The sequence below is a fragment of the Bos javanicus genome, chromosome X (assembly GCF_032452875.1).
Source record: "Bos javanicus breed banteng chromosome X, ARS-OSU_banteng_1.0, whole genome shotgun sequence".
NCBI lineage: Eukaryota > Metazoa > Chordata > Mammalia > Artiodactyla > Bovidae > Bos > Bos javanicus.
The window spans coordinates 31,342,855-31,414,943 of record NC_083897.1 but is presented as its reverse complement, the minus strand read 5'-3'; the positions used below and the strand labels follow the sequence as shown (position 1 = coordinate 31,414,943).

Here is a 72,089-nt window from a genome sequence, read left to right as displayed (position 1 = left end):
GCATAATAAACTACTTGCCCGTTTGCTAGATTACATTAATTAATTAATGATTGGGTAATACTTGCAAACTATAAAGGGCTGATTAACAGCGAATAATCTTACAATTAGGCACAAATGTGATTTTTGTTACCTCCTGATAGAGTCTTTGGGTTTCTATTCTTGTCTTTTAACATTATTATGTTTGTTAATCAAATAACAATGTGTCAGAATTCAGTAATCCATCCTTTCAAATCCTAGCCATAAACATCAGATAGTCACATAACCTTGTATTTAATTTGGGAGGAAAATGTCATCTCAAAATTTAGCATTTGGGCCCTAGCTACCTGTTGTTTGAATCGGTTTGGATTTGGGATTGAGGAGTTGGCAGAGGTTCCTACTGTTCTTCTATTTTCAGATCAGCTGTGCAATCAAGGGCAAGCAGTCACCCTTGCTCAAACAGCAAGTCGGCCAGTGTCTGTTACTGTTTCCACGGTGAAGTATTCTTCCCCAGCACCCTCTGTTAGTTCCCTTTGCCCACAGCTCCCTCGTGTGATTTGTCACTATAATTGTAAAGCAACCACAATGAACAAATATAGCTCTTTTTGTTTGAGAAATGCCAAGCCTCCATTTTAAACTACTCATCTCATAAGCTCTTTGGATCCTCATCTCCATCGGAAAGCATGAAATATGATAGAGTATGAATTCATTTAGAAAGTACAAGCACCTCTTTTGGGGGTTATATTTTGCTTTGGGGACAAGACAGTCAAATCTGCTGTCTTATGGAAGTCTGGCACTTGAGAAAGTGACTCTAAGCCGAGCTAAAGAGAAGGCGAAGTCTATATTCCTCAACTTTTATCTGAGTGTCAACTAGGGGTCAACACAGGGCCTGGGGTCCTGAATCCCTTTGATTTATCTTTTTAGTTCAGTTCAGTTCAGTTCAGTCGCTCAGTCATGTCTGACTCTTTGTGACCCCATGGACTGTAGCACGCCAGGCTTCCCTGTCCATCACCAACTAACGGCGCTTACTCAAACTCATTTCCATCGAGTCAGTGATGCCACCCAACCATCTCATCCTCTGTCATCCCCTTCTTCTCCCACCTTCAATCCCTCCCAGCATTAGGGTCTTTTCCAGTGAGTAAGTTCTTTGCATCAGGTGGCCAAAGTATTGGAATTTCAGTCTCATCAACAGTCCTTCCAATGAACATTCAAGACTGATTTCCTTTAGGATTGATTGGTTTGATCTCCTTGCAGTCCAAGGGACTGTCAAGAGTATTCACTGACACCACAGTTCAAACGCATCGATTCTTCAGCGTTCAGCTTTCTTTATAGTTCAACTTTCATATCCGTGAGCTTGCCTAGTAGCTCAGTTGGTAAAGAATCTGCCTGCAATGCAGTAGACCTCGGTTCAGTTCCTGGTTTGGGAAGATCCCCTGGAGAAGGGATAGGCTACCCACCCAGCATTCTTGGACTTCCCCTGTGGCTCAGCTGGTAAAGAATATGAATGCAATGCAGGAGACCTGGGTTCAGTCCCTGGGTTGGGAGATCCCCTGGAAAGGGAAAGGCTACCCACTCCAGGATTCTGGCCTGGAGAATTCCATGGATTGTATAGTCCCTGGGGTTGCAAAGAGTCCGACATGACTGAGTGACTTTCACTTTCACTCACAACCATACATGACTACTGGAAAAACCATAGCTTTGACTACATAGACTTTTGCCAGCAAAGTCATGTGTCTGCTTTTTATGATGCTGTTTAGGTTGGTCATAACTTTTTTGCCAAGGAGTAAGCATCTTTTAATTTCATGGCTACAGTCACCATCTGCAGTGATTTCGGAGCCCCCCAAAATAATGTCTGTCACTGTTTCCATTGATTCCCCATCTATTTGCCATGAAGTGATGGGTGCTATGATTTTAGTTTTTTGAAAGTTGAGTTTTAAGCCAGCATTTTCACTCCCTTCTTATCACTTTCATCAAGAGGCTCTTTAGTTCTTCTTCACTTTCTGCCATAAGGGTGCTGTCATCTGCGTATCTGAGGTTATTGATATTTCTCCTGGCAATCTTGATTCCAGCCTGTGCTTCATCCATCCCGGCATTTTTCATGATATACTCTGCATATAACTTAAATAAGCAGGGTGACTATATACAGCCTTGATGTACTCCTTTCCCAATTTGGAACCAATTTTCAGTGTCCAGTTCTAACTGTTGTTTCCTGACCTGCATACAGATTTATCAGGAGGAGAAGGTGGTTTGGTAGTCCCATCGCTGTCGAAATTTTCCAGCTTATTGTGATCTACACAGTCAAAGGTTTGGCATAATCAATAAGGCAGAAGTAGATGTTTTCCTGGTATTCTCTTGCTTTTTTGATGATCCAACGGATGTTGACAATCTAATCTCTGGTTCCTCTGCCTTTTCTAAATCCATCTTGTACGTCTGGAAGTTCCTGGTTCATGTACTTTGAAGCCTGGCTTGGAGAATTTGGAGCATCACTTTACTAGCATGTGAGATGAGTGTAATTGTGTGGTAGTTTGAACATTCTTTGGCATTGTCTTTCTTTGGGATTGGAATGAAAACTGACCTTTTCCAGTCCTGTGGTCACTGCTGAGTTTTCCAAATTTGCTGGCATATTGAGTGCAGCACATTCTCAGCATCATCTTTTAGAATTTGAAATAGCTGAATTGGAATTCCATCACCTCCACTAGCTTTGTTCACAGTGATGTTTCCTAAGGCCCACCTGACTTTGCATTCCAGGATGTCTGGTTCTAGGTGAGTGATCACACCATCATAGTTATCTGTGTCATGAAGATTTTTTTGTATAGTTCCTCAGTGTATTCTTGCTACCTCTTCTTAATATCTTCTGCTTCTGTTAGGTCCCTACCATTTCTGTCCTTTATTGAGCCCATCTTTGCATGAAATGTTCCCTTGGTATCTCTTATTTTCTTGAAGAGATCTCTAGTCTTTCCATTTCTATTGTTTTCCTCTATTTCTTTGCACAGATCACTGAAGAAGGCTTTCTTATCTCTCCTTGCTATTCTTTGGAACTCTGCATTTAAATAGGTATATCTTTCTTTTTTTCCTGTGCCTTTAGCTTCTCTTCTTTTCTCAGCTATTTGTAAGGCCTCCTCAGACAACCGTTTTGCCTTTTTGCATTTCTTTTTCTTGGGGGTGGTCTTGATCACTGCCTCCTGAACAGTGTCATGACTTTCCGTCCATAGTTCTTCAGGCACTCTATCAGATCTAATCCCTTGAATTTATTTGTCACTTCCACCGTATAATCATAAGGGATTTGATTTAGGTCATACCTGAGAAAACCACTAGACCATTCAGGTATGACCTAAATCAAATCCCTTACGATTATACAATGGAAGTGAGAAATATATTTAAGGGACTAGATAGATAGATAGAGTGCCTGATGAACTATGGATGGTGATTCTTGACACTGTACAGGAGAGAGGGATCAAAACCATCTGCAAGAAAAAGAAATCTGAAAACGGCTCTCTGAGGAGGCCTTACAAATAGCTGTGAAAAGAAGAGAAGCGAAAAGCAAAGGAGAAAGGGATAGATATACCCATTTGAATGCAGTGTTCCAAAGAATAGCAAGGAGAGATAAGAAAGCCTTCCTCAGTGATCAGTGCAAATATAGAGGAAAACAATAGAAAAGGAAAGACTGGAGATCTCTTCAAGAAAATTAGAGATACCAAGGGAACATTTCATGCAAAGAGGGGCTCAACAAAGGACAGAAGTGATATGGACCTAACAGAAGCAGAAGATATTAAGAAGAGGTGGCAAGAATACACAGAAGAACTATACAAAAAGATCTTCACAACCCAGATAATCATGATGGTGTCATCACTCACCTAGAAGCAGACATCCTGAAATGCGAAGTCAAGTGGGCCTTAGGAAGCATCAGTATGAACAAAGCTAGTGGAGGTGATAGAATTCCAGCTGAGCTATTCCAAATCCTGAAAGATGATGCTGTGAAAGTGTGGCACTCAATATGCCAGCAAATTTGGAAAACTCAGCAGTGACCACAGGACTGGAAAAGTCAGTTTTCATTCCAATCCCAAAGAAAGACAATGCCAAAGAATGTTCAAACTACCACACAATTGCACTCATCTCACATGCTAGTCAAGTAATGCTCAAAATTCTCCAAGCCAGGCTTCAGCAATATGTGAACTGTGAACTTCCAGATGTTCAAGCTGGATTTAGAAAAGGCAAAAGAACCAAAGATCAAATTGCCAACATCTGCTGGATCATCAAAAAGCAAGAGAGTTCCAGAGAAACATCTACTTCTGCTTTATTGACTATGCCAAAGCCTTTGACTGTGTGGATCATAATAAAATGGAAAATTCTGAAAGAGATGGCAATACCAGACAACCTGATCTGCCTCTTGAGAAATCTGTATGCAGGTCAGGAAGCAACAGTTAGAACTGGACATGGAACAACAGACTGGTTCCAAATAGGAAAAGGAGTATATCAAGGCTGTGTATTGTCACCCTGCTTATTTAACTTATATGTAGAGTACACCATGAGAAATGCTGGGCTGCATGAAGCACAAGCTGGAATCAAGATTGCCAGGAAAAATATCAATAACCTCAGATATGCAGATGACACCACCCTTATGGCGGAACGTGAAGAAGAACTAAAGAGCCTCTTGATGAAAGTGAAAGAGGAGAGTGAAAAGTTGGCCTAAAGCTCAACATTTAGAAAATTAAGATCATAGCATCTGGTCCCATCAGTTTGGTTCAGTTCACTTCAGTCGCTCAGTCATGTCCGACTCTTTGCGACCCCATGAATCGCAGCACGCCAGGCCTCCCTGTCCATCACCAACTCCCGGAGTTCACTCAGACTCACGTCCATCGAGTCAGTGATACCATCCAGCCATCTCATCCTCTGTCGTCTCCTTCTCCTCCTGCCCCCAATCCCTCCCAGCATCAGAGTCTTTTCCAATGAGTCAACTCTTTGCATGAGGTGGCCAAAGTACTGGAGTTTCAGCTTTAGCATCATTCCTTCCAAAGAAATCCCAGGGCTGATCTCCTTCAGAATGGACTGGTTGGATCTCCTTGCAGTCCAAGGGACTCTCAAGAGTCTTCTCCAACACCACAGTTCAAAAGCATCAATTCTTCGGCGCTCAGCCTTCTTCACAGTCCAACTCTCACATCCATACATGACCACAGGAAAGTGAAGTGATGGGACCAGATGCCATGATCTTCATTTTCTGAATGTTGAGCTTTAAGCCAACTTTTTCACTCTCCACTTTCACTTTCATCAAGAGGCTTTTTAGTTCCTCTTCACTTTCTGCCATAAAGGTGGTGCCATCACTTCATGCCAAATAGATGGGGAAGCAGTGGAAACAGTTTCAGACTTTATTTTGGGGGGCTCCAAAATCACTGCAGATGGTGACTGTAGCCATGAAATTAAAAGATGCTTACTCCTTGGAAGGAAAGTTATGACTAACCTAGACAGCATATTAAAAAGTAGAGACATTACTTGGCCAACAAAGGTCCATCTAGTCAAGGCTATGGTCTTTCCAGTAGTCATGTATGATTGTGAGAGTTAGACTACAAGAAAGCTGAGCACCAAAGAAATGATGCTTTTGAACTGTGGTGTTGGAGAAGACTCTTCAGAGTCCCTTGGACTGCAAGGAGATCCAACCAGTCCACCCTAAAGGAGATCAGTCCTGAGTGTTCATTGGAAGGACTGATGTTGAAGATGAAACTCCAATACTTTGGCCACCTGATGTGAAGAGCTGACTCTTTGGAAAAGACCCTGATGTTGGGAAAGATTGAAGGCGGGAGGAGAAGGGGCCAACAGAGGATGAGATGGTTGGTTGGCATCACCAACTCAGTAGACATGAGTTTGGGTTAACTCTGGGTGTTGGTGATGGACAGGGAGGCCTGGTGTGCTACACTCCATGGGGTCACAAAGAGTTGGACATGACTGAGTGACTGAACTGAACTAAACTGAACTGAATGGTCTAATGGTTTTCCCTACATTCTTCAATTGAGGTCTGGATTTGGCAATAAGGAGTTCATGATCTGAACCACAGTCAGCTCTTGGTCTTGCTCTTGCTAACTGTATAGAACTTCTCCATCTTTGACTGCAAAGAATACAATCAATCTAATTTCAGTATTTACCATCTTGTGATGTCCATGTGTAGAGTCTTCTCTTGTGTTGTTAGAAGCGGGTGTTTGCTATAACCAGTGCATTCTCTTGGCAAAAATACTCTGTTAGCCTTTGCCCTGCTTCATTTTGCTTCATTTTCGCCAAACTTCACTGCTACTCCAGGTATCTCTTGACTTCCTGCTTTTACATTCCAGTCTCCTATAATGGAAAGGACATACTTTTTGGGTGTTAGTTCTAAAAGGTATTGTAGGTCTTCATAGAACCGTTCAACTTCAGCTTCTTCAGCATTACTGGTTGGGGCATAGGCCTGGATTACTGTAATATAGAATGGCTTTCCTTGGAAACAAACAGAGATCATTCGGTCATTTTTTAGTTTAACCCCAAGAACTGCATTTTGGAATCTTTTGTTGACTATGAAGGATACTCCATTTCTTCTAAGGGATTCTTGCCCACAGTAGTAGATATAATGGTCATCTGAGTTAAATTTGCCCATTCCAGAATATTTTATTTTACTGATTCCTAAAATGTCCATGATCACTCTGGCCAACTCCTGTTTGACCACTACTAATTTACCTTGATTCATGGACCTAACACTCCAGAGTCGCTATGCAACATTGTTCTTTACAGCATTGGACTTACTTCCATCACTAGTCACATCCACAACTGGATGTTGTTTTCACTTTGGCTCCATCTCTACATTGTTTCTGGAGTTATTTCTCCACTCTTCTCCAGTAGCATATTGGGCACCTAGCAACCAGGGGACTTCATCTTTCAGTGTCATATCTTTTTGCCTTTTCATACTGTTCATAGGGTTCTCAAGGCAAGAGTACTGAAGTGTTTTGCCATTCCCTTCTCCAGTGGACCATGTGTTGTCAAAAATCTTCACTATGACCTGTCCATCTTGGGTGGCCTTACATGGCATATCTCATAGTTTCGCTGAGTTAGACAAGGCTGTGGTCCATGTGATTGTTTTGATTAGTTTTCTGTGATTGTGGTTTTCATCTTGTCTTCCATCTGACAGATAAGGATAAGAGGCTTATGGAAGCTTCCTGTTGGGAGAGACTGATTGAAAATATGGGAAACTCATTCATTAACATAAAAAACCCAATATGGGAAATCCATTTATTAACTAAAGCCTCTGACCTTGATCAGGTCTCCTAATCAGCCAGCCCTTGAGCCAAATAAGAAAAGTAGGAAGTCAGTCACAGGAAGGGCTTCTCATGGTGCCATCCCTGCAGATGCCTCAGTCTATAAAATAACCTGAATGTTTCTACAAGACTTCTCAGGAAAAAAGCACAATATAAGATGCTTGCTTAAACTTCCAAAATTCATCTAGAATATAAAGTGATTCAGCAAATAAAAATCTAGGATACCCAGTTAAATTGGTGGTGGTGGGGGGGGCACCAGAGAAGCAGCATCCCTATTCAGAGTCATACCATGGATGAGAGCAGAACCCTAGCTTCTCCAAGGGATGGTTTCAGAGCTACTTTGGACAGCTTTTTCCAATGAAGGACAGTCTCTCCCAAAGTACAACATGATGCATGCTCAGTCACTCAGTCGTGTCCGACTCTTAGCGACCCCATGGACTGCAGCTCCATGGGGTCGCTAAGAGTCGGACACGACTGAGCGACTTCACTTTCACTTTTCACTTTCATGCATTGGAGAAGGAAATGGCAACCCACTCCAGTGTTCTTGCCTGGAGAATCCCAGGGACGGGGGAGCCTGGTAGGCTGCCGTCTGTGGGGTTGCACAGAGTTGGACACGACTAAAGTGACTTAGCAGCAGCAGCAGCAGGCTTCTCTAGCCATGGGATTCTCCAGGCAAGAACACTGGAATAAGTTGCCATGCTCTCCTCCAGGGGATCTTCCCAACACAAGGATGGAACTCACATCTGTTACATCTCCTGCACTGACAGGTAGATTCTTGACCACTAGCACCACCTGGGAAGCCCCTTCCCAAAGTACTAGTGATGCCTTACTGGAGCAACACTGTGCCAGATGTCTGTGTGCTAAGGGCAGCTGTGCTTATTTTAGTGTTGAGTTAGCTATTTTATCAGTTCAGTTCAGTCACTCAGTCATGTCCTACTCTTTGCAACCCCATGGACTGCAGTATGCCAGGCCTCCCTGTCCATCACCAACTCCCAGAGTTTACTCAAACTCATGTCCATTGAGTCGGTGATGCCATTCAACCATCTCATCCTCTGTCGTCCCCTTCTCCTCCCGCCTTCAATCTTTCCCAGCATCAGGGTCTTTTCAGATGAGTCAGTTCTTCCAATCAGGTGGCCAAAGTATTGGAGTTTCAGCTTCAACATCAGTCCTTCCAATGAATATTCAGGACTAATTTCCTTTAGGATGGACTGGTTGGATCTCCTTTCAGTCCAAGGGACTCAAGAGTCTTCTCCAACACCACAGGTCAAAAGCATCAATTCTTCGGCATTCAGCTTTCTTTATAGTCCAACTCTCACATCCATACATGACTACTGGAAACACCATATCTTTGACTAGACAGACCTTTGTTTGCAAAGCAATGTCCCTGCTCTTTAATATGCTGTCTAGGTTGGACATAACTTTTCTTCCAAGGAGCAAGCGTCTTTTATTTTCATGGCTGCAGTCACCATCTGCAGTGATTTGGGAGCCCCCCAAAATAAAGTCTATCACTGTTTCCATTTCTTCCCCATCTATTTGCCATGAAGTGATGGGACCAGATGCCATGATCTTCATTTTCTGAATGTTGAGCTTTAAGCCAACTTTTTATCTCTCCTCTTTCACTTTCATCAAGAGGCTTTTTAGTTCCTCTTCACTTTCTGCTATAAGGGTGGTGTCATCTGCATATCTGAGGTTATTGATATTTCTCCCGGCAATCTTGATTACAGCTTGTGCTTCTTCCAGCCCAGCGTTTTTCATGATGTACTCTTTGTGTCCAACTCTTTGTGACCCCATGGACTGCAGCACACCAAGCTTCCCTGTCCTTTACCATCTCCCAGAGCTTGCTCAAACTCATGTCCATTGAGTCAGTGATTCCATCCCACCATCTCATCCTCTGTTGTCCCCTTCTTATCCTGCCTTCAATCTTGCCCGGCATCAGGGCCTTTTCTAATGAGTCAGCTCTTCACAACATGTGGCCAAAGTATTGGAGCTTCAGCTTCAGCATCAGTCCTTCCAATATATATTCAGGATTGATTTCCTTTAGGATGGGCTGGTTTGATCTCCTTGCAGTCCAAGGGACTCTCAAGAGTCTTCTCCAGCACCACAATTTGAAAGCATCAAATGTCTAAGGCTGATATTTATTTCAAAAATTAATGTAATATTTGAATTCAGCTTAATAATTAATCCATTTTAATAGAGTAAACATTATTTATCTTTGAATAAAACATACACTAAAGGAAAATGTGCTATGCTTATTGTGTATCACAGATCAATGGTTCTCAAACCAAGATTGCACTAGAATATGGACAAAACACCAAGAACTACAGATTCTCGAGCCCAGTGCAAGATCTTCAGAATGAGAATCTCTAAAGATGCACGGTGAACCAGGGAACCGGAATATCTAAATGCCTCCCCCTAGTTGATTCTGATGTGAATCCTCATTTCACAACAATTTGTTTGAATCATCAGGAAAATAAATATGTATTTGGACTATATCCCCTCAGTTTCCACAAAGAGATTTTTTTCTGCGACAGAGTTATGATTTGACATTTTGGCTACATTTTTAACAGGGTAAGTGAAGAAAACATTCAGCCAGAAGTTTCTGTGTCTTTGATAAACATAAAAACTACTGTCTAATATGTCACTTAATGTTGCTTATATAAGACACCATACAATAAATTTCTTTAAGTATTTTCCTTCAGTATATATACAAACAACCGAGCAAACCTAATTACCATTTTTGGTTCGGAACCAGAAACCTCAGAGCTAAACCCTGTGTTTTATTTAATAGAAAAGTCATTCCATATTTCCAATACAGTTATCTCATTCCCTCCAAATGGTTATTTCATTTCTTCTCAACAATTTGTCATTTTTAGTTTATACATTTATTTTTCTTGTTCCACTTCAGGTCTTTTAATATTGTAAACAGCTTCAAATGTACAAAGGATATAAGTTAACTAATTGGTTTTCTTTAGCTTTGGTCTATTCAAGATGAATGCCAGAATTGATTATACTGAGCAACAATTATATTCAGCATTATGAAGGTCTCACAGGATTGCGCCAACATATGTTCCTTTATATCACAATTTATTCAGATTACATTCTCATAAAAAATCCAGACAACAGAAAAACATATAAAGTAGAAAATACAAGTCCCCTTGCACTGCAATATACTGTCTTCCTCATGACATAAATAATCCACTTTAAGCAAATTAGTGAATAATCTCCTAGATCTTATTTTCTGAACATATAAAAGAAAATATATATTTCAAACAAGGATCATGCTTTACACATTGTTCTGCAACTTGCTCTATTTCTCTTATAATTCAGTTTGGATAACTTTCCATGTCAATATTTATGAGTCCATGTCATAATTTTGAACAGCTACATACAGTCCATCATATGGATGTGTCATGATTTATTTAACCAGTTCTTTACCTAACATAAGTTTTTCTACCAAAGAACACAGTGTTTCCACTGGGAATACAAGAAGGGAGAAGTTAAAAGTTCCTTTCTAAAGACAAGATTATTTTGCTATTCAGTCTTTCACTTGCAGTCATATTGCTAACTACTGGTAGTTTATAGACCATCAATAAGGAAGTCTCCAATGCTAACCAAGTTTGAGAGAGTGAAAAATGGTAAGAACTCAGTAAATGATAATTTAAACCAACTACACGCTGCCAATGCATCTTAAATGGGCATTTTATTTTTCCTATTACATGACCCTCTTTTAAAAATGAAGGTGCTTATTACCAAGGATTTTCTTTTATAATCGAGTCAATATGCAGGTTTTTAAGATAGCTATCTACCAGGTTATTTTCAGTTCCACAGAAACCAAAGCCCACTCTTCGGTTAGTGAATCAAAAAGAGAAGAGTGTTCTATGGCTTATCCCTCACATTGCAAGCTGCTGACGTTGCAATCTGTAGAAGCCTAGACCTGATACAAACCAGGAACTCTTGGAGGAAAATGAGTCACAGGTGACACTCACAGGAGACTAGAAACTTTCTGTAATCACAAGAAGCTTGGCTCACATTACCCTAACAAATGAACTCTTTTGATATATGTTTACATAGAAAGTTTTATATGGCTAGCATCTCCATTGACCAATGAACTATTTTTCTTTGAGGAATAAAAAAATAAGCAGAGGCAAATGACTGACTCTGGTAGGGAACTGCTTTGTTGTTGCTGTTGTTGTTCAGTTGCTAAGTCGTGCAACCCCACAGACTGCAGCATGCTACACTTCCCTGTCCTTAACTATCTCCCAGAGTTTGCTCAAATTCATGTCCATTGAGTTGGTGCTGCTATCTAACCATCTCATCCTCTACCGCCCTCTTCTCCTTTTGCCTTTAATCATTCCCAGATTCAGAGTCTTTTCCAGTCAGTTGGCTCTTCACATCAGGTGGACAAAGTATTGGAGCATCAGCTTTCAGCATCAGTCCTTCCAATGAATATTCAGGCTTGATTTCTTTTAGGATTGACTGGTTTGATCTCCTTGCTGTGCAAGGGACTCCCAAGAGTGTTCTCCAGCAGCACAGTTCGAAAGCATCAATTCTTCAGCACTCAGACTTCTTTATGGTCTAACTCTGACATCTGTACATGACTACTGGAAAAACCATAGCTTTGACTATATGGACATTTGTCAGCAAAGTGATGTCTTTGTTTCTTAATACGCTATCTAGTTTTGTCAGGGCTTTCCTTCCAAGGAGCAAATGTCTTTTAATTTCATGGCTGCAGTCACTATCCTCAATGATTTTGGAGCCCAAGAAAATAAATTCTGTCACTGCTTCCACTTTTTCCCCTTCTATTTGTCATGAAGTGATGGAACCAGATGCCATGATTTTCATTTTTTGAATGTTGAGTTTTAAGCGAGCTTTTTCACTCTCCCCTTTTACGCTCATCAAGAGGCTCTTTAGTTCCTCTTCACCTTCTGCCATTAGAGTGGTATCATCTACATATCTGAGGTTGTTTATATTTGTCCCTGCAATTATATGACCACAAATATTTTGCTAAACACTTTTTATCTTGGTGCATGGGTTTGAGGAGTTGCGTGGAGATGAGGGACACATAGCTATTACATTTACACCTAGGTCTTCTGGCTACCATCCATACACACCCACTCATTCCTACAGCAATCAGTTTAGCAAATACTCAGTGCCAAGACTCTTCACGAAAACTCAAACACTTTTAGACAACTTATTAAAAGAAAATAACAAGTTACCAGCAACTCTGATATGGTTAAGGCATTGACCTAGTACCACTTTCTTGAGCCCCTCGAGCTCGTCAGTGTGGGGACAGATAACTACTGTGAGACATGGTGAAAACTGTGGATATGCTTATCAGAAAAATGCTCATTTACACAATACCTTAAATACATTTCAGAAGTGTTGTGGATCAAATTTAACAAAATGGTGTATTTTTAAAATATTTATATTTATTTATTTGGGGGCACTGGGTCTTAGTTGGGGCACACAGGATCTTTGATCTTTGTTGCAGCACACAGGATCTTTAGTTGTGATATGTGGGATCTAGTTCCTCAAGCAGGGATTGAACCCGGGCCCCATGTATTGGGAGCATGGGAGTCTTAGGCAGTGGACCACCACGGAAGTTCCAAAATGGTATTTATTTCAACAAAAGCAATCCATAGAATGATACAGCCAAATGGCATTTTGTGTTCGTGCTCTTGTTTAACTTTTCATATAAATGTATTCACAGAGCAAAAGTAATCCTTTGTTGGATCTTGCATCCTGCTTCTCAGATGAGAAAATAAGGTCACCTTATAAAAGGCTACAAAGAAGCACATAAGAGCATTCCTCTACTGCCATCTTGTGGGTTTTGGCTGAAAAACAGCAGAAGGCTACAAGGGCTTTTCTCCCCCTTCTCATTTTCAACGCCTTCATCTATGTCTGCCAATATTTAAATCTTGCAACATCCACTCCATCTCTCCACACACTCACACATCCAGTTTTTCAAATCACACTTTCATCACTACACTTCACCATGAAATATGTCAGTATACATTTCCCAAGAGTAAGATCCCCCTGTTTAACTATAGTATAAGCACACCTAAAAAAATTCACTATAAATTCAGTATCAAGCATCCAGCCCATACTAAATTTATTTTATTGTTCTCAAAATGTCCTTTATGGATTCCAGTTTTCCAGTCCAGGATCCATTCAAGATTCACTCCGAGCATTTGACTGCTGTGTCTCTTTAGTTTCCTGCAATCCAGAACAATCCCCCTGACTCCCTCTGTTCTTCATGACATCAAGTCCTTTGAAGAAATCCAGGTCAGTTGTCCTTTATCATGCTGCACACTGTAGAATTGTCTATTTCCTTCACTGTAGAATTGTCTATTTCCTTGCAATGAGATTCAGGGCAAACATTTTCAATAAGAGCATCACATAAATGACATTAGGTACCAACCACTGAGTCACACTGAAAGCACACAGTGTTAGGTCAAACCACTACTGGCAATGCCAAGCTTGACCACTTGGATAAGGTGACGACCACCAGACTTTTCCATTGTAAGAACATATTTTTGCCTTTATGAAAAGTAATCTATGGAGTGATAACTTCATACTTGTTCCCAATAACATTTTACCCAGTCATATTTGCATCAACTGATCATCCTTATTCAAACCATTTATTACTTTGGAGATTATAAAACAGCAGTTTTCTAACTATATTATTCTTTCTACATTGAGTAGCTGACATTCTTCTGTAAAAAATAAGAACAGAGCTTTCTTCATCCTTACCTTTCTTTACAATATGCACCATGCATTTATGCATTTTTCTTAATTAAATGCATTATAAACCTTTAGCATCATTTTTTTGATATTCAAACAGTTCCACATTTAGCCATTGGGTGTCCTTTCAAGTTGGCTTCTGTGTCCTTATGACATGTTCCCATCATTCTTTGGTCACTGTCTTACTTTCTCATACAGCAGGATACCCAGGCTTGTACTTGTACTTTACTTGAAACCAGCCATTTCTTTAAGGAAATCTGATTCATCTTTAGTGAGAAATGATGCATAGAAACAAAGATCAAGTGCTAGATGTGCTCACTGCTATTGGAGAGTTATTGCTCCTATATCCTTTTGGTCAACATACAGAAAAATGTACAGGGGAACTACACACACACATTATAATCATGAGCTCAGAACTATGATGGCGTAGCTTTGTAGTAGACCAATAACCTAACAGAAAAACTAGAGGGTAGGATGATTTGAGGAACAGCATTGAAACATGTATATACGTGTACACCTGTGGCAGATTCATGTTGATGTATGGCAAAACAAATACAATATTGTAAAGTAATTAGCCTCCAATTAAAACAAATAAATTTAAATTTAAAAAATAAAATTAAATTAAAAAAATAAAAAAATAAAATATGAACTAATTAAAAAAGAAAAAGAAAAGTTCCATCATCTCTGCTTCCCTATTCTTGGCTTTTAAAAAAGATATCCATTCAACCTTGAGGGTATTATGCTATGTGGAATAAGCCATAGAGAGGAAGACAGATATTGTATGATCACTCTTATTAATGGAATCTTAAATCAAACAAACAAAACCAAGCTCTTTGATAGGTGAGAACAGATAGGTGCTTTCCAGAGGGAGAGGATGGATAAAGGGTGATCAGAATGGGTGAAGAGAGTCAAAAGGTAAAAAATTCCAGGTATAAAATGAATGTCATGGTGATTTTATGTATAGCCTGGTGACTAGTTAAGAATAATGTATTGCATATTTGAAATTGTTAAAGAATAAATGTTAAAAGTTCTCATTACAAGAAAAAAAAAAACATGTATATTACCATATGTAAAACAGATGACCAGTGCCAGTTCGATGCATGAAGCAGGGCGACCAAAGCCAGTGCTTTGGGACAACCCAGAGGGACGGGGTGGAGAGGGAAGTGGGAGGGGGTTCAGGATGGGGGGGACACATGTGCACCTGTGGTCGATTCATGTTGATGTATGGCAAAAACCACAATATTGTAAAGTAATTATCCTCCAATTAAAATAAATTAATTAAAAATATCTTTTGTGAAGAAAGAACTGGAGAGCTACTGAAGCAGTCAGGACTTGAGAGACGAGATCTAGAAAGAAGTCTGGAAGCTTGTTAAGGTGAGCCTTACTTTCCGCATACTACTTTTCCCTCAGGATAATTTTGGCATGGAGTTGAGACAGAGAAGCCAGCAGATTAGCTTTAAGTTGCCTCATGGGCTAGGGAGACTAAAAATGAAGTTTGGCTGCCAAGGCAGCTGAATGTTGACAGGCCAAGATCCTAGAAAGCCAGGAAATCATGGAATAGAATACAATACTAGAAACCAGATTTATTTAGAGGAATTAACAGGTTAAATTGTACAGAGAATGAGGCTAAGAAGTCAGGGAGAAAGCATGAGCAAAGCAAAGCAAGTCTGTGACAGGCGCACAGTGCTGAAGAGAGAAAAAGTGGTTTATGACCTACCAGGTAGGAGGCGCCCTAGCAACCAACCTTGATTCTTAGTTGGAACTCCTAGAAGGCTATGCCCTACAGGTGGGGGTTAACCAGAGGTAAACCTGGACATATAAAGACTGCATACTAGCCTTGAGACAGCCAAGTCCCTAGTTGAATTAAGGTGATCAGATCCTCTGCTGCCTGCCAGAGGAAAAGGGTAGTTCTCTCTGGAGTAAGATAACATGATCGACAGTCACTACCATTCTCATACATAACATTGAGCATTCAATAAAAATTTACTGGCATAAAAATACACAAGACAAGGGAAAAAGAGAGGGGGTAGAAACAGAAACATAGATGATATTGTAGTTACCAGACACAGACTTTGAAATAACTGTGATGAATAGGTTCAAGAAAATATATGGCAACAGAGAGATTTTCACCATAGAACTGGGAAATATAATAAGAAGTCAAACTTAAAGTCTGGAACAGAAAATAAATGGCTAAAATTAAGAACTCAACATATGGGTTTAAGAGTAGATTGGGCAAAATTGAAAACATGATTAGTGCACTAAAAAATAGGTCAGTAGATATTAGCTAGAAAAAAGAATGGAGAGAAAAAGGATGAGAATTCTTGAAAACAACATAAGAGACATATGAAATATAGTAGGGCCTCCCTGGTGGCTTACACGGTAAAGAATCTGTCTGCAATGCAGGAGACTCAAGTTTGATCCCTGGGTCGAGAAGATCCCCTGGAGAAGGGAATGGCTACCTACGCCAGCATTCTTGCCTGGAGAATCTCATGGACAGAGGAGCCTGGTGGGTTAGAGTCCATGGGGTTGCAGAGAGTTGGACACGACTGAGCAACTAAGCACGAGCATGAGGAAAGTCTAACGCAAGCGCAGTTGGCAGACCCAGAAAGAAAAAAGCAAAAGAGAATGGGTCAGAACCAGCTCTAGAGGAAGTGGAGAAATTCCTTGAGAAACATAAGTCAACAAATCTGACAGAAGAAAGGCTCCTATATTTCTGAAAGACATAAAACCTGTTCTTAAAAACCTCCCAACGAAGTATAACTCTAGGCCTAAATGGCTTCATGATAAATTATTTCAAACACTTGAAGAATAAATACTTCTTACACAAATACTTCCAGAGATCAGAAAGAAAGAAAAAGAATACCTGCCATCTTATTTTATGAAGCCAGCATAACTAAAACTTGAAAATTACATAACATAGTAATGGGGAAGGAAGAAACTCTGCAAGAAGATAGATATGTCTAGGATATTTATGGTGATGATGGTTTCCAGGTACATGTAAAGTGAAAGTGTTAATTGCTCAGTAGTGTCCAACTCTTTGTGACCCGGGGACTGAACCCAGGTGTCCTGCATTCCAAGCAGATTGTTTACAGTCTGAGGCACTAGGGAAGCCCTCCAGGTACATGAATTCATCAAGTTTTATACATTAAATAGGTACAGCTTTTTAACATCAATTATAACTCAATAAAACGGCTTTTAAAAAGAAATCAAAATTATGTATAGATGAAAAGTGTGTGTGTTAATCTACTCCAATGATATTTAACAATGATAGTATATCTCAAACAAGTAGAGTTAACGGGAAAATCAATTAGTATAATTTACTATATTAGCATGAAGAGAAGGTAGAAAATTATATGATCACTTCAATAGATGCAGAAAAGGCATCTATTTTCTGCAATAGATGCAGAAAAGTCAAAGATAAGACTGAATTCTTACTTGTGGTTAAAAAAAAAAACTCTTAGCAAATTTGGAAGAAAAGGGAAATTCCTTAATCTGAATAGTAACTACCAAAAAAATCACATTGTTAAATTATTTTTTAAATTTCACCTGAGGTCAGGAATAACACAAGGATGTTTGCTAGCAACACTTCCATTTAACACTGTACTGGAGGTCCTAGACAGTGTAATCAAGCAAGAAAAAGATATAAAAGACATAAAGATGAGAAAAGAAGAAATTAAAACTATCATTTGCAGATGACATGATTGCATACATAAGAAATCCAAAAGAATCTACAAACAATGTGAATTGATAAGTGGGTTTAATAATGTTGGTATAAGGTCAAAATACAAAAAGCAATTTAATTTTTACAGATCAGGACAAGTCAGTAGAAAATAGATGCTTTTTAACTTTACATTACCAACAAAAAGTCATAAAATACCTAGAAATAAATCTAACAAAAGATATGTAAGATCTTTACAATGAAAACTAGAAAACACTGTTGAGAAAAAACTTATGTATGTCAATGTAGGAATATACTATGTCCATAGGTTAGAGTCTAAATATGTGAATTGATTTATGGAGTCAATGAAATTCCAATGAAAACTGCAGCATGTTTGTGATGAAAACTGACAAGTTGGTGTGAAAACATATGGAAATGCAAAAGGCCAAGAATAGCCAAAGCAACCTTAAAGAACAAAGCTGGAGGACCTACCCACCCAGATATCAAGACCTATTATATAGCTATAAAACAGTGTGGTATTAGGGGAAGAAGGAACACATCAGTGTAGCAAAACAAAAAGTTTAGGAACAAACCACAACTATATGATCACCTTATTTTTATATCCTTAGGCTATATCCTTCTGAGATTGTTCAGAGTCAAATTTGCTTGAATTAATTTTTTCCTCTGTGATTATGTTATCACTCTAAACCATTTGTTTTTGTAGGTATTCAACTTAAGGTTTGCTTCTCTTAAACCCCTTCTGACTTTACCTTTTGAATATATAAAATATTTACATGGTTCAAAAGTCAGAACTATATAAAGAGTGGAAATAAAACAGCACATTTCTTAATAATCATACGATCAAAGAAGAAATCACAAGCAAAATAATAAAATACTTTGAGATGAATGAAAATGTAAAACACAGTATAAAAAATTCACAGGATATAGCTAAAACCCACTGTTTAGAGAGAAATGTATAGTTGTGAAGAACCATATTAAAAGAAAAAAGATTTCAAAACAATAGCCTAATATTCCACCTTAAGAAACAAAAAAGGAAGCCAAAACTAAAACCAAAGCAGTCAAAAGGAAGGAAATAATACAGATTAGAGCAGAAATAAACAAAATAGAGCTGAAGAATAGAGATTAGTGACATCATAAGTTGGTTCTTGGAACAGGTCAGCAAAAATGGAACATTTTTAACTATATTGACCAAGCAATAAAGAGAGAATTCAAATGATTAAGAAATGAAAGAACATCACTACCAAACTTAGAGAAATAAAAACAATACTATGAACAATTATATTCCAAAAACTTAGACAACTTAGATGAAAGGAATAAATTTCAAGAGAGGAAAAAATTAAACTCAAGAAGAAATGGAAAACTTTAAATAGACCTTTTAAAAGTAGAGATTCTATCAGTAATTTTAAAAGTATTCCCGAAGAGAGGCCCAGGTCCAGACGGCCTCACTGGTCTTTACAATCTCTTTCAAATAATATAAAAACAGGGAAAATTTCCAACTCATTCTGAGGCCATTATTATTGATACCAAAATCAGACATAGACAAAGAAGCTAAGCCAATATCTATTATGAATATAGACACAAAAATCTTCAAAGAAACTACCAACCCCGCAACATATAAATAGGATTATATACCATCATCAAGTGGGACTTATTTCAAGAATGAAAGGTTGGTTCAGCATATGAAAATCAATCAACGTAACACAATGTATCAGTAAAAGCAAGGGGGAAAGCACATGATCATCTCAATAATCACAGGGAAAGCATATGACAAAATCTAACACCCTGTCAATAACAACAAGCTAGGAATGAAAAGAATCTTCCTCAACCTGATGAAAGGCATTGAGGAAAACTACACAGCTAATGTCTACACAGCACATTGCAAGGCAGAGACAGCCCTTTGCTGACAAAGGTCTGTATAGTCAAAGCTATGGTTTTTCTAGCAGTCATGTAAGGATATGAGAGTTGGACCATGAGAGTTGGACTCAGAAAGCTGAGTGCTGAAGAAATGATGCTTTTGAACTGTGGTGTTGGAGAAGACTCTTGAATGTCCCTTGGACTGCAAGGAGATCAAACCAGTCAATCCTAAAGGAAATCAGTCCTGAATATTCATTGGAAGAACTGATGCTGAAGCTCCAATACTTTGTCCACCTGATGTGAAGAGCCAACTCATTGGAAAAGACCCTGATGCTGGGAAAGATTGAAGGCAAGAGGGGAAGGGGGCAGCAGAGGATGAGATGGTTGGATGGCATCACTGACTTAATGTACATGAGTTTGAGCAAGCTGGGAAATAATGAAGGATAGGGAAGCCTGGTGTGCTGCAGTCCATGGGGTAGCAAAGAGTCAGACATGACTTAGCAATTGAACAACAATATCATAATTAATGATGAAAGACTGGAGACTCCTCCTAAAGATCAAGAACAAACATTTCCATAACTCTTTGAGCATATACCTGGAATTACTGACTCGATGGATGTGAGTCTGAGTGAACTCCGGGAGTTTGTGATGGACAGGGAGGCCTGGTGTGCTGCGATTCATGGGGTCGCAAAGAGTCGGACATGACTGAGCGACTGAACTGAACTGATGGTGTTACTATGTTTAACATGTTGAAGAACAGTCAAACTAGCAAGGTAAAAATGTTCCAATTTCTCCAAATCCTCACCAACATTTATTATTTTCTTTCTTTTTGACTGCAGCCATGCTCACAGTTATGAAGCAATATTATTACAACTCTGGTTTTGATTTGCATTTGCCAATGGTTGCTGAGGTTGATCTTCTCATGTGTTTAGGTCAATTCTATATCTGTTTGACACATTATGTCTTAATTCAGCACAATCTGTATTAATTGTGCATTAGTCAATAAACTTCAAACGGAAAACTGATCTCTTTTTTCCAATTATTAAATACATTACCTTAAAAGATACTTCCCTTGCTCTCTCTATCCACCCACCCACCCCAACTGCCAACTACTGCTTGATTTCTTTGTTCTCTGAAGCAAGTCTCTCAAAAGAGTTGCCTATATCTGCTGTCTCTAATTCTTTTTAGTCTTTTAAAACTCATTCCAAGTAGGCTTTCACTCTTTTTAGTTCATCACAGGGATCTCATCAAGGTCCACAATGACCTCCATATTGATAAGCCTTCAAGTCTAAGCTCTAATTTTACTGATCTATCAATAGAATTTGAACATGGATCACAGTTTTCTCTTGGCACTCCCAGCTTTCTTTCCTGGTTGTCCTCTTTTTCCCTGTATCAATTTTGGCATGGCCCAGGGATTAGTCTTTGGTCCTTTTCTTTAACCATCTTATTCACCCAATGTTTGTTGTTTAGTCACTAAGTCGTGTCAGACTCTGTGACACCGTGGACTGTAGCCTGCCAGGCTCCTCTGTCAATGGAGTTCTCCAGGCAAGAATAATACAGTGGGTTGCCATTTCCTTCTCCAGGGGATCTTCCTGAACCAGGGATTGAACCTGTCTCCTGCATTGGTAGGTGGATTCTTTACCACTGAGCCACAGGTAAGTGGCAATCTATGGCTTTAAATACACTTCTCAAGTTTTTATTTCTAGCCCTGAATTCCTGACTCATACATAATATATCCTGACTCATATATCCTATTCAGCATCTCCACTTGAATATCTAATAATCGTCTCAAATTCACCATGGTTGGTTCTTATCCCCTGTAACTTGCTTCCCCGCCAGCCTTCCCTGTATCAGTATTGACAGTAACTCCATCCTTCCAGTTTTTCCTGCATTACTAGCTTTCCCTTACACCTCACATCCAAACTGTCAGGAAATCCTATCAACACTTCTTAGTACCCCCAGGATCAGACCTTCTTAACACCACTTCTCACCTTGCTTCCACACTGGTTTGAGCTACCTACACTGCTGCAACAGGTTCATAACTGGTGTCTCTGCTTCTCCTCTTGCCATTCTATAGTCTATTATCAACACAATAACCTAAGTGATTCTATTAAAACACAAGTCAGGTCCCATCCCTGCTCTGCTTGAAACCCCCCACCAGCTCCCATCTCACCCAGAATGAGCGCCCAAGTCCTCACCACAGCCTACCAGGCCCCTTCTGTCTTCTGGCCCTGACCACTACTCTCATCTCTTCGCCTTATCCCCTCCCCTTGCTCTCCGAATCAGTCACACAGACCTCTTAGCTCCTCTGCAAACAAGCCAGGCACATTCCTGCACTGGGGACTTTGCTCGGACTGTCTCCTCTGGTGGATGTACTTCTCTTGGATATTAGTTCAGCTGACTCCTTTACATCCTTCAAATCTTTCCGCAAATCTTCTACCTTGACTATTCAGTAGTACAACCTGTGCCTCCCCTCGATGCCACTCTGAACTCTCCTTCTGCTGTTTTTCCACAGTGTTTATGACATTCTAACATATCACATGATTTACTTATTATGCCTATTGTTTCTTCTCTGTCTTACCCCGCTTCTCAGTAGAATGTAAACTTCTTGATGGCAAGGTTCTTTACTGTCTCCCATGATGTAGTCTAAGCACCCAGAACATTGCCTGGAATATAGTAGGTACTCAGTAAACATATATATTAACTTTTTTGCAATTTCTTTTAAAATTTTTATTTATTTATTTTTGGCTGTGCTGGGTCTTTGCTGCTGCTGGAGAAGGAAAAGGCTACCCACTCCAGTATTCTGGCCTGGAGAATTCCATGGACTGTATATATAGTTCATGGGGTCATAGAGTCAGACACGACTGAGCGACTTTAAATGTAAATGTAAAAATGTGCTGGGTCTTTGTTGCTGCGTAGGCTTTTCTCTAGTTATAGCAAGTGGCAGGCTACTCTCCTAATTGTGGTGCGCAGACTTCTCATCTCGATGGCTTCTCTTGTTGCAGAGCACAGGCTCTAGGGCATACGGGCTTCAGTAGTTGCAGTTCCCAGGCTCTAGGGCACAGGGCTCACTAGTTGTGACACACAGGGTTAGTTGCTCCGCAGCATGCAGGATCCTCCTGGAACCGGGATCGAATTCTATGTCTCCTGCACTGGCAGGTGGATTCTTTACCACTGAGCAAGCAGGGAAGCCCCAATAAACATACTGAGCGAACAAACAAATTTGCTCCAGTTTTTCCAGAGAAAAGTCACTGCCACTGCTGCTCTTGTCCTTGAGAAACTTCTATGCTCAGGATGCTGTCTTCCAGTGCTCTCAACCTGCAGCTTCCCTTCAGTCCTCATTGCACTTTAATCCTATGTTCTAAGGTGAAATAAAAAATGCTCTTTTCTCCTTAAGACTCCAGCCTAGTCTATGGTGGGGCCAGTTAGAGAAACAGGCACTCTGTTCACCCACTCATCACCAAAATTCTGCCTCCAAGAGTCGAACATAAGCCAAAGTTCCCCAGGAGCCAGACACAAACCAAACTAGGCCCCATACCCTAGGTGACAAACCTGTGAAAATGGATGCCTAGATATATCAGAATCTTAGCTTTTACTCAGCTATAGCTTTTACTCAGATATAAACTTCTGCTATATATAAAATGAGGTAATTGGATGAGATAATTTTTGGTCTTTTCTAGTTCTTGATGTTATTGTATTTAAACTTAGCTTTAACAGTTAAGGTCAATGTCCTAATATACTAATTATACTAATACACTAATTAAAATACCTAGTATACTAATTACTTTAATGCCCATTTCAAGTATGATTCTCTACTTTAAAAAATTATAAGTCAAATTGCCTAAAAGCTGTTCTGTGAGCTATTTTATCATGAACGTGTATCTCATGTCTGTCTATATTAAGTGAAGGACTTGACATCCTGATTCAATTCATTAGGTGATTTTTTTTTCAGCCTCCAGTAAATAAACTGGTCATTTGACTGATATGTCTAAATAAAACAGTTGTAGAATAATGTTTTAGAAGGCCATTTCTCTAACTGCAGCAAGACACTGTGGCCTATATAAAAGTGAAAATGAATAAGGCTCTTAAGTCTGTATTTATCTTTCTGTCATCTAAGGCATAATTTGGCAAGGCACACAAGTGCCAGTCAGCCCAAACCTCTTCTGCCAGCCTTGGTACCCAACTAAGACAAAACAGGCAGGTATTTGGGGGTCATGTTGGCTTTTCCTGGGAGATGCTAGTCTACATGACCCATTTTTTGCTGTTCTTGTCGTGTACCCCCGTGGAAGATTCATGTTGATGTATGGCAAAACCAATACAATATTGTAAAGTAATTAGCCTCTAATTTAAATAAATAAATTTTAAAAAAACCTTTTATTTTGAAATAATTCTGAATTCCTTGGAAGTTGCAAAGAGAACAAAGCGGGTCCCACAAATCCTTCACCCAGTTTCCTCCACTGGTTACATCTCACATAGCTACAGTACAATTATCTGAAACTAAAATAATATATAAATCAAATATACTTCAATTAACAGCAAACCCAGGAAATTGACATTGGTAGTGTGCAATGCCATTTTATCACATGTGTAGGTTCACTGTTACCATTACTGCAATCTGGATATGGAACTATTCCATCATCACAAAGATCTTCCTAGTGTTCCTTCTTTATATCAATAGTTACACCCATCCTCCTCCTTCCTACAAAACCTATTTTACATAACTATTTAAGGAATATACTTCCTCAGGCAGGATTTCCCTATTTTGATGCACTTATACCTAAAAATTCTAAGAACAGACCTCCATCATTTTAATGACTAAGAAACCTCTTAACAACTCATCAAAGCTCTGTTTTGAGCCTGGGTTTACAGATACTGGATTGTTTAATTAACATAAAAAAAAACTTGAACCACATCAGAGTCTTTCTAGGACTAATTAACATTCAAATGTATTTTAGTTAACTTATTTTATTCTTTCCCTGGTTAATGCACAGATTTTTAAAAAATTCCCTTAGTAAGTGATTGTTTAAAATGCCTGCTCCAATGACCTAGCTGCTGCTGCTGCTGCTGAGTCACTTCAGTCGTGTCTGACTCTGTGCGACCCCATAGACGGCAGCCCACCAGGCTCCCCCATCCCTGGGATTCTCCAGGCAAGAACACTGGAGTGGGTTGCCATTTCCTTCTCCAATGCATGAAAGTGAAAAGTCAAAGTGAAGTCACTCAGTCGTGTCCGACCCTCAGCGACCCCATGGACTGAAGCCTTCCAGGCTCCTCCATCCATGGGATTTTCCAGGCAAGAGTACTGGAGTGGGGTGCCATTGCCTTCTCCAATGACCTAGCTGCATGCTCACTAAGACAATGTAATCTGGATCCAGGTCTCTGATGAATAACAGTTGATCACCTTCTCCAAGATAAAAGTAGTCAGACAATGTGAGAGAAAGAGCTACAGGTTGTAAGTGTTTAAAAATACAAACTGTCTCACTGTAATGAAATCATTCCCCCTTGGTTATGTCTCGCAATCTTCACCATTTTTCTCTCCTATCCTCCATCCTTCCCCCTTTCCAGCTGCTCATCCTGTAAGATTTCTTTTCCATTTATCCATAGTCATCTCCTCTGAAAGAGACTGAAGTCAATTCTATCTGAAGTTCTGCTAGCTATCTCAAAAATTTTCAAAGATGTGAATACATATCTTTACAATAAAAACAGAGTTGTATAGTCTGCTTTTTTTCACTCTACACATGAACATTTGCTCGTGTCATTAAATGTTTCCTTATTCTTAAAGGTTTAATAAGGGAAATTCTGGCAAAAGTAAAGATGAGCTGATGCAGATCCATACCTTATGCTAAAAATATCTAGAAATGCTGGATAAACTGTAATATAAAACAAATTTAAATACATAGCCTAGCTTGAAAGGAAATATCCAGGGGTTATGAGAGAAGAAAGAAATCCAAGTCAGAACTAGGGTGACTGTTTCATTTTTAGCATGGAAAATTCTGCATCCAGGGAAATCCCTCAGTCCTGGGCAACCTGCAGTGGCATACTTGCCCAGAGCAGTAAGAAGCTGACAAATATTGGATATCTGTAGACACACCAGGACTGATAATGACTCTAGGGGCTAGATCCAACACTCATTAGTCCCAGCGATTTGTAGATTTTCTCAGATTGTCTATGTAAATGATATTTGTATGCAAATAACAGTTGTTGTCTTTTAGCCATTACAAATCATGTTTCTATTATATGATTCTTTGACTAGACCGTCTAGTATTATGTTAAATAGCAGCTGTGATACAGGGCTTCATAGCCTTTTTCTTGACCTCAACGGGACTGCTTCTAGAATCTCTCCATTAAATATGTTTAGTTTACTTTTAAAAGGTTAGCGGAGCTCCCTGCTATTCCTAGCTTGCTAAGATTTTTTAAAATCATAAATGAGTGTTGATATTTCTCAACTGGTTTTCTTCACGTTTTCAGAAAATTGTATCATTTTTAACCTTCAGCCCGTTGTGATTCTATTCCTCTGCATTCCAGCACTGAAACATACTTGCACTTCTGGAACAAAGCCTACTTAATACATTATTGGATTCAGTATACACACACACACACACTTGTGGGATTTTTGTATCCATGTCCTTAAGTTAAATTGGCCTCTGATGTTCTTTTCTTGCACGCTCTTCTTCTGGCTGTGTTATCTACAACACACTAGCTTCATAAAAGTAATGGACAGCTTTTTCTGTTATTCTACTTTCTGAAACAAAATGTGTAAGATTGGAGGTCTCTGTTCTGTTTGTAAGAGTCACCTAAGAATTTGGGGTCAGATCTGGGGGGCAATGAAGGAAAAATAAAGAGTGCAACTAGAAGCCTTTGGCCTAACCACTCTGGCATCTGTAGGCCTAGCCATCTCCCACATTTCCCTTCATATACTGACTCTGCCTGGGGGCCTTTAACAGGTTTTTAGTTGTTTGATGTTGAGTTCCATTAACCTCCTTATCACTTTTTTAGCAGACAGGTGTGAAGGTGGTGGAGGAATCCATATACAACTTGGTTTGCCATGTCACAACTATTCCCCAAGGTGTGCATGGATATGCAACCTGTGCGATCACGTAAGGCCCAGCTCCTTGAACAGCCCTGTACTTGGTTTAATGTCCTGTTGTCACCATCTTAAAATTCTTAATAATTTTGAATATGGAGCCCTGTATTTTCATTTTGCACTAAGCCCCACACATTCTATAGCCAGTCCTACTATTCCTGGATACCTTCCCATTTGAGTATCACCTCCCTTTGCTCTGTCTTCTACCCTAAAGCAATAACCCATGCACAGCTATGTTTTCTTAGCAAGTCTCTGAGGTCTGGGGCAGGCAGCAAGTAACTTGGATGGTCCACATGTTACAGCTTGGTCTAAGGCTCTAAATTCAGCCTAGCAATTCCATAGTAGGTATATCAGTTTCGCAGTCCTCCTAAGGGCAAGTTGTGAATCACTTAGGCCATAAATAGACAAAAAAATAGTCACAAAATGCCATAGCGAATAAAATAGGCCTTTATCACAGTAAAGAGAAGCCCTTCTTTTATGGAGAGCTCCAATTATCTGTGACAGTGACATTCAAGAAAGATTTTGTCCTCATTTTCCAAGTGACCTAACTTTACATCTATCCAGATTCTTTTTTTTTCCAAATAGTTGCGCTACACAGCATGCAGGATCATAGTTCCCTGACCAGGGATCGAACCTGTGCCCCGTGGCACTGGCAGTATGGAGTCTTAACCACTGAACCACCAGGGAAGTCCCTCTATCCAGATTCTTTTACCAACATCTGGTTGGCCAATGATCCAGATATGAGATCTTTTGAGTGGTGATTTATAATTTAAAGTCTCAACGCCCATGGAGTTTGGGAGAGTATCTATCACTTCTAATTTTAGAGCAGTCACCATGATCAGTTTAAGTTCAGGCTCTGCATCATAGTACTTATCACTTCACTAGTATCTTTCCATTTGGAATAGATATGGTAATAACTTAAGGGAAATGACTCTGTGACTGTTAAGGTTTGAATGCTAGTGACATATGTATGATCTACTCATCTGTCTCGTTGGGCTTGATCATCTGTGTCAGACCAGACTTTAGTACTGCTGACTACTACTGTTGTTGTTGGCACTGTTGTTGGGAGCCAGCACTCTGAACAACCTTATTTCCTTCCCACTCCTGTGAGGGTCCCTTTGGCTTTTAATCTTTGATAACAGCAACCTTCAATTGTTTCAGCTTTTCATCTTGGGTCCAGTATTTATTTGGCTGCCACTTATGTTCACATTCTTTCCTCTCATGTTACCCACTTCGTGGTAATCTCTGTCAGTAGACCCTGCAACTCAGCTTCTAATCTGTTAAACAGAGAAGAGTTGCAGATGTTCCTCTCTTTTGCTTTCAGGGTACTATTTGTTTCAGACTATGCTTATATTCTGCATAGACTGCAGCAGCTTTTGCTAAAATCTCAATTTTGTATTCTAAAGTATTTGTTTCCTTATGGAGTTGTCTTACTTATTTCTACCAAGAGAAATTTTTGGTTGTTCTTTTTCATTTAGTTTTCCCTGAATGCACTTCTTAAAATTTAGAGAAGCAGTATTAGATTCTTGGGCAACAGCTTTAAAAGCAACCATTTGTTTTACTGAACTGTTTTTCTTCCCTAAGAGTTCAGTTCACTTGAAAGTATCTGATCATCATAGCAAAACATCTTTTTTCCTAATCTAATCATTCAATAGGTATTTTATTTGTTGAGCACTTACTATGTGCCAGACACTGTTTGAGGCACTTGGGAAATATCACTGAACAAAACACATAAAAATCCCTCCCCTCAAAGAACTTATATTCTGGCACAGGAAGACAATAAGCACAAAAATTATTAAATTACATAATATATTAACAGATGATAGATGCTAAGGAGAAAACAGAGCAGGGTACGGTCCCCACGGATCAGGAGGGCAGATGGAAATGTCCCTACATCCCCAGCCTTTATACTCAATGTTCCATCTACTCTTCTACCTTGAAAAAAAATATTCTACCCCATTCTGTTACCAATTGATCACTGCACTGTTGTTTCTGATTCCTTTCAGAAAGTTTTTCAACAAATAGTCTATACTCTTTCACTTTCTCACTTTCCAGTTACTCTGCAACTCAAAGTCATCTAGTTTCTGCTCCTACCTCTTCCCTGAAACCGCTATTGCCAAAGTCACCAATGACTTCAATGTTATCAAATCCAGTGGAAATGAATCTGAACTTTGATACTCTTGAGTACTTCTTCCTTGAAACATGCCATCCTGCTGAATTTCATTATATTGTTCTCTCCTACCTATCCTCCTACTCTTCAGTTTCCACTGATAGCCACACTACTTCTGACCATCCTATAAATCCCAAGGAAACCAGAATTGAAAGAGACACATGTACTCCAATGTTCACTGCAGCACTATTTACAACAGCTAGGACATGGAGGCAACCTAGATGTCCATTGGCAGATGAACAGATAAGGAAGTTGTAGTACATATACACAATGGAATATTACTCAGCTATAAATAGAACACATTTGAGTCAGTTCTAATGAGGCGGATGAACTTAGAGCCTATTATACAGAATGCAGTCAGTCAGAAAGAGAAAGACAAATACTGTATACATGTGTGCTAAGTCACTTCAGTCGTGTCCGACTCTGTGATCCCATGGACTGTAGCTCACCAAGATCTTCTGTCCATGGAATTTTCGAGACATGAATATTAGAGTAGGTTGCTATTTTCTTCTTCACAAATACTGTGTATCAACACACACACACATACACACACATATATATATATGGAATTTAGTAAGGTAGTAATGATGATCCTACATGCGGGGCAGCAAAGGAGACACAGATATAAAGAAGAGACTTTTGGACTCAGTGGGAAAAGGCGAGGGTGGGATAAATTTTGAGAGTATAGCATTGAAACATATACATTACCATATATAAAACAGATGACCAGTGCCAGTTCAATGCATGAAGCAGGGCACCCAAAGCCGGTGCTCTGAGACAAGCCAGAGGGATAGGGTGGGGGGGAAAGTGGGAGAGGGGTTCAGGATGGGGGGGACACAAGTATACCTATGGCCGATTCATGTTGAGGTATGGCAAAAACTGTCACAATATTGTAATGTAATTGTCCTCCAATTAAAATAACTAATTTTTTAAAAATGCTTGGGATGCTTGCAGTGTTCCTCTGGATTCTATTCCAGTCCCCTTTTCCCCCCTTATTCCTTCTATTTAGAATCAATCATTCATTGTGATTTCAATTATCATCTATATATTGATGACTCTCAACTTTTATATGCAGCCAGATCTTTCTCCTGTGCTCCAGAACCTAGTCATATCTACTTGGATGGCCCACAGACACACCCGTGGCTGATTCATGTCAATGTATGGCAAAAACCACCACAATATTGTAAATTAGTCTCCAATTAAAATAAATAAATTTTTAAATAAGAGCTCATTCAAAATGACCCATCTTCCCCTGCCAAACCTGCCCTTCTCATTGGTCCAGCTCAGCACCACTATCTTTCCAGTTGGCCCATCACTGAGAAACCTGAAATTCATACTCTCCTTTCAGCATGCTAACTCTTGCCGCACATACATTAATCACCAAGTCCTATTGATGCTACACACTTAACAGCTCTCAAATCTACCTCTATCCACAAGTGCCACCACCCCAGCCCAGGACACACTTTCTCATCCACATTAATACAACAGCCTCATAACTGGTTCCCTTGACCCCAATATTGTTCACTGCCAATTATCCACACAATAGTCAGACTGACTTCTAAGGATTAGATCTAACCATACCATTCTTTTGCTTGAAATCCATCATTGTTTCCTTCTGTCCACAGGATAAAACCCAACCCTTTAATGTGGGTTATAAGTTCTTCTGATTTAATATCTAAGTCAAAGTTGCTGCCACCCTAAACTGTTTGCAGTGCTTCAAATAGTCCATGAAATTTGGCCTTCATATCTGAAACATTCCTGCCACTACAGTGACTGCATGGCAAATCCTGTTCAGCCCTCTTATCTTTCATTTTATATCTCTTTCTAAAGTCTGGGCTAGTTCCCCTGCCATCTACTTCCATAAAACTTGGTACTCCTGTTACCACAGCCCTGTCATTACTTTATGTGGCTTCCTCCCCAGCTGGATGGTGAGCTCCACGAAGGAAAGGTTAAGTCTATCTTGCTCATGACTATGTCCCAAGTACATACCCTAGCAGGGGCTAAAGCAATGTTTGTTGAATGAATGAGCAACAAGCCCAGGTAAACTTGAGCCCTAGACATTTCAAAGAGGAAAGTAAATCATAAAAAAGCATCAGTTTCTTAAAAAGTCAATTTTACATATGTCACAGGATGTAACTGTTTCTTTAAAAAGTAAAAAAAAAAAAATATATAGTAACAGTGTTCAGCTCTGGGTGGTGGATTATGGTTGATTTTTCCTTCTTTCTTCTACATAACCTTTTTACCAAGTTCTCTGTAATGAGTGTGTCTTACTTTCAGGGTGGAAAAAATGCTATAAATTATAAACTACAAAGAACACTAATATAAAATACTTTTACCTCTTTTCCTCAAAACAAAGTGTCATATAGAGTGAAATTTGATCACTTTTTTTTTTCATCACTTTGCTTGAAGGTGAATAACAGCGTGATATCTCTGCCTTATTTAACACCAACAGAAGTATATATGTTGATAACATAACCCAAGTTGCAAAAATCCATCACTGTCCAGGACCTGAAATGCAAGCAGTACTTTTCATATGTTTTTTTTAATTCTATAGAAGCTACTTTTAATAAGAATTTGGATTATGGTTTGATGCACAAAACTAAACTACAACTTTATTTTATATTTGAAAATAAGCACAACAAAAGTTTTTATCCTTCTAAAACGTTCCAGCAGATTTAGATGACTGGGACAGTCTCCTCTTCTCTGAAAGGTACGCGTTCTTCTCACTGGGAAAATAATGCTACAGGAGAAAAAGTAAAGCAGAGTTAAAACAACTTCAGAACTAGTATACGTACATCATACTTTGTTATACAAGGAACTGACTGCAACAAAGTTCTCAAACTATATACTGAATGCTACAATTAGTTTATTTTCAGTTTGCCAATGTATCATCTTATTACAGTGAGGCATACAGACAAAATACTGATATACTACAACAAATATCATTACAATGACAATTTCTGAATAACAAAGGTAAATCTCATGCCCTGAAGAACTGCCCATAGAAATCAAGTTTTGTTAGTCTACTTATAATTTCATATGTATGTGCATATATATATGCACGTGTGTACTGCATTAAAGTTATACATGGTAATATATAGGTATGTGTAATAATATACATGTATTACTATTATCATATATACTTATGTATTACCTTATATAAATAATATATCAATTACATACACATATATAATATCTTGTATAAGGATTTTATTTTGTTTTTTCTGATATAAGTCACTTTTCTTATTCATATAGTCCAAATCTCTATTTTGCAGTTTAATCAACTGAGCAAAGGTTAAGGGACTTACCCAAGCTCCCATTGTAAATAACAGGAAAACTAGGACTAAAGCCAGAATCTCCTGACACTCAGTTTAATGGTCTAGTATTCCACTCTTGCCCTTACCCATAAGTGAGGCTAGAAATTAACACCTTACATTTGAGTAATGCGCTGCAATTTTCAAAGCATTTTCACATATGTTATATTGCTGCAGGTACACACACACACACACACACACACATACACACACAGTATCTCAGCTAATCAAGGACCTGAAAGGTTACTTGCCATTGGAAACACTAGTTAATGTCCTGAGTCCCCTGACTCGCAATCCAGTCCTCTACTCCTTGAAGGACACTCCTTTTCCCACAAATCATTTTATTCTCACTTGGTCCCTCACAATTAATTTGGGATGAGGGAATCCAGGCCAAGGCTCAGGGATCTGTAAGCCTACACAAATGAAGTGAGGCCCAGGGAGTCCCTGGTGTTTCATTCTGAGATCCCCTCTCTGAACCTTTTCTAATACTACATTGTGTACCTTTGGGGAGCAGGAAGCTGAAACTAGGATTAGCTAGGATCTAGGACTGGAAGAGTTGACTCATTGGAAAAGACTCTGATGCTGGGAGGGATTGGGGGCAGGAGGAGAAGGGGACAACAGAGGATGAGATGGCTAGATGACATCACTGACTCGATGGACATGAGTCTTGGTGAACTCCAGGAGTTGGTGATGGACAGGGAGGCCTGGCGTGCTGTGATTAATGGGGTCGCAAAGAGTCGGACACAACTGAGCGACTGATCTGACGACTGGATATGTCATGTAGTCAACACAACATGGAGGACCATGGCCACTATTATACTTAGCAAGGGTGTCTATTATGGAGCTTCAGAATTAGGGCAGGCAGATTCTATTTCTTTGTTTCCCTGAAGGGCTGAACTACATATACCAAATAGTATGGTACCCAAACAACCTAGCACATTTCTTGTCCACCTTCTTTCCATCCAAATGGTAATAATGACATTATTTCAGAAGCTGATACTCCTGTGGTCCAAACATTTGCAGGATAAAAAAATAAGCATCAACTGAACCAAGATGAGGATAACAATCAAATATCAAATACTTCAACTTTAAATCCTTGTCATTACCTGTAGTCTCCTGGTCCTTTTCATCACCATATCCTTCCTCATCCACTGCTGTTTCCAACATTTCAGTATCCCTCTTTGGTTTCTTTCTGTGTTTCTTCAAACGCTTTAAAGTTCTGTTGAATCTTCTTCGTAAAAGACCAGCCCATCTGCTGTAATATTAAAAGTTCAAAGTGAAACTTTATTTCTCAAGACTGATAAAATAATAAATAAAGGAAAAGGTTATTTGGTAACATAACCCTTTACTGTGAGGAGACATCCCACGTCCAAGGGCAGAGAAGCCACAGTAAGACAGAAGGAGGGGCAAAATTGGGACCCAGAGACCCCAGAGAGACTGAGACAGAAATGTGTTGAGTGTCTACTGAGGAGGTACGGGTCAGCAGTGGACTGCTGCAGCAACAGGGGCTCTGGGTGCAGTAGACCTGGGTATGGCATAAGCACTCTAGGAAGAAGTCGCCATTAACCCAATCATAGAGCCGCCAGAACTTACACAGGACTGGGGAAACAGACTCTTGGAGGGCACAAATAGAACCTTGTATGCACCAGGACCTAGGAGCAAGGAGCAGTGACCCCACAAGAGACTGACCCAGACTTGCCTGTGAGTGTCCAGGACTCTCTGGCAGAGGTGTGGGTGGGCGGTGGCCTGCTGCAGTGGTGGGGGCACTGAGTGTAGCAGTGTCTGAATGGGACCTTTAGAAGGAGGTCGCCATTAACTTCATTACCTCCACCATAGTTTGGCCTCAGGTCAAATAATAGGGAGGGAACATAACACTACTCATCAACAGAAAATTGGATTAAAGATTTATTGAACATGGCCCTGCCCATCAGAACAAGATCCAATTTTCCCCTCACTCAGTCTCTCCCATCATGAAGCTTCCAGAAGCCTCTTATCCTTCTCCATTAGAGGGAAGACAGAATGAAAACCACAATCACAGAAAACTAACAAATCTAAGCACATGGACCACAGCCTTGTCTAACTCAGTGAAACTATGAGCATTGCTGTGTAGGGCCACCCAAGACAGACAGGTCATGGTGGAGATTTCTGACAAAATGCAGTCCACTGGAGAAGGGAAAGGCAAACCACTTCAGTAATGTTGCCTTAAGAACCCCATGAACAGTATGAAAAGGCAAAAAGATAGGACACTGAAAGATGAACTCCCCAGGTCGGTAGGTGCCTAATATGCTACTGGAGATCAGTGGAGAAATAATCCCAGAAACAATGAAGAGATAGAGCCAAAGCAAAAACAACACCCAGTTGTGAATATGACTGGTGATAGAAGCAAGGTCTGATGCTGTAAAGAGCAATACTGCATAGGAACCTGGAATATTAGGTCCATGGATCAAGGCAAATTGGAACTGGTCAAACAGGAAATGGCAAGAATGAACGTTGACATTTTAGGAATCGGCAAACTAAAATGGACTGGAATGGGAGAATTTGACTCAGATGACCATTATATCTACTACTGGCAAGAGTGAACGTTGACATTTTAGGAATCGGTGAACTAAAATGGACTGGAATGGGAGAATTTGACTCAGATGACCATTATATCTACTACTGTGGGCAAGAATCCCTTAGGAGAAATGGAGTAGCCATCATAGTCAACAGAAGAGTCCAAAATGCAGTACTCGGATGCAATCTCAAAAATGACAAAATGATCTCTGTTCGTTTCCAAGGCAAACCATTAAGTATCACAGTAATCCAAGTCTATGACCTGACCAGTAATGCTGAAGAAGCTAAACGATTCTATGAAGACCTACAAGACCTTTTAGAATCAACACCCCAAAATGATGTCATTTTCATTATAAGGGACTGGAATGCAAACGTAGGAAGTTAAGAGACACCTGGAGTAACAGGCAAATTTGGCCTTGGAGTACAGAATGAAGCAGGGCTAAGGCTGATAAGAGTTTGGCCAAGAGAACACACTGGTCATAGCAAATACCCTCTTCCAAAACCACAAGAGAAAACTTTACATGTGGACATCACCAGATGGCCAACACCAAAATGAGATTGATTATATTCTTTGTAGACAAAGATGGAGAAGCTCTATACAGTCCACAAAAACAAGACCAGGAGCTGACTGTGGCTTAGATCGTGAACTTGTTATTGCCAAATTCAGACTTAAACTGAATAAAGTCAGGAAAATCACTAGACCATTAAGCTATGACCTAAATAAATCCCTTACGATTATACAGTGGAAGTGGGAAATAATACTTAAGGGACTAGATCTGACAGACAGAGTGCCTGATGAACTATGGACGGAGGTTTGTGACACTGTATAGGGGACAGGGATCAAGACCATCCACAAGAAAAAAAAATGTGAAAAAGCAAAATGGCTCTTTGAGGAGGCCTTACAAATCACTGTAAAAAGAAGAGAAGGGAAAAACAAAGGAGAAAAGGAAATATATACCCATTTGAATGCAGAGTTCCAAAGAAGAGCAAGGAGATATAAGAAAGCCTTCCACAGCAATCTGTGTAAAGAAATAGAGGAAAACAATAGAATGGGAAAGACTAGAGATCTCTTCAAGGAAATCAGAGATACCAACGGAACATTTCATACAAAGATGGGCTCGATAAAGGACAGAAATGGTATGGACCTAACAGAAGCAGAACATATTAAGAAGAGGTGGCAAGAATACACAGAAGAACTGTACAAAAAAGATCTTCATGACCCAGATAATCATGATGGTGTGATCACTCACCTAGAGCCAGACATCCTGGAATGTGAAGTCAAGTGGGCCTTAGGAAGCATAACTACGAACAAAGCTAGTGGAGGTGATGGAATTCCAGTTGAGCTATTTCAAATCCTAAAAGATGTTGCTGTGAAAGTGCTGCACCCAATATGCCAGCACATTTGAAAAACTCAGCAGTGACCACAGGACTGGAAAAGGTCAGTTTTCATTCCAATCCCAAAGAAAGGCAATGTCAAAGAATGCTCAAACTACTGCACAATTGCACTCATCTCACATGCTAGTCAAGTAATGGTCAAAATTCTCCAAGCCAGGCTTCAACAACATGTGAACTGTCAACTTCCAGATGTTCAAGCTGGATTTAAAAAAGGCAGAGGAACCAGAGATCAAACTGCCAACATCCGTTGGATCACTGAAAAAGCAAGAGAGTTCCAGAAAAACATTTACTTCTGCTTTATTGACTATGCCAAAGCCTTTGACTGTGTGGATCACGATAAACTGTGGAAAATTCTGAAAAGAGATGGGACTACGAGCCACCTGCCCTGCCTCTTGAGAAATCTGTATGTAGAACTGAACATGAAATAGCAGACTGGTTCCAAATCGGGAAAGGAGTACATCAAGGCTGTATATTGTCACCCTGCTTATTTAACTTATATGCCAGAGTAAATCATGAGAAACGCTAGGCTGGATGAAGCACAAGCTGGAATCAAGATTGCCGGGAGAAATATCAATAACATCAGATACACAGATGACACCACTCATATGGCAGAAAGTGAAGAAGAACTAAAGAGCCTCTTGATGAAGGAGAAAAAGGAGAGTGAAAAAGTTGGCTTAAAGCTCAAAATTCAGAAAACTAAGATCATGGCATCTGGTCCCATCACTTCATAGCAAATAGATGGGGAAACAGTGGAGACAGTGACAGACTTTATTTTGGGGGGCTCCCAAATCACTGCAGATGGTGACTGCAACCATGAAAATAAAAGACGCTTGCTCCTTGGAAGAAAAGTTATGACCAATCTAGACAGCATATTAAAGAGCTGAGACATTACTTTGCCAACAAAGGTCTGTCTAGTTATGGTTTTTCCAGTAGTCATGTATGGATGTGAGAGTTGGATTATATAGAAAGCTGAAGAATTGATGTTTTTGAACTGTGGTGTTGGAGAAGACTCTTGAGAGTCCCTTGGACAGCAAGGAGATCCAACAAGTCCATCCTAAAGGAAATGAGTCCTGAGTGTTCATTGGAAGGACTGATGTTGAAGCTGAAACTCCAATACTTTGGCCACCTGATGCTAAGAACTGACTCATTTGAAAAGACCCTGATGCTGGGAAGGTTTGAAGGTGGGAAGAGAAGGGGATGACAAAGGATGAGATGGTGGGATGGCATCACCGACTCAATGGACATGAGTTTGAGTAAACTCTGGGAGTTGGTGATGGACAGAGAGGCCTGGCGTGCTGCAATCCATGGGGTCACAAAGAGTTGGACATGACTGAGTGACTGACCTGAACCGCACCTTTTTTATGGAGTGTGACTTTCTATCTTGGATACTTTTATATATTTTTATTAGACTATGTGCCCCTTGAAAGCACACACCATGATCTGATTCACCTTTTTGCCCTTCATAACACCCAACAGAAGGCCTGGAATCAGTATCATCTTGAATGAATTTTAAGTTCTTTTTTTTCTCACTGACAGAATGAATTTTAAGTTCCTTTTTTTTTTCTCACTGACAAACTGTTTATTGAATTTTGAAGCAGTATGGGGTGTCTCTTATTGTATCTTAGAATCTCAGGATTCAGAGAGGTGGTAAAGTGGCATTGGTGAATTTGGGACTCTGGTCTCGAAGAAGTACCTGCCACTCTACCCCTGATTCCTCAATGGCTGCCAGGTGGATAACCCCTCCACTGGAACCATCCTGCTCCATGTCCAAAGTGAAAGCACTGGCAGTAAACTGCAGGCATTCTTCCTTGGTCATGCCTTCCCAGTAGGTAGCATTGACACAGCCAAAGAAATAGGAGCTCCTGGAGCCCCCAGTGGCAAAGGACTGTTGTACTATCATACTCCCCATAGGCACTGAGTACACCTGCCCCCTTCTTGGGGGTTCCAGCCAGCAGTGATGATTTCTGCCATCAGGTCTTCTTGGTATCAATAACACATTTCCTTAAAGAGGCTGGCTGCCGTGTATACCAGCAGAGGCTCATTCAGCTCAATGCTGTGGAAACCAAGCTGATTAAGTGACTCCATCAGCTACTGCCTGGGTATATCAGCTGCTGAGCCTGAGTGGCAGCAGAAAATACAGTCATGAATAGGGGTCAGAAAACACAGTCACAAATAGGGGTCAGCTTGTCAGTCACTCGATTGGTGATGTACAACCCAGTGGTTGATCTGGAGTCGGTTCCTAGAACCACGCCCTCAGCAAATTGCATGGCCATGACAGTGGTCCCTGTGGAAACTTCCCTGTTTTCCCAGTCGGAGGCAATGGCCTCAGGCCCCCAGGATGGTGCCAGCCCGGCTCCCCAGCAGCCACTAAGGTGGTCACCATCTTCCTCTTCCAGTATTGCCCAAATTTTAAGTTATTGAATGATATAATGAGATGAAATAATGCTGTTTTAGGGAGATAAGCCTGGCTGGATGTAACAGGGTGAATTAGAAGGAGAGTAGATGAGGAATTCATGTATACATCCAAATTAGCTTGGCAAGCATCCTTACTCACTCCCTCCATGTGAAAGGCACAGCCATACTCTTCAATTGAAGTACCAGGAAAGTTCTCCAGGACCTAACTCTTAGCCATCTTCTAAACTCCACTTGCAGCCCCATTCCAGTTATTGTCTCTCTTGTATCAATTCTTTGGATTGGATGCATCATCTCAATGTTCTCCTCAGTTTCCAATTCTGCATTTGCATTTGAATGCCAGCTAGCCTCCTGTTACAGACTGAATGTTTGTGTCCCTAAAATTCATGTTGAAGCCCTAGCTGCCAGTATGGTTGGATTTGAAGACAGTACCTCTAGGGAATACTTAAGGCTCAATCAGGTCATAAAGGTGGGGTGCTGATCAGTAAAATTAATTTCAGTATAAAAATAATAAATTTTTGTTTTACTAAAAATCAGAATGCCTGCTCATCTTACTCTCACACACATCATAGAAAGGCCATGTGAGCACACAAAGAGAAGGTGGCCATCTGCAAGCCAGGAGAGCCCTCACCAGAAACCAAATCAGCTGGCATCTTGATCACTGACTTCTAGCCTACAGAACCATGAGAAAATAAATGCCTATTGTTTAAGCCAACTGTGGTATTTTGCTACAGCAGCACTGGAAGACTAATACATTTTGCCCTTCTTTTGCACCTCAGGAAACCACTTGCTCATTAGGACAGCAGGTGACAAGAGGACTACACCTGGACTAAGCTGTGACTATAAAATATGAGAAGAGGTGAATCCCCAATTCACCCCAAAGGAAACCAAAAAAAAAAAAAAATGACAGGGAGTCTGAAAGAATAGAATTACATATTAAAGATAAAGGAAATAGTCACAGATGATTCCAAGGATTCTAGCATGAGAGACTAAAGAAATCACTGAGAGAAATGAACAGGTGTCAAGGGGATATGATTTGGGAGAAAAAGAAGTCTAGTTTTGCACACATTGCATTAAATGCAGTTAAAAATACAAAATAGGTAGAGGTGATTTCAGGATGTATGAGTCATTTATCCAGAGAAACCCAGAACACTATGTTCAGAAAGGACTTCAGAAATTAACTCAATTTTCTACTCTAATATTATGAGAAAATCAACATCAAAAGAAGTTAAGCTCACTATAAAACGGGTAGTAAAGGCAGAACTAGAACAAAGATCTTTTAAAATACTCTTTCTGCTACATACTTGTAATATTTTCTGATAGATGAGAATAAGGCTTTGGGAGACAACCACAGTTGGGAAAACAAAGAAAACCAAACTGAGGTGGATAAGAATGGGAAGGGGAACAATGAAATCCAAGGAAGGAAACTTTCAAAAAGGGAGCAGTCAACAGTGTACTTATGTGATAAAAATGTCAAGTCAGATGGAAATTCAGAAAAGGTCACTGAATTTTGCAATGAGGTTATTAGTTACTTGGCAACAAATTCTTCCTTTTAATAGTACCTAATATCCCAGAATTTTCTAAAATGCTGCCCTTGGAGTCCTTGCAATAGGAACACCTTGGACATATAATCCACATATAATGAGGTTCTCTTATTATTTCAGTAACTAAATTACCTTGAATGGGGTCCAATAAGAACTGGTGTTATGTGAATTTCAAGTCTATAGTGACTCATGTTCAAGAAGGGTTCCAGTTGCTCACATTCTCATCTGATCGTATTTTATCAAAGTTCTTAGAGCCCAGCAATACTTTTATAGACTCTATTTTCTTTCTTTGAATTCATATGTCTATAATCCTAGGAACTTCAAACCTTTCAGCAGTTGGCTAATTACTGCATAAACCTTTTCAAAATAACATTACTAATTATATTGTACAGTATAATGAGACAAACAAACATGGGGTTTTGAAAATGTAAATGCTCATTTTTAAAATTCAATGGGTCATGATTTTTAGGCAATTTTTGGCATATTTATTCCCAATTCTTTACCTCCCATTCTATGAAAGTAAGTGGTAATAAGACTGTCTACATAATGAAAACCACATTATAATACAGAGAATCACTCAGCAGGATTTGTCTAAATGTAGAAATTTTCAGTAGCAGCCATCTGGCAAGCAGCAACATTGAAAGAGTATGGGGGATGTGCTATTTACATCATCTGTGTATCAGATGATCTAGAATCTTAAAAAACACGGTTTTATTAGTTGAAAGAAACATAGTCTTGTCATTTTCACACTGAGTTCTGAATTTTCTTAATTTGAGGTTACAAATTCAATCTGATAGGAAGAAAAAGAACATGAAAATACATTTCATCTGATTTGAACAGGCACTGCATTACAGTGTTTGAATCTTTCCCCTTGCCAAAGCTATGTATACACTCAAGTATCATATCCCTATATAATACACAGATGTTTAACTGGCATATAAATATAGATTAAACTTTATATAAAAACAGGTAAATATTAGAAGCTAAATTCGCACTTTAAACTACTGTTCTTGGCACTCTACAACTGTAACAGGAATAATTCAGCCACTCTCCTCTCTCACTCTAGAGCCCCCACCTGCTTTCTTTTGTCCCAATCCACCTGATATTTTTGCTTTTCATCTCTATGTAAGTCTTAAGTCTACCAGTGACACTTAAACCTAATGAGGTTTCTGATCCCTATTAATGAGAATAAAAATAGATTTTACATAACCTTGAGGACATAATGAATTTCAAAATGCATCTTATATATGTTAATAAGGATATCAATAGCAAATTCTTAGAAAGCTTTTCACTAATATTCTCTGCTCCCTATTGTATATGTGAACCAGTTCAAACTAGCTTCTCTGTTTACATTTGAACTCAAGTAGAAGTCAACTACACACACAAAATAAGTAAACTACAGATTCAGTTATAGATTATTAAAGGGACAAAGTTCAGCCACTCTTGCTAAGAAATGACAGGCATTTAAGGGGTCTATATTATTAAGGAGACTACATCTCAATGTAATGAATTCTGTGGGAGAGCCCCCTTCCCACCTAACCCAAATGTTGTTCTCCCTTCAGAAATTTAGCTCAAATATCATCTCCATCATGGAGCCCACCCGCTCTCTACCATTCAACCTGATTCCCAATGCCTCAGAACTTTTACAAGTCACTGTCACCACTAATTTTAATCCTTAATTATATTCCACCTTATATTGTTCTTAGTATGTCATGCTTGGGATTTATTTTAAGGTATATTTAAGTTCCTCAAAATGAAAATCCATCTCTTAAGACATTTCTGTATCCTAATATCTAGCATAAGTAGTGACTGAATATGGTCAATTGCAGAAAGCCTGAATTAAGCATTAAAAATGAAATGCATTTGTCTTTGGAAAGTGACTATCTTCTTTATATAAGCTGCTTTCATTTCTCCCCTCTCCTCATATTATTTCTCATTTTTCATCCCTCCAACTCTTGCAGGTTGTTAGCTCCTTAGGTTGGGGCTTCCCTGGTGGCCCAGATGGTAAAGAATCTGCTTGCAATGCAGGAGACCTAGGTTCAATCCCTGGGTTGGGAAGATACCCTGGAGGAGAGCATGGAAATCCACTCCCGTATTCTTGCCTGGAAAGTCTCCATGGACAGAAGAGCCTGGCCAGCTACAGTCCATGGGGTCATAAAGAGTTAAGACACGACTGAGCTACTAAGTACAACATAGCTCTCCTTAGGTTGCTGGTGGTTGTTTAGTTGCTAAGTCATGTCTGACTCTTTGAGACCCCATGGACTGTATCCTGCCAGGCTTCTCTGTCCATGGGATTCTCCAGGCAAGAATACTGGACTGGGTAGCCATTCCCTTTTCTGGGGGGAATCTTCTTTGAGATGGAAAACAGAAAGTGAGTTAATGGGATAGCTCTAAAAAGATACCTTGCCCCTCTAAAGGAGGATTTAGCAGACTTTGGCCTTCATTTAAACTCCTTGTTTGGTATCAAGGATAGGATCTTTAGTCTAACACAATGATTGCCCTTGACTATAAAATGAGCTTACCAGGAAAAGCTGCCAATGCCCCATCCACCCTCAGCCATCCATTGTTCCTGAAACTTCAGCTAAGCAGCAAGCTGAAACTGACACCTGCTCTGAGGCTGCAACGAACAGCTCAGGACGACTGAAGGTACCTACTACGATTACACAAAATAGTAAAATAAGTAAGGAAATAAATAAATCATAGTAAACCAAAGTTTATGGTGTTCAATATATACATACTATTCACATTGTTTAAGTCTCTCAAGCAGTTTGTTTATTATGTAAAACGAAGAAAATATATTCCTATCAAGGGATAATCCTCTGGAATTCATTTTAGAGAAAAATCCAGTGTACTTTAACATCCCCATACCTTGTCAGAGGAACACTAGGAGGGACCATAACAGAGGTATTATACAAGGCAGAATATATCAGACACTCTAAATTGCTTGGCAAAATGCTAGGTCTGATGCTGTAAGAGCAATATTGCATAGGAACCTGGAATGTTAGGTCCATGAATCAAGGCAAATTGGAACTGGTCAAACAGGAAATGGCAAGAGTAAACGTTGACATCTTAGGAATCAGCGAACTACAATGGACTGGAATGGGTGAATTTAACTCAGATGACCATTATATCTACTACCGTGGGCAAGAATACCTCAGGGAAAATGGAATAGTCATCACAGTCAACAAAAGAGTCCAAAACGCAGTACTTGGATGCAATCTCAAAAACGACAGAATGATCTCTGTTCATTTCCAAGGCAAACCACTCAATATCACGGTAATCCAAGTCTATCTCCCGACCAGTAATGCTGAAGAAGCTGAATTTGAACGGTTCTATGAAGACCTACAAGACCTTTAGAACTAACACCCAAAAAAGATGTAATTTTCATTATAGGGGACTGGAATGCAAAAGTAGGAAGTCAAGAAACACCTGGAGTAACAGGCAAATTTGGCCTTGGAGAATAAAGCAGAATAAAGCAGGGCTAAGGCTTATAGAGTTTTGCCAAGAGAATGCACTGGTCATAGCAAACACCCTCTTCCAACAACACAAGAGAAGACTCTACACATGGACATCACCAGATGGTCAACAGCGAAATCAGATTGATTATGTTCTTTGCAGCCAAAGATGGAAAAGCTCTATACAGTCTGCAAAAACAAGACTGGGAGCTGACTGTGGCTTAGATCATGAACTCCTTATTGCCAAATTCAGACTTAAATTGAAGAAAGTCAAGAAAATCACTAGACCATTCAGGTATGACCTAAATTAATCCCTTACGATTATACAGTGGAAGTGGAAAATAATACTTAAGGGACTAGATCTGACAGAGTGCCTGATGAACTATGGACGTAGGTTTGTGACATTAGACAGGAGACAGGGATCAAGACCATCCACAAGAAAAAGAAATGCAAAAAAGCAAAATGGCTCACTGAGGAGGCCTTAAAAATCACTGTGAAAAGAAGAGAAGGGGAAAACAAAGGAGACAAGGAAAGATATACCCATTTGAATGCAGATTTCCAAAGAAGAGCAAGTAGAGATAAGAAAGCCATCCTCAGTGATCTGTGCAAAGAAATAGAGGAAAACAACAGAATGGGAAAGACTAGAGATCTCTTCAAGAAAATTAAGAGATACCAAGGGAACATTTCATGCAAAGATGGGATCAATAAAGGACAGAAATGGTATGGACCTAACAGAAGCAGAACATATTAAGAAGAGGTGGCAAGAATACACAGAAAAACTATACAAAAAAGATCTTCACAAATCAGATAATCATGATGGTGTGATCACTCACCTAGAGCCAGACATCCTGGAATGCAAAGTCAAGTGGGCCTTAGGAAGCATCATTATGAACAAAGCTAGTGGAGGTGATGGAATTCCAATTGAGCTATTTCAAATCCTAAGAGATGTTGCTGTCAAAGTGCAGCACGCAATATGCCAGCAAATTTGGAAAACTCAGCAGTGGCCACAGGACTGGAAAAGGTCAGTTTGCATTCCAATCCCAAAGAAAGGCAATGCCAAAGAACGCTCAAACTACTGCACAACTGCACTCATCTCACACGCTAGTAAAGCAGTGCTCAAAATTCTCCAAGCCAGGCTTCAGCAATACATGAACCGTGAACTTCCAGATGTTCAAGCTGGTTTTAGAAAAGGCAGAGGAACCAGAGATCAAATTGTCAGCATCTGCTGAATCATTGAAAAAGCAAGAGAGTTCCAGAAAAACATCTACTTCTGTTTCATTGATTATGCCAAAGCCTTTGACTGTGTGGATCACAATAAACTGTGGAAAATTCTGAAAGACATGGGAATATCAGACCTCCTGACCTGCCTCCAGAGAAATCTGTATGTAGGTCAGGAAGCAACGGTTAGAACTGGACATGGAACAACAGACTGGTTCCAAATAGGAAAAGGAGTACGTCAAGGCTGTATATTGTCACCCTGTTTATTTAACTTATATGCAGAGTACATCATGAGAAATGCTGGGCTGGATGAAGCACAAGCTGGAATCAAGATTGCCGGGAAAAATATCAATAACCTCAGATATGCAGATGACACCACCCTTATGGCAGAAAGTGAAGAAAAACTAAAGAGCCTCTTGATGAAAGAGAAAGAGGAGAGTGAAAATGTTGCCTTAAAGCTCAATATTCAGAAAACAAAGATCATGGCATCCGGTCCCATCACTTCATGGCAAATAGATGGGGAAACAGTGGAAACAGTGATAGACTATTTTTTGGGGCTCCCAAATCACTGCAGATGGTGACTACAGCCATGAAAATAAAAGACTCTTACTCCTTGGAAGACAAGTTATACCCAACCTAGACAGTATATTAAGGAGCAGAGACATCACTTTGCCAACAAAGCTATGTCTAGCAAGGCTATAGTTTTTCCAGTAGTCATGTATGGATATGAGAGTTGGACCATAAAGAAAGCTGAGCACCGAAGAACTGATGCTTTTGAACTGTGGTGTTGGAGAAGACTTTTGAGAGTCCCTTGGACTGCAAGGAGATCCAAGCAGTCCATCCTAAAGGAGATCAGTCCTGAGTGTTCATTGGAAGGACTGGTATTGAAGCTGAAGCTCCAATACTTTGGCCACCTGATGCGAAGAACTGACTCACTTGAAAAGACCCTTATGTTGGGACAGATTCATGGCAGGAGAAGAGGGGGACAACAGAGGATGGGATGGTTGGATATCATCATCGACTCAACGGACATGAGTTTGAGTAAACTCTGGGAGTTGGTGATGGACAGGGAGGCCTGTTGTACTGTAGTCCATGGGTTTGCGAAGAGTCAGACACAACTGACTGACTGAACTGAACTGAACTGAACTGAATCCTAGCCACCTATTTCTAAGAAATAATATTTCAGTTTTATTCATGGGTTTTCTTTTACATGAACACAAGCTTTGAAGGGAAGATGTAAGGATCAAAAATTCTACTCCTATTCCCATTCAGCTGTGAAAAGAAACAAAAAGAAATAAACCTAGGAATAGAGATAACTCACTCAGTATAAGACATTAAGTAAAAACTGAGAAAAGAATTGACAGTCATGCAAACTGGAAAAGCTGAAAGAAAGGCTGTGATCCAACAGTGTCTTCAAATTCGTCTGAGAAAGTTATGAAAGCATGAGAACGTTTAAATCAATATAGAACTGCCTTCCAGGCTAGCCATCTCCATCCACCATATTCCTTTATTTGTTCAAGTACTCATTTATTCAACAAAAATATATTAAGTATCCACTGTATCTGAGGCACTTTGCTTTAAATTGAAAATACAATGAAGAAGATGACAGGTTCACCAGACTCAAGAAAAAGGTACAGAAAAGAAAAAAGACAGAATCTTTTTTTTTAAGACAGAATCTTTATGCAAAATAAGATAACATGTATAGTCTAATTCTTCCAGTGAAATCTAACTCAAATAAAAACATAAAAGATGCTTAATCTTCAACAGGCACTTTATCAGAAAATGTAATAGGTACTTGTTCTCAGGGTTGTGCTAGTGCCAACCCTGTACTTGCACAAACCTGACAGTGAGTGCCTCACTCACTCCATCTTAGTCCTGGCCCTGCTCTCTACCTCTACACACATTCTGTCTCAGTAGGCGAGAAGCTATTTAAAAATAAAAAAAAAAAAACTTAACAAGCATCATGCCAACAGCCCAATGGGATTTTGATAAGAAATCTGATACAAATTGGTTTGAAGTCAGATCAAGGTTTTCCAACCCAATAGTAGATGACCATCTATTAGATGGAGAGTAGCGCTTCTGGGAATCCTTCTGATTTGCAGTTAACCACCTCTACTCCACATACCCTCAGCTCGCTGATTTATTTTTCCTTTCAGTTGGGATTTTGTTTTGTTTGATGAGGGAATGTACAAACTAGGACATGCAAGAGGATGTCTTAAATGGGTGGAAAAATAAAAATAGCATGCATGAAGAAATATTCTGGTAACTTAACTTTTTCCCAAGCTACCTTCTGTTAAGCAAAAGGGACCAAAACGTAATCCCTGTACTTTTGAAGCTATGAATGAATGTGTCTACACAGGAATGCTCAAGTATACGCAGCACTTGGCAAATAAAAGTTGTTTGCCTACCTCTTCCAGCAAAAAGAGAAGCAATACATGGGCAGACATCCCAGGAAGACCATGCTCATCGCACCAAACCCAAACATCCGGAACATCTGCGTAGGCTCTGGTGGTTTAATTATATCCTGTTACTTTTATGACTTAAGCAAGAGAAGCAAATCTGAGCTCTTTCATAAAGTCTTTATTAAAAAAAAACTATTAGTTAATAAAGTAAAATAAGGAGATATTCTTATATGGCAGGTAAATATCATTGGTACTCTATAAGCAGCAGGAGTTTATGAAATGTTCTAGAAATACAACTAAAGGTTCAGTTTGTGTGTTCTCTCCAATGGACATGATTTAGCAACTGAACAACAACCCCAAAGGAAGCCTTAACAAAACAATCCTGTTTTTGTTAATATACTAGATTATTACTATTCAGACTATATATATTTCTTCCTGTGACGTAAGCATGTTTTTTCCTTGGCCATATGTTATACATTCTAGAATACTCAGGGAGTGAATCAATCTATGAATAGCTAACTTGAGAAAGGAATGGTTTCTTAAATGTTTACTTCTAAGTATAAAACATTATATTAAATGAAAAATCAAGAATTTGCAGGTGATTAAGTATATTTTTTCTTATATTCATTGGGAAATGTATTCTAATATGACTGGGGGATTGTAAGTCATGGTTCAATTTTTCCCTCTACAAGAATCAAATGTTTCTTAACACATAATATAAAGACTACATAAATGAATGAATTATAACACCATATGACATTGTTAAAACTGTAATACTATATTCACAATCGAGTTTAGGTTTCCATCATTAATACTAGATGCTCAACAATTGAATGCGGAGAAGGCAATGGGAACCCACTCCAGTACTCTTGCCTGGAAAATCCCATGGGCGGAGGAGCCTGGTAGGCTGCAGTCCATGGGGTCACACAGAGTCAGACATGACTGAAGCAACTTAGCAGCAGCAACAACTGAATGGGGCCTATACTAACCTAAGACACTGTTTTGCATGCATCCTTTTAGTACCATTTGTTAGTGCTTAATCATATAAATCAAATATGTCCATAAAGGGACCAACTGGTAGGATGTCCCCACTATCCAAATGAAGGAGTAAAAGCAGATGGTCTGGTGCTCAAAACATTGTAAAGAAAAAAAATTCTTAAGAGAAGAACCTAATTCAAAAACAAAATAACAAAGAAAGAAACTGATAAACAGACTGAACAAGAAACATTCAATTTACTGTTACATACTGAGATGCTGAAGAAAAAGATAAATGAGAAGAATTCTACTCAGGAAGAGAAGGTGGGAAGAGAAACTAAGCTAAGAAATATATTTATATATATATAAGACTGGTATTATCTCCCAGGCACATTGATGGTTACATCTCGTAGAGCCTGGGATCTATGGGAGAAGATAGTGACTAAAACAAACTCAAACTGCAACAGTTAGGACTTCCCTGGTGGTCCAGTGATTAAGGGGCTTCCCCGCTGGATCAGCAGTAAAGAATCCACCTGTAAGGCAGGAGATGCGAGTTGGATCCTGGGTAGGGAAGATCCCTGGAGGAGGAAATGGATACCCACTCCAATATTCTTGCGGGGAAAATCCCATGGACAGAGGATCCTGGTGGGCTACAGTCCATAGGATCGCAAAAGGTCAGATACAACTGACTCAGCAACTGAGCATGCAGGCACCAGTGGTTAAGACTCCATGCTTCCAATGCAGGGCATGCGGATTTGATCCCTGGTCGGGAACTAAGATCCCACGTGCCACTTGGCCAAAAAATTATAATAAAAACAACAACAAAAACCCACCATAGTCACACCTAAGGACTATGCAGAAACAGCTCATGTATAGAGGTCTCCAGGCCTTTCTACAGATGGTAGTATTGCTCTAGGGCTGGGAGCCTCCTTTAAGGGTTAAGCTAAGAGATCCAACTGTAAACATATGCCATTGTGACCTGTTTATTCAATTTTAAAAAACAGGAATATAATAAATGTAAAAGGATTAACTTACTGTCTCTCAGAGGGGCAAAACAGCTAACCGTAGCGGTCTCGATTGAAGAGTAACAGCATTTGTATTTCAAACATTCATCCTTGTTAAGCTCTTGCCCCTGCTTGCAAGGCGTTAGCACCTGACCCTCCACTGGAACGCATGCTTTTAGAAACAAAATGCAAGAGAGATTTCAGCATGGTTAATAAGCACTTCCCCTAAATTAAATAATTACACAAGACAAAACCAAGGAAAAAACAAACAAGCTTGTACATTTAAAGAAAAAATTGAATGACATATACAAATAGTAATGAATGCTGAAAAAATAATTACTTAACATCACATTTCCAATTCTAGATGAACTCCAGAAAAATATAAATTGTTAACAGATCATTGGTAAGGTAGTTTTAAAATGACTTTAAACTTAAGTTGAGCAGTAGTGATACAAATATAACACAGAACAGAAGGTGTTAAATAGCTAGAACAGGCCAAATGCCTTTAAAACTAACACCTTGTTAAAAGAATACTACAGATACCCTCTTACTCAATGTTACTAAGCTACAGAAATGTACTGAATTCATCAATGAAAATGAATGTAAGTAAAATTCACACCATTCACTGCTAGAAAATACAGTAATATTATTGGCATCGACCTAGTTTCTGTCAACACTTAATCATATTGGCACTGCAATATGTTTTAAGATTCTTCCTTCTGGCCTTAAGTTACAACTCTAATTCTGAATAGGCAATAATTTATGGCATGAATACCAAGATTCATGCAACTACAATAAGTTCATACATAACTGAATCTGTAAAATTCACAAGCTCAAATAGCTGATTTTTTTAAAACACCTTGCTTTATATGAGAAACAAATGACAACTAAATAGACAGATATCAGATTTTTATTCAAAAAGAAAACCTCTACAGTATGGCTTAAGGTCAGCATAGAATCAATCTCCAATATTATCAACAACTACAGACTTAGAAAAGTAGTTAAGTGATGTTTTACAATCACTCTAAAGCACTTCAACATCAGCAAAAAACAACATAATGGTTATATTATTACCTCCTGGTATATTCTTATTATATTCTGCTTCTTTAAAGATTGACAATTCCTGAAGCTCAGGTAAAAATAATAACAGCTACCATTCATTAGTCATCTATTTGGGCCAAGTATCTTGCTTTACACATATTATTTCTAATCTTCACAAGAAACTCTCAAAATTGGTTTTACAATCTCCAGTTTTAAAATTAAGAAATAAAGGATCAGAGTAACTTGTGCAAGGTCACAAATTTAATACATTACTGGTTGGCCTGGATACTCATTTCCCAAACATTTTAGACATGTGAGAGATTAGCCTACTTTGTTGTTATACTCTAAACAAGTTGTTCCTCAATCTTGCCAGGCCCAGAGTGACTCTCCTCCCCAGGATGGACTGCATCTGGAATACCATGTTCAGTCCTGGACATCACACACTCAAGAAAGAGTGATAACTGTCAGGCTCTGGTCAGAGAGCTGATGAACTTCCTGTGTGCTGAGTTCCTCACTATTGGTATTATTCAAAGACCACTTTCCAGGAATGAAAATCACACAAGAAAAGATTTTAAATCATAGAAGAGACTGGGCTAGATCATCTGTAAGGTCCCTTCTAATGCTGGGCTTCTGTTATTTTATATCTAAATTAGTATCTGGAGTTTATGCCAGATACTAAAATTAGCTTTCAGATTCAATCACCAATTTTGAATAATAAAAAGGTAGAACAATTTTTATCAGCTATAAGTATATGATTTTGTCCAAAGGGAGAAGAACTGTGGGACCTCTCAAAGTTCCCTGTCTGTCTCAACATTATCATTTAAATCTGCAAGAGATGAATCTACTACTGTGCGTGCATGCTAAGTTGCTTCAGTCGTGTCTGACTCTTTGTGACCCCATGAACTGTAGCCTGCCAGGCTCCTCTGTCCATGGGATCCTCCAGGCAAGAATACTGGAGTGGGTTGCTATGCCTACTAAAATACTAAAAACAGTCTAATAATGAGATGACAGTCTTTTTGCTAGTGCTTAAGTGGGATGGATATTCATTTTTAATTACATAGGGGAAGAAATATATTGGCTAAAAGTACTTCATATTTTATGAACTTATAGTTTTTCTTTTTTGAGAATAAGGTATGTACATTTGTAAGTATTAATATTTAATGACTGTTGAAAGATGTGAATCAACCTGTGCTGTGTTTAGTCTCTCAGTCCTGTTCGACTCTTTGCGACCCCATGGACCGTATCCCGCCAGGCTCCTCTGTCCATGGATTTTTCCAGGCAAGAATACTAGAGTGGGTTGATATGCTCTCCTCCAGGAGATATTCCCAACCCAGGTCTCCCATATTATGGGTGGATTCTTTATTGTCTGAGCCAGCAGGGAAGCTCTGAATCAACCTAGGTAAGATATTTCTCTTAAAATGGGACAGTTTGATTTTACTGGGCGAAAACGTCAATTTATAAATTGGTTTTCACTCAACTTACTGCACTAGGTTGGAGGAGTATTTCATAAATGCAGATACTTTATTTAGACTATTTTTAAAGGTGGCTTCAGTGTTTGTATAATGTACTTATTATAAGTAGCTTGGGATAGTTTACATCTGCTATCTTCTTAAGCTCTAAAGCTTGAATCATCATTTGTTGTTTATGACCAACTCCAACACTCATTAAACTATTCTCTTAGCTTCACAACAAAGCACCTTATCAGACTTCTCTTTCTCCAATCCATTTAACTGTAGAAGTATTTTAAACAAATTATTTGAGTTTCTTTATTTTGCTATTCTCATTAGTAGTATAGATGTTATAATGCTTGTTTTGAACTTGAAATCTCTATAGAGAAACATGAAGAGATTTATGCAAAGTCACAGAAGAATTCAGTGGTAGAGTCTGGAATTAAACAATGGACACAATTTCGTGCTTGTATTTATACATCAAATTTTGTTAGAATAAACTCTGCATGATTTTTAATAAAAGCTTCATCTTTGTAATTCACATGTCAATTTATTTGAACTTTCTCCTTGAAAGGGCATCACATGCTGTACAAAATGAAATGTGTTTATTTGTGGTTAATCTCAGGAGCCATCATGTGCTTGATAAACACATTATATACAGAACCACAAAAAGACAAAGATAATGTGACTTGAAGCCTGAACTTTTAATCATTAAAACAGATGGGAAAACATCTGGTATATTCCATAATATTAGAGCTACACAGTACCCTGATTAATGCCACAGAAGACACTGCTTTCACAAAACTGGATCAGTGACTAAATTTCAAGCAATGCCATTAAGGTAAATTGAGGTTTAGAAATTTGTAAAGGAAAAGTATTAACAAGCATTTATGGAATGCCTTAAAATACTGCCTCAATTTACTTCACAATTATTTCTGATAAGCATTTTCATTTTAATGATGAAGACATTGAGGCTCAGAGGTTATCTTGCCTAACGTAAAGGGCAGAGTCAGGATTAAAAATCAGGTGTATCTCACTCCACTACCAATAGACTACACTGCCTCCTGAACATTTAACTACTGGTTTCAAAACAAGGACACTGGGAGGAATAAAATAAAACAGGAACTTACTTGTTGGAAAGAAAAATCTTATCAGAGATCTCAAGGCAGAAGTTTCATTCAGAGATTGTCCATCAGCATTTTCACTGCTCCACAGAATATAGTTATTTGCAGATACAGAATCCATATACCCTTAAGAAAAGTGAAATTATTAACCCCAACATAAAGTTATCACCTTCCTTGACCCTTTAAAAGTAATTACCTTTGCTTAAATTAAATATGCAAAGTCTAAGAACTAACAGACATTGTATTTAAAACTCATAGCTGCTGCTGCTGCTGCTAAGTCACTTCAGTCATGTCTGACTCTGTGCAACCCCATAGACAGCAGCCCACCAGGCTCTCCCGTCCCTGGGATTCTCCAGGCAAGAACACTGGAGTAGGTTGCCATTTCCTTCTCCAATGCATGAAAGTGAAAAGGGAAAGTGAGGTTGCTCAGTCGTGCCCAACTCTTAGCGACCCCGTGGACTGGAGCCACCAGGCTCCTCCGTCCATGGGATTTTCCAGGCAAGAAAACTCATAGCAGCTAGATACAATTAATAATCAGAATACGTTTTTGCTGTGAAACAAAAAACTGAGTATTAAGTTTCAATAAATTAATTAAAAAATACATTTTAAGATGTTTAAACTATAGGCCGGAACATGCCATTGTTGAACTGTAAACTACAATAGTCAATTTGCCTCTGATAGTCTTGACATTCGGTGTGAAGATCACTCAGTCATGTCCTACTCTTTGTGACCGCATGGACTGTAGCCTGTCAGGCTCCTCTGTCCATGGAATTCTCCAGGTAAGAATACTGAGTGGGTAGCTGTTCCCTTCTGCAGGGGATCCTCCCAACCCAGGGATCCAACCCAGGTCTTCTGCACTGCAGATGCATTCTTTACCATCTGAGCCAGAAGGGAAGAACAAGAACACTGGAGTGGGTAGCCTCCACTTGTGGAGGATCTTCCAGACCCAGGAATCGAACCAGGGTTTCCTGCATTGCAGGCGGATTTTTTACCAGTTAAGTTTCCAGAGAAGCCCTTGACATTCAGAAGCCCAGTCAATTAACAACTTGGAAACAGTATGTATTCCAATTAAATTGGATGCCATCACAGAAACTCTTGGCAAATATGTTGGCTTCTTTATTTACTGATTTAAAAAAAAAAAACAACAAGGTTTTAGACATTGTAAACATTATCTCCTTCCTCACCACTTCAGAACAATCTGGTTGTAGTTTTACTGGCATAATTCCCTCCTATATAAGGGGAGAGTATATCCATCCTCATTCCCATAATAAGGATTTGTCCATATCATTAAGGATTTTCCAACATTGTCTTTAATAACTTAACGGCATTCCATTATACAACTCTATTATAAATGAGTTGATAATTTCTCCCATACCAAGACATTTAAGTTTTTTACAATTTATTGATATTACAAAGAACACTGGAGAAGGGAATAGCAAAGCACTTCAGTATTCTTGCCTTGAGAACCCCATGAACAGTATGAAAAGGCAAAAAGATAGGACACTGAAAGAGGAACTCCCCAGGTCAGTAGATGCCCAATATGCTACAGAAGTGGAGAACTAACTCCAGAAACAATGAAGGGATGGTGCCAAAGCAAAAACAACACCCCAGTTGTGGACGTGACTGGTAATGGAAGCAAGATTGTAAAGAGCAATATTGCATAGGAACCTGGAATGTTAGGTCCATGAATCAAGGCAAATTGGAAGTGGTCAAACAGGAGAGGGCAAGAGTGAACGTCGACATTTTAGGATTCGGCAAACTAAAATGGACTGGAATGGGTGAATTTAACTCAGGTGACCATTATATCTACTACTGTGACCAAGAATCCTCTAGGAGAAATGGACTAGCCATCAGTCAACAGAAGAGTCCAAAATGCAGTATTTGGATGCAATCTCAAAAACGACAGAATGATCTCTGTTCGTTTTCAAGGCAAACCACTCAATATCATGGTAATCCAAGTCTATGCCCCGACCAGTAATGCTGAAGAAGCTGAAGTTGAATGGTTCTATGAAGACCTACAAGACCTTTTAAAACTAACACCCAAAAAAGATATCCTTTTCATTATAGGGGACTGGAATGCAAAAGTAGAAAGCAAGTAACAGGCAAATTTGGCCTTGGAGTACAGAATGAAGGAAGGCAAAGGCTCATAGAGCTTTGCCAAGAGAATGTACTGGTCATAGCAAACACCCTCTTTCAACAACACAAGAGGAGACTCTACACATGGACATCACCAGATGATCAACAGTGAAATCAGATTGATTATGTTCTTTGCAGCCAAAGATGGAGAAGTTCTATAAAGTCTGCAAAAACAAACCGGGAGCTGATTGTGGCTTAGATCATGAACTCCTTATTGCCAAATTGAGACTTAAATTGAAGAAAGTCAAGAAAATCACTAGACCATTCAGCTATGACCTAAATCAATCCCTTACGATTATACAGTGGAAGTGGGAAATAATACTTAAGGGACTAGATCTGATAGACAGCGTGCCTGATGAATTATGGATGGAGGTTCATGACACTGTACAAGAGACAGGGATCAAGACCATCCACAAGAAAAAGAAATGTGAAAAAGCAAAATGGCTCTTTGAGGAAGCCTTACAAAACACTGTAAAAAGAAGAGAAGGGAAAAACAAAGGAGAAAAAGAAAGATATACCCATTTGAATGCAGAGTGCCAAAGAATACCAAGGAGAGATAAGAAAGCCTTCCACACCAATCCGTGCAAAGAAATAGAGGAAAACAATAGAATGGGAAAGACTAGAGATCCCTTCAAGAAAATTAGAGATACCAATTCTATGGGAAATTGAAATACCAATTTCAAGGGAACATTTCATGCAAAGATGGGCTCGATAAACTACAGAAATGGTATGGACCTAACACAAGCAGAACATATTAAGAAGAGGTGGCAAGAATACACAGAAGAACTGTACAAAAAAGATCTTCATGACCCAGATAATTATGATGGTGTGATCACTCACCTAGAGCCAGACATTCTGGAATGTGAAGTCAAGTGGGCCTTAAGAAACATCACTACGAACAAAGCTAGTGGAGGTGATGGAATTACAGTTGAGCTATTTCAAATCCTAAAAGATGATGCTGTGAAAGTGCTGCACTCAATATGCCAGCAAATTTGGAAAACTCAGCAGTGGCCACACGACTGGAAAAGGTCAGTTTTCATTCCAATCCCAAAGAAAGGCAATGCCAAAGAATGTTCAAACTAGTGCACAATTGCACTCATCTCATACACTAGTAAAGTAATGCTCAAAATTCTCCAAGCCATGCTTTAACAATATGTGAATCATGAACTTCAAGATGTTCAGGCCGGTTTTAGAAAAGGCAGAGGAACCAGAGTGTAGGAGACAGGAAGAATAAAAGAAAAGCATGTCCCGCTAAGGGCCACAAAAGAAATTTATAATTATTGATAAACTGGATGCTATGATACTCTTGGAACCAGTCCAGAGGGAAGAGTTCATAGTCTTGAAAACAAGATATGATCCTAGTTGCTTTAGGTATAGAGTTAGGTTATTTGACTTTTTTCTTGTTTCTTGAGGTTAAGCCTGTATTGCTATGAACATTCCCCTTAGCGCTGCTTTTACAGTGTCCCATAGGTTTTGGGTTGTTGTGTTTTCATTTTCATTCATTTCTATGCATATTTTGATTTCTTTTTTGATTTCTTCTGTGATTTGTTGGTTATTCAGAAGTGTTGTTCAGCCTCCATATGTTGGAATTTTTAACAGTTTTTCTCCTGTAATTGACATCTAATCTTACTGCATTGTGGTCAGAAAAGATGCTTGGAATGATTTCAATTTTTTGAATTTACCAAGGCTAGATTTATGGCCCAGGATGTGATCTATCCTGGAGAAGGTTCCATGTGCACTTGAGAAATTTAGTTTCACTTTTTAAATGTAAATCTTTAATTCACCTGGAAAACATTTTGATATATGAGGTAGGGATACATTTTTTTCCAGTTTTCTTAAGTCCATTTATTAAATCCATCCTTTCCTACTTATGATATCACCAGAATATTCTAAGTCCTCAGTCATAGATTTGTTTCTTGACTTCCTATTTTGTTCCATTGAACTATCCATTCATGCACCAATAAGCTTTAGTAATTGATCTGGCAATCTTTTCATTAATCCTCATTATCAAAATTTTATTCTCAACTCTGAAGAATTTTTTAGATGAAACTTAGAATCATTCTGTCAGTTCAAAGAATCCTAAAAATATTTTTATGGTAATTATGTTCCTTATTTAACATTCGTTCAAAAACATTTATTGTGTGCCTTGTATACCTAGTTTGAATTTTCTTAAATGTAGATTCATTGAGAGATAATGGATAACAGTACAAAATTACCTCACTCAAGAATCTCACTCATTCAAGTCTCTTTTTTATCTCCCCGAGTAAGGTTTATAGTTACATTCATATAGGTCCTATACCATTCTTATTACACTTATTTCCATATGTCAAGTATATTTTCTTTTTATATGAATATGATCTACTTCACCACATTTTCTAGCTGATTACTGCTGGTATGTAAGAAAGGCAAGGAGTTTATTTTCTAACTTACTACTTTATTTTACTCTCCTTAGTGCTCATTGGTCTTCAGTTTCATTTCAGATCTATACAACCACAATATCACTAAATACAGATGAAGACAGAAATTTCTGGCTTAAGAAAGAAATTTTTTACTAATTAAGAATGTACTCCCCTAGTCCTAATTTACTATAAATTTTCTGTTATTTTGCTTTATTTTTAAGCAAGAATGGAAGTGGGATTTTATCAAATGTTTTTAATATTTACTACCATGATGGTATTTTCCTCTGCCTCTTAATTGTTGAAGATTAACATATTTCCCAATATTAAAATATTCTTGCATTCCTGAAATAAAGCCCAAAGTATTAATGCTGTATACAGAATTTGTGGATCAACATTTCTAAGTCAAGTGTGCCTGCAGCTTTCTGTTGTTTGCTATCTCTATAGGTTTTGGCATGACAGTTATATCTTCTTTCTAAAATAATCTGGGAAGCTTTTCATATTTTTTTCTATACTTAAACAGTTTAAACAGAATAGGAAATATTTGATCCATTAAAGGTTTGGAAAAACTCATCCATAAAGTCTGAGTCTGTAAGTTTTGAAGGGGGATTGTTCCTCTCTAGATGGTTCTATTCTATAGAAAATAACTACTGCTTCATGCTCATGAGTTTAATTTTCCTAGGAAATCATTTGCTTATAAAGTAATTATCAAGATTGAATCATAAGAATATTCACTTGCAATTTTTAAATCTCCTTTATATCAATGAAATATTCTTTCTTATTTTAATGAGACCAGCTTCCATACACATGTACCTGAGTGTATATTCTCAGCCTGTAGGGTACTTTATTGCAATATGAACTTTATTATATGAATATGAACTTTGTTATACATGTTAAATCAATCTAATTGTATTATTCAAACGGTCAATATTTTTACTTTTTTCTGTCAAGGACTAAAATATGTGTATCATAGTTTGCCACTACAATTGTATATTTGTCCATTCCCACTTCAATTTCTAAAACCATTTGTGTTATATATTTTAGCATTATGCATAAATGTTCATCATTATAGTTTTATCTTCACTGTGTATTACAATATCTTGGCAATGTTAAAAATACCTCATTTTGTTCTGTTTGTTTTATCCTAACCCCTACTCGTTCAATAAATATGTTTTTAATGCCTATTATATTTGAGGTTTTGGGAATATATCAGTGAACAGATCAGGTAAGATCCCTACCCTCATGAAGTTCACCATATAGTGGAGAAAACAAAAAAAGTAAACTAACAAATAATTATGGGCTTCCCTGATAGCTCAGTTGGTAAAGAAACTGCCTGCAATGCAGGAGACCCCAGTTCAATTCCTGGGTTGGGAAGATCGCTGGAGAAAGGATAGGCTACCCACTCCAGTATTCCTGGGCTTCCCTTTTGGCTCAGCTAATGCCTATTATATTTGAGGTTTGGGGAATACATCAGTGAACAAATCACATAAGATCCCTACCCTCATGAAGCTTATGATGTAGTAGAGAAAACAAAAAAAAGTAAACTAACAAATTAAATAACTATAAATTGCAATGTGTGCTATGAGGAAAGTGGATATCAATATAATATAGGGTAGAGGATCTACTTTAAACAGGAGCTGACCTCTCTGAGATATTTCAGCTTACAAAAAAAAAAAAAAAAGATTAGGAGAAACTGACCATACAAGGGGCTTGGAAGCCCAGGAAATAAGAAATTAGATTAATATTGCCAGCCATATTTTGCCAGATTAGAGAGCTCATTGCTCTGCATCATACAGGAAAGGAACCACAGTTGGAAGGAGCCTTGACAGGATCTTTGTGTTCTGTACTGCCATTTGTTCACTCAGTGCCGACCTTGACTACCCTTGTCAACACGCCATCTGAAGAAGTATCAGCTGGCAGTGGCATAAAGCGACTTGAATCTCCATACCAGGTTGTCTTCTGCAGGGGGTGTGCTCTCTGGAGTCCTTGCAGGATGCAAATTGATCTCCAACTCAGGGTACTCTAGCCTCCAAACCCTCCCAGACAGGCTTGGCTTTAGCTGAAGTGAAATACAGGTATGCTGCAACTTCTCTCAGTAGTGTCTAGCTTGGCTATCTTTTAGAAATCCCTCCAAATTTTTGGTATATAAATAAAGATAGCACCCTTCTTGGCTCTCTGAGTTTTCAACTATTACAGATATTTTGGTCACTTCAATGGGTACAAAAGAAAGAGGCAATTAAATGTTTACTCAGGTAAGCACCCATCAGCAGCAGCCTGAACCAAAAGCCTCCAGCATGTTTAATCTGCTCCCTACCACTGCTCTTTTCCCTACTCTGAAAGACAATTATTTTAAAATTAACATGAGCACTATTTCCTAAAGTATGTATAAATATCATCAGCATTACATGATTTGATTTTAGGTGGAACACAGCTGAGTATTTATGGGTGTATTTAATTTTCACTATTTAGGTATTTATTATGAAAGTGTAGAAAAAAATATACACGACTAGTATAGAAAAACTACCATGACACCAAACAAGGTTTGACACCACTCACCATATGGCAAACCTTTATAAAAATCCCCTTTGATATCCCTGTTCTTTCATTCTCAGAAGCAGCTGTCCTTTTCTCTCTCCAGAATCTCCCATCAGCCAGTGCCCAGGTCTTTTCAGAGCTTCCTCTTCACCTTATTAGGCTCCATACTCTTTCCCCTCCCCCATTGTTTTTCATATGCAGAATAATTCTATCCTCTATGCTTCTAATTTGCATCTGTACACTCATTAAGCTCAGCAAATAAAAGATTAGGAACAAGCATCCCTAAATGGCAACAAGAAATGGTAAAGAACCAATTATGTTTCCCTGTCACAAAGAATTTTTATTTTTTAATTTCCCTGTTACCAAAAAAAAAAAAAAAAGACTGAAGATCTAACTAAGTTTCAAAGTGAAAAAATAAAACAGACTCAAAGCTGTGGGCTTCATGGGCATGTGACCTGTGCAGTCTACAGCATGTGACTCTTAAAACAGTTCTGCTGCTGCTGCTGCTAAGTCGCTTCAGTCCTGTCCAACTCTGTGCGACCCCACAGACGGCAGCCCACCAGGCTCCCCAGTCCCTGGGATTCTCCAGGCAAGAACACTGGAGTGGGTTGCCATTTCCTTCTCCAATGCATGAAAGTGAAAAGTGAAAGTGAAGTCGCTCAGTCGTGTCTGACTCTTAGCGACCCCATGGACTGCAGCCTACCAGGCTCCTCCATCCATGGGATTTTCCAGGCAAGAGTACTGGAGTGGTTCGCCAATGCCTTCTCCAAAACAGTCCTACAGTTGGTTTAATGTTCTTCTATCATCTTGAAATTCATAATACATTTTGAACAAGGGAGCCCCCTGTCCTACATTTTCATTTGAAAAATCATGATGCCAGCCCTGCTCTGTAGTGAAGTATGTCAGATGAAGAACTAGATTAAAGGGTGAAAAGACAGAATGTGAACAGTAGCTAATGGTATTGTTAGGGGAAGCACACAGATTGAGACTGCCCACCCTGGCCAGGCACTATAGTAACCATTTGCATGAGTTGTTTTATGACAGGAGATACTGATAAGGAATACGGAACTAATGAGCCACCACCAACCAGAAGAGTTCGAGAAAGGTCTAAAGGAGACACCGCATGTCCGTCCACTTCCCAGAATCCCTCTCGCTAGCATCCAACTTGGCTGAGTGATGTGTGCGCCACCAGGAAAGACTCTGAATTAGAGTGATTGGTCAAAGACCACCCGGAAACTAATCCCATCACCATAAAACCCGAGACTTCGAGCCACGTGGCAGAGCAGTTTTCCTGGGTTCCCTTACCCTACTGCTCTCCACCCGGGTGCCCTTTCCCAATAAAATCTCTTGCTTTGCCAGCACATGCATCTCCTCAGACAATTCATTTCCGAGTGTTAGACAAGAGCCTAGTTTCGGGCCCTGGAAGGGGTCTGCTTTCCTGCAACAGTATCAGCTTGAAGAGGATTTTGCTAGGGCTTTATTTGAGGGTCTACCTATGCTGCAGTCTTTTCTGGGCCTCAGCCTCAAATAGACCTGAATTTGCATTCTGACTCTGCCAGGTACTAGCTAGTCAACTTGGACAAATTAGTAAACTTATCTTTGCCTCAGTTTACTCATCTGAAAAATGGGAATAGAATTTACTTTGAAGAATTCTAAGCATTACATGAAATCATACATGAAATGCTTAGTACAATGTAAAACCATAAATATTTCATCATATGTCTTTCACTTTTTAAATTGTTTCTAACTTTAATAACATTACTTTGTTTTCATGATACTGATTTTTATAAATAATTCTCTTAATCACAAATATGACCAATTTTCCATTTATAACAGTGCTACAGTTTCCTTTTAAAACAAATGCATTTATATTAAAAAGTGAGGCAATTTAAAGAAAATATGAATAACTGGTAGCATTAAGATCACAAATTATGAAGGTGTTATACAAATGACTGAGGCAGGAGAAACACCTGCCTAATGAAATCCCAATTTTTAGACAAGATAACTGAAACCTAAACAGGTAAAACGATTCCTCAAAAGTCACATAGCAAGTCAGTGGCAGAATCATGATGACTCAAGTCTCCTAACTCCTAGTTCGGGGTTCCTCCAACTACACCGCATATACAAATGGTTAAAGCAAGACCAAAGTTCGTGCTTAGTGTGGTACCAGGCAGTCAATCGAGGTGCACTGCCTCATTTACTCACCAAGCATAACAGAGAAATGAAGTATAATAATACAAAAACTAGTCAAGAGGTTCCCCGCCCCCCATGGAGCTAAAACATTCTGAATATGTTACCTACTGGTCAATCTTTATTTCTCTTTTTTAATCTCCCCCCAAAATAGACATGCAATAAGGACTAACCCAGTAAGTTAGAGAACTGGTGGAGGAAATGGGATCAAATTCCCAGTCCTGATCTACTGGTCTCTTCATCCTGTATGCCACTAGTTTATATGCCTTGTGCATAAAAACAACCTGAAAAGCAAGGTTAAAATGACAATACAACCTGAAGCTATCCCAGCAGTTACTTCAGATCCCTCAACCTCAATTCCCCCTGGTGGCATTAAATCTAAGAGAACTCAGAAGGGCCTGTCTATGAAGAAGGGAAATTTTAGCTCTGGGACCAAGTACCCTGATTTCACTGCAATACTCCAAGGGCATGGCCAAATTATTTTTATTTATTTTACCCTGAATATACTCTGACCACCTGATACAAAGAGCCGATTCATTGCAAAAGACACTGATGCTGGGAAAGACTGAAGGCAAAAGAGAAGAGGGCAGAAGGGGATGAAATTGTTAGACAGCATCACTGACTAAATGGACATGAATTTGAGCAAACTCTAGGAGATAGTGAAGGACAGGGAATCCTGGCATGGGGTCGCTAAGAGTCAGATATGACTTAGCAACTGAATTAACAACAACAGTATGTATTAGTTTGCTAGGGTCATTGTAAGAAAGCACCATAAACCTAGTGGCTTTAACAACAGAAATTTATTGTTTCAACAATTCCGGTGGCCAGAAGTTCAAAATTGAGATGTCAACAGGGTTGATTCTTTCTGAGAACTGTGAAAGAAAGCCTCTCTCCTTGGCTTATAGATGGCTGTCTACTCCCCATGTCTATTCATATAGTCTTTATGCTATCAATGTCTATCTCTCTGTTCAAATCTCTCCTTTTTATAATGAAACCATTCATACTGGATTAGGGCCCACTTCACTTTAACTTGATTACCTCTATAAACACCTTATCTCCAAATCAGGTCACATTCTGAGGTACCAGTACAAAAAACGTACTACAACAGTTTTTGATGCAGGGAGGGGGGAGATACACGTCAACCCATCGCATAATTGAGTTAAATCATTTTAAATGCAAAATGATTTTTAATCCATCCAGTCATATGTTACCTTTTGAGGATCTGGGAAATTTGACAACATAAAGAATGAATCATGGATTATTTTAAGAGAAAACATGTTAAACCTATATTGGAAAAAGTCCTCATGGAAATAAAGAAATTACACTGAATAACAGTATTCTCTTTTTCAAAGAGATCTACTCAAAACAGAAGTAGAAAATGAAGAACTCATGAACTAAGAAAATACAACAATATATAGTTGTATTTTCTAAATTACTTTTTCAGAGAATGAAAAAGGTCTCAGTTTGTAAGGTTCTCAGTTTTATTTGTAACTAACATTTACAAATACATTAAAAGTAATTCAGAAATACTTTGTATTTTAGATGAATAGTAGGAAAAATACATATGAATAATCTTAAATAATATGATTTGTAAATGATCATTTAAAATGCATCTTAAAATATTTTTCTAAGAGCAGGAATCATATTTTTCTACCTTACTTAAAATAGTTGATAAAAGAATGCATAACGTATACTTTATTTAACACTAAATTTTATCCCCAAGCAGCCATGACACAGTATATAGTGGTTTCTGTTCCTTTAACTTACAATGCCTCTGCCCAATTTTTGCCTCCTCCTTTTGACTGTGGAGGACCTTAGCTGAAGAGATGGAAGGACTCTGGGGAGGGCAGGGAGAGAGAAGTCACTGAGATTAGACGTGGGGATCATGGAAGGTCTTTGGGTTTGAAGCTGGAGCTTGAGGGAAGGAGGGAGGGAAGAATACTGTGGGAAACCCAAGTTCTTTATGCAGAGGAGGAGACAAAATACCATAGTGAGGGGGTTGGGAGGGAGGGCAGCCTGAAGGAGGTAAGGTAGACAAGGCCCTTTCTTGACAAGGGTATCTTTGAGCTAAGAGAGCAGGCTGTGGGGAAAGGAAAAGTACTGGATTTGGGGGCAGGGCAGCAAGAAAGATCTGGAGGAGCAAAGACTTTGAGTGAGGAAAGTGAGGCCACAAGAGCACTGAGTAGGAGGAAAAGAAGACTTCTGAGGAAGGAGAGTACCTGTGGGTGGTGAGGAAGAAAAACCTATGAGTTGGGGAGATTAGGGGGCCTTTGGAGGGCCAAAACAAGCATCTAGGGGAGGGGGGTGAGCAAAGGTCTCAGGGTAAATAAGAGAAGGAAAGGATTTTGACTGAGGAGATCTTTGTGAAGGTATGTTAAGAGTGAGAAGAACAATGAAGGCATTTTAAGAGGGAGGTGAGAGAGTAAAGACCTTGAGTGAGGGGAGTAAAGGGCTTTGTGAAATAAAGAAGAAAAGTTTTTGAATGAGGGGAGAGAAGGCTTGTATGGTGATCCAAGAAAAGTCATTATGGGGAGGTAAAGAATGAAAGGACCTTGACTAAAGGTTAAGAAGAACTTCTGGAGTGGTGATGAAGAGGGGAAAGCACTTGTGAGAATAAAAGAGGAAAGGGATTCGTGGCTGAGGTGACAGCAGGAGTGTCTTCGTGAGCATACGTAAAGGAGAAAAGTTCTTTGAGAAAGGTGAGGGAGTTTAGTACTATGTGGAGAGAGGGAAGTTCCTACTTTGTGAAAGGATTGGAGGGAAAGAGGCCTTACAGGGGAAGAAGGGAAGTCATTTTGTGAGGTTAGAGGAGGCAGGGATGGCAACCATGAAAAAAAGGGAAGGGCTTCCCTGGCGGCTCACTGGTAAAGAATCTGCCTGCAATGCAGGAGACCCGGGTTCGATCCCTGGGTTGGGAAAATCCCTTGGAGAAGGACATGGCAACACACTCCAGTATTCTTGACTAGAGAATTCTATGGACAGAGGAGCCTGGTGGGCTACAGTCCATGGGATCGAAGAGAGTCAGACATGACTGAGCTACTAACACGTTCACTTCCACTTTTGTGAGAGGAAGTGAGCAAGGAAAGGTCTTTGAGAAAGGAGGTGATATAGAAATGAATTTGATAGGTTAGGTAAGGGGGGTTAGTAAGGTGAGGTTAGAGGTGGAAGAGCTTTAAGAGAGGAAGTGTGGAGGTTAGCACTTTGATCAGTGAGGTGAAGGAGCTTAGTAATGATAAATAGGAAAAGGAGTACATCAAGGCTGTATATTGTCACACTGCTTATTTAACTTATATGCAGAGTACATCATGAGAAACGCTGGGCTGGAAGAAGCACAAGCTGGAATCAAGACTGCCGGGAGAAATATCAATAACCTCAGATATGCAGATGACACCACCCTTATGGCAGAAAGTGAAGAAGAACTAAAGAGCCTCTCAATGAAAGTGAAAGAGGAGAGTGAAAAAGTTGGCTTAAAGCTCAACATTCAGAAAACGAAGATCATGGCATCCAGTTCCATCACTTCATGGCAAATAGATGGGGAAACAGTGGCTGACTTTACTTTTGGGGGCTTCAAAATCACTGCAGATGGTGACTGCAGCCATGAAATTAAAAGACACTTACTCCTTGGAAGGAAAGTTATGACCAACCTAGACAGCATATTGAAAAGCATAGACATTACTTTGCCAACAAAGGTCCATCTAGTCAAGGCTATGGTTTTTCCAGTAGTCATGTATGGATGTGAGAGTTGGACTGTAAAGAAAGCTGAGCGCCAAAGAATTGATGCTTTTGAACTGTGGTGTTGGAGAAGACTCTTGAGAGTCCCTTGGACTGCAAGGAGAACCAACCAGTTCATCCTAAAGGAGATGAGTCCTGGGTGTTCATTGGAAGGACTGATGTTGAAGCTGAAATTCCAATACTTTGGCCACCTGATGTGAAGAGCTGACTCATTTTAAAAGACCATGATGCTGGAAAAGATTGAGGGCAGGAGGAGAAGGGGATGACAGAGGATGAGATGGTTGGCTGGCATCACCGACTCAACAGACATGGGTTTGGGTGAACTCCGGGAGTTGGTGATAGACAGGGAGGCCTGGCGTACTGAGGTTCATGGGGTCACAAAGAGATACAACTGAGCGACTGAACTGATAGTGATTATGAGATAGGAGATAATAAAAAGTTCTTAGGAGAAATGAGGGATGGAAGTCATTCATGAGGGAAAGAAGGGTGTTTGTGCAAGTTGGTGAGGAAATTTAGTAGCTTGTGAAAGGAAGCTAGGGAAGAAGACCTTTTAGAGAAGACCTATTTTAAGTAAAGACACTGAAACACTCATCAAAACTTCCCTATAAAGAAAAGTCGCTTCATTGGTGATTTCTATCAAATATTTAAAGAAGTAATACTAATCCTTCTCAAACTCTTCCAAAAACAGAAAAAGAGGGAACAGGTCTTTCCTCATTCTATGATGCCAGTATTAACCTTATACCAAAGCCAGACAAAGATACCACAAGAAAAAAAATACACAAACCAATATCACATATAAATACAGATACAAAATACTGGCAAATCAAATGCAACTGCATATTAAAAACAGTATACAAAATAACCAAGTGGGGTTTAATCCCAAGAATCCAAGGATGGTTCAACATAATAATATCAATGGAACACACCACCTTAACAGAATGAAGGAAAAAAAAACTCACATGGTCATCTCAATTGGTACGGAGAAAATATTTGGCAAAATCCAACAACTTTTATGATCAAACCACTCACCAAACTATGAATAGAAGGGATTTTCCTCAATATGATAAAAAGCATTTATGAAAAATCAACAGCTAACATCATAATCAATAGCGAAAAACCAAAAGCTTTCCCTTTAAGATTAGAAGAGAAGGATGCCCACTTCTACCACTGCTATTCAACACTGTATTGAAAGTTCTAGTCAGAGCAAGTAGAATATAAAATGAAATAAAAGACATCCAAAATGTAAAGGAAAAACAACTATCTCTATTCACAGATAAAATAATTCTATAGGCAGAATATTTTTTAAAGTTCACAAAAAAACTTACTAGAGCTCATACAATTCAGCCAAGTTGTAGGGTACAAGATCAACATGCAAAAGTAAGTTGTGCTTCTATACAACAGCAATAAATAATCCAAAAAGAAAATTAAGAAAACAACTCCATTTACAATAGCACCCAAAAGAATGAAATATCGAGGACTAAATTTGACCAAGGAGGTTAACAACTTGTATAATGAATACTATAAAACATTGCTGAAATAAATTAAAGAAGATATCCATTAATGGAAAGACATGCCATGTTCATAGCTTGAAAGACTTAATGCTGTTATGATGGCAATACTGTCCACTGTGATCTACAGATTAAATACAATCTCTATCAAAACTTATGACCTTTTTGCATAAATAGAAAAGTTAGTCCTCAAATTTATATGGAATTATAAGAGGCCTTGAATACTCAAAGCAATATAAGAAGGAACAAAATTGAAGGAATCACATGTCCAACTTTCTCGACTTGCTACAAACCTATAGTAATCAGAGTATGGTACTGGCACAGGAACAGACACATAGACCAACAGAACAGAACTTAAGAGTCCATCAATAAACCTATAGGTCTATGGTCAACTGATTTTCAACAGGGTGCCAAGACTATTCGAAGGGGAATGAATAGTCTCTTCAACAAATGGCACTGAAATAACTGGATCAGTTCAGTTCAGTTCAGCCGCTCAGTCATGTCCGACTCTGCAACCCAGTGAATCACAGCACGCCAGGCCTCCCTGTCCATCACCAACTCCTGGAGTTACTCAAACTCATGTCCATTGAGTCAGTGATGCCATCCAGACATCTCATCCTCTGTCGTCCCCTTCTCCTCTTGCCCCCAATCCCTCCCAGCATCAGAGTCTTTTCCAATGAGTCAACTCTTTGCATGAGGTGGCCAAAGTACTGGAGTTTCAGCTTTAGCATCAGTCCTTCCAATGAACACCCAGGACTGATCTCCTTTAGAATGGACTGGATGGATCTCCTTGCAGCCCAAGGGACTCTCAAGAGTCTTCTCCAATACCACAGTTCAAATATTCACATGCAAAAGAACGTTAGACCCCTAACATGCACCACAAACAAAAATTAATACAAACCAGATCAACAACCTAAATATAAGGACTAAAACCACAAAACTATTAAAATAAAACAGATGAATGGATAAAGAAGCTGTGATGCATACATACAATGGAATATTACTCAGCCACAAAAAGAACATGTTTTGACTCAGTTCTAATGAGGTGGATGAACCTAGTGCCTATCATACAGTGAAGTCAGAAAAACAAATATTGTACACTAATTCATATATCTGGAATCTAGAAAGATAGTATTGATGAATCTATTTGCAGGGCAACAATGGAGACTCAGACATAGAGAAGACTTACCAATATGGGGGCGGAAGCAGGAAGGAGAGGGTGGAACAAATGGAGAGAGTACAGTGGAAACATATACATATTACATTTTACCATATGTAAAATATATAGCCAAAGGGAATTTGCTGTTTGACTCAGGGAACTCAACCTAGAGGGGTGGGATGGGGTGGGAGAAGGGAGGCGGAATCAAGAGAGAGGGGACATATGTATACCTATGGCTGATTCATGTTGATATATGGCAGAAACCAACACAATACTGTAAGGAAAGTATCATTCAACTAAAAATACATAAATTTTTAAAAAAGAAAACCTACAGAATGAGAGAAAATATTTAAAAATCACATATTCTGAATATATGAAGAACTCTTACAGCTCAGTAACAAAACCACAAACAATCCACTTTTTAAATGGTTAAATGATTTGAATAGGTATTTCTGCAAAGAGCATATGAAAAGCTACTCTATATCATTAGTCATTAGGGAAACACTAATGAAAACCACAATACGATACCACTTCACTTGCACTAGGATGGCGCTCATAAATAATGGAGATGGTAAAAAATCCTGGTTAAATGAGGACCTTCATACACTGTCATGGGCTTCCTAGGGAGTGCTGTGCTGTGCTGTGTACTAAGTCGCTTCAGTCATGTCTGACTCTTCACAATCCTATGGGCTATTGCCTGTCAGGCTTCTCTGTCCATGGGATTGTCCAGGAAAGAATACTGGAGTGGGTTGCCATTTCTTTCTCCAGGGGATCTACCCCACCTAGGAATTGAATCAGTGTCTCTTAAGTCTCCTGCATCAGCAGGTGGGTTCTTTACCATTAGTGCCACCTGGGAACCTGCCTGCCAATGCAGGAGATGTAAGAGACATGGGTTTCACCACTGGTTGGGAAGATGCCCTGGAGAAGAGCATGGCAACCCACTCCAGTAATCTTGCCTGGAGAATCCCAGGGACAAATGAACCTGGTGGGCTACAGTCCATAGGGTCCCAGAGTCAGACATGACTGAAGAGACTTAGCACACAGCACACATACACTGTCAGTGGCTCAACCACTTTGGAAAAAATTGGGGACTTCCTCAAACAGGTCAACATGGAATTCCCATTTGACCTAGCAATTCCACTCCTAGGTACATGCCCAGGAGAACTGAAAACATACACAAAAATTTGTAGAAGAATATTCATAACAATGGGGCTTCCCTGGTAGCTCAGCTATAAAAACCTGCCTGCAATGCAGGAAACCCTGGTTCAATTCCTAGCTTGGCAAGAGCCCCTGGAGAAGGGAACGGCACTCCACTCCAGTATTCTTGGGCTTCCCTGGTGGTTCAGATGGTAAAGAATCCACCTGCAATGCGGGAGACCTGAGCTTGATCCCTGGGTTGGGAAGATCCCCTGATGAAGAGCATGGTAACCCACTCCAGTATTCCTGCCTGGAAAATCCCCATGCACAGAGGAGCCTGGCAGACTACAGTCCATGGGGTCGTAGAGTCGGGCATGACTGAGTGACTAAACACATTCATAACAGTATTATTCAAAATACCCAGCAAGTGGAAAGAGAAAAACCCTGAGGAAAAACCCAAAAGCCCAGCAATTTGATAAATGGACAAACAAAATGGAGTATATTCATACCACAGAATAGTATTCAGCCATAAAAAAGGGATGAAGCACCAATACATATGCTACAACGTCCCAAAATCTCGAAACCATTACACCAAATAGAACAAGCCATATACAAGGAAGGACAAATATTACATGTTCCCATGGATAGTAAAAGTCCAAAACAAATCCATAGGGACAGGGCCTGGGAAATGAGGAGTAACTGCAGTCTTAGTGGGTATAGGTTTAAATTCGGGGTGAGGAAAATATTTTGGAACTAGAGAGAGGTGGTGGCTGCTCAACGTTTCAATATCTAAATGCCACCACACTGTTCACTACCAGTTCATTTTATGTTCCGAGAATTTCACCTCCGTTTTGTTTTATAAAATGGCGGGAGGTGAGAGGGGGTAGGGCTTTGTGCAGGCAAGTGGGGAGGGAAGGTTTTTCTGAGCTGACAGAAGGGACGGAAGGTGCTTCTGAAGGGAGAGGAGGAGGGAAGCCATTTGTCTATCAATAAGAGGGCCGACTGTGAGGGAGGCATGGATGGCCTTCGCACCACAGCGCGCAGAGGTTCCCCGCTCCTTTGACATCTTCCCCTCCCCCTCCCCCTCCAGTTCCCCTGAGGGACCCCTGCGCAATGTCCTCCGGGCAGGCACTCACCAGTACTCATGTAGAAGCACAGCAGCAGGAGGAACCAGAAACCTAGCAGGAACAGCCCGAAGCGCTGGCTGACCCACACCTTTAGTGTAGACCGGCGTGTCCCACCCCGGACGCCGTGCACAGATGCGGCCTGCCCCCTAGACTGCTGTGCGGACGCCATGCTACCCCTAGGCTGTGACCCCATCGCTGGGTTCTCCGCACGGTTCTCCGCACTGCTCTCCCCTCCCAAATTGACCTTCTTGGAGCGCGCCCGCCGCAGTGCTCGGATCCTTGCCCGGGTCCTCGACCGAATCCTCCCCCGGGTCGACTTTCTATCAGTAGGCATAATTCGGGGTGGCTGCCACGCTGAGGTACTCCCTCTCTGATGGCCGCCCAAGACCCAGAAGACCTCGGGGCAGTGACGCTTACGTGACATCCTCTCCCCTGCGGCACGTGCGGCTCTCGTGCCGTTCCCAGGCCACGCCCATTCGTAACGGCGTGGCCTGTCTAGTTGTTTGTGCCCATGCGCCCCACGCAAGGCCCCGCCCTTCTAGGGTGTGGTCAACGTTGTCTAATGAATGAGTGGACCCAAACGGCCTGTGCCAGCTGCTGAGCGGCATCAAGCACCACCAAAAAGCCTCGCTGGAATTCGTACATCAGCCTTGGCTCTTAATTCCGCTTCAAAGTCAGTCCTCTGACACCTCTGTGGTCACCACATTTAGTCACTGCAACACCGCCAGATAAATGTGGCTTTTTAAATGTACATTTTCATTAATTAAAATTAAATGGAATTAAGAAATTGCTTTCTCAATCCCCGTAGCCCCGTACCAAGTGTTTGGTAGCTACACACGGCTCTGGTGACCATATCAGACAGGGGGGAAAAAACGAGGATCTCCGTCATGGCAGAAAGTCGTTATGGGAAGCGCTGGATGTGACAAGTGACCATTGGGACTATGATATATATTCGGGTGCTTGCTACCCTGCAGTAGGAGCTTTTAAGTGGAACAACATGGTATTTGCCTTTAGAGACCTTAAGGTTGTTATGAATAAATTATACAGTGGGACAATATGATAATACAAAGTGCGTGTTGCTGCTGCTGCTAAATTGATTCAGTTGTGTCCGACTCTATGCAACCCCACAGACGGCAGCCCACCAGGCTCCTCTGTCCCTGGGATTCTCCAGGCAAGAATACTGGAGTGGGTTGCCATTTCCTTCTTCAATGCATGAAAGTGAAAAGTGAAAGTGAAGTCGCTCAGTCGTGTTCGACTCCTAGCGACCCCATGGACTGCAGCCTATCAGGCTCCTCCGTCCATGGGATTTTCCAGGCAAGAGTACCGGAGTGGGTTGCCACTGCCTTCTCTGCAAAGTGTGTGAGGAACACAAAAAAGAGACTCAGAACCCTTCAGTTTGATTCCCATCATTTGTCACTAATGAATTAGGTGCCTGCCTTCTCCTGTGCCTCAGTGCTGCATGTGTAAAATGAGAGAGTTAACATTGTCTGAAAGTCCCCTCCTGATTCT

General features: G+C 39.6%; 1 protein-coding gene and 1 pseudogene across 1 annotated transcript; both read right to left on the bottom strand.

Moving 5' to 3' along the window:
* Positions 1 to 31,360: 31,360 nt before the first annotated feature.
* On the bottom strand, positions 31,361 to 71,110 carry FMR1NB (FMR1 neighbor). Its single transcript, XM_061408661.1, has 6 exons — positions 70,590 to 71,110; positions 52,667 to 52,786; positions 49,079 to 49,219; positions 47,075 to 47,171; positions 33,196 to 33,344; positions 31,361 to 31,515 (listed from the first exon to the last, which is right to left on the bottom strand). The coding sequence occupies exons 1-6, from the start codon at positions 71,002 to 71,004 to the stop codon at positions 31,499 to 31,501; spliced, it is 939 nt and encodes a 312-aa protein (XP_061264645.1). The 5' UTR covers positions 71,005 to 71,110; the 3' UTR covers positions 31,361 to 31,498.
* LOC133242083 (proteasome subunit beta type-6-like) lies at positions 36,921 to 38,721 on the bottom strand (annotated as a pseudogene).
* Positions 71,111 to 72,089: the final 979 nt, after the last annotated feature.

Bases quoted from the DNA above. Each gene is read 5' to 3' on its own strand.
- FMR1NB (XM_061408661.1), bottom strand. From the start codon at position 71,004: ATGTCACGTAAGCGTCACTGCCCCGAGGTCTTCTGGGTCTTGGGCGGC. The intron at 49,220-52,666 runs GTAAGTTCCTGT...TGTTTCTAAAAG, and splicing joins AAGATTTTTCTTTCCAACAA to CATGCGTTCCAGTGGAGGGT. The intron at 33,345-47,074 runs GTAGGCAAACAA...TTAATATTACAG, and splicing joins TTCTCTTTTTGCTGGAAGAG to CAGATGGGCTGGTCTTTTAC.